Raw genomic sequence first — 63305 nt, forward strand, 5'->3', positions numbered from 1 at the left:
GATTTTCTGAAGGAGCTGAGGACACGTAGGTGACGGCATTTGTTGTTTCTTCAGGTGGGTCATGACCACTTTATAAGGCCTGCCCCACACGTCTTTGTCCACCTCGTATATGAGCTCTTTCCAGCATCTTCCTTTGCTCTCTTTTATGGCCTTATTGAGTTCACGACGAGCTTTTTTATACTCTGCAATCAGCACTGCAGAGTTGGGTCGTTGATAGCCACGCTGAGATAATCTTCTTTTTCTATGACACTCTTTACGAAGGTTGCTGATGTGATCGTTCCACCAGTGTACCGCAGGTCTTGAATTGATAACACGTTTGCGAGGCATACTGGCATCACAAGCTTGTGTTACTCGCATCATCAGGGCCTTAGTATGTTCTTCTGCACATCCAGTCTCTATCGGATCACTATCGAGGGCTGTTATCAATACTTCTGGGTCTAGGGATTTCACCTTCCAACCAACGATGTTAGATGGCTTGTTAGGCCCTCTGAGTTTCCGGTCGTTAGACGTTTCCCAGAGTATAGCATGATGGTCACTGGCAGTGTAGATGTCTAGTACCTTCCAGTTGGAGTTACCTTTAGCAAGGCTGGTACTGACAAAAGTGAGGTCTACAATCGAGCTTGCGTCACCTTTGGTGTAGGTCGGCCTGTCACCACTGTTGAGCAAGACTACATCAAGTGTAGAAAAAGCTTCTAGTAGTTCTCTTCCTCGTGCATTAGTCTGCCTACTACCCCAGTCGACTGCCCAGGCGTTGAAGTCCCCGGCTATCGCCACTGGATGATGTTGCTTCGCGTCTTCGGTCAGGCGATCCAAGAAGTCAGTAAATTCAGCAATGGAGAGGCTAGGTGGTGCGTAGCAGCTGTAGAAGCGGATGCCATCTATTGATGCTGCTACGAAGCCGGCGCTGCCATTGTTGTCTACATTCTGGAAGGAGAGTTTACCACAGGACCAAATGACAGCTTTAGCGGTGATGTCTGTCTCCCATGGTTGCCCGGTGAGATGTTTATATGGCTCCGATAGAAACACAAGATCAACTTTCAACTCTCGTACTGTCTGCATGAGCAAATCATGCGCAGCTTGATTAATGTTGAGCTGCAGTATCTTCATGTTCGTTTATTTGTCAGCTTCTGGAGTGCTTCCTGGAAGACCGGGCACCGACCAGCGCCAGACCGGTGAGCAGTATCCTGAGAACCAGGTTTTTCCGCACATAAAACACATTTCACCTTATTTGAGCATTGAGCAGCTTGATGACCTGTTTGCCCACATTTGATGCAAAGCCCAGATCGGTTGACCTCGCTTTTACATTGAACAGTAGTGTGTCCAAAGTGCCAGCACTTATAGCATCGTAGTGGAGTCTTCACTGTTCTGATACGGCAATTCACCCAGCCAATTCGTATCTTGCCTCTCTCTCCGAGTATCTTCTGCGCTGTTGCTGCTGGTAATCGTACCAAAGCGGTCTGTGTGCCTCTGTAGGCCGGACGAATTTTAATGACCTCTCCAGGTATTTCGTAGTCATCGCCAGCTGCCTCTTGTAAGGCCTTCTGGACATCGTTCTTGGTTGTTTCGTCGTCAATGTCCCGGATTTCAAGCTGTTCCTCTGGACCTTTACAGATGACGTCGGCTTCTTCTTTCAGGATGCTCTTTATTGTCTTCATTAGAGCTTGTCCTTTGTCTGTGCTCTTCCTGGAGAGCGTAATGAGCATGTTTCCATCATTCGTCTTTAGGACCTTGTCAACTACGTCCCGGGCCTGCTCTTGTGGAACGTCATTTTTAATCCGACGCAGTATCTCAGCATATTTCGCCTTCTCAACAGGTCGGATAATCAAGGCGTCTGGCCTGGTGAATTTTCGCGGTTTTTTCCGCTTAGGCTCCGGCCGAGATTTGTGCGCCGGTTCTTTTGGTAACCGCTCTTTGGCTTGCTTCCTCTTTTCCTTTTTAGACAAGACTGCCTGCCAAGCATTTTCTCGTTTCTTTTCGGTGTTCTGGACTGTCGTTTTCTGCAGCGGGCTGGGTTTTAAGTCCTTCCTTTTCTTGACTTTATTATCGGTGTCTGGAGAAGTTCTTTCTTTTCTCTTCTCAGACGTAGTAAGACTCTTTCCGTTGTCTTCCGAAACTAATCCTCCAATAGCTTCGGCTCCGGTTATCTTTGTCAACTGGGTCACGTCACTGCTTTGGCATTTCTGCTCTGGCGTGGCACGCGGAGAAGTTTGGGTAGTTGAAACCATCATCTGCGGTGCTTTGCTGGCTAACTTATATGCCGTAGCAATGGACTTAACCAGTTTTCTGATTTCATGATGCACGTTCCTCTTGTCTTCAATGAAATCAACAAGCTTCTCGATTTTGCCACCGAGCCGCTCCATCGGCGACTGTTGGCCAGTGACGGTCGGTAGTGAATTGATTCTCCCTCTTGGAATAACGGCGGGTGCGATGGGCTTTTCACCCACTGAACGAGCGTCACCCGACTCTCCTTCCACTTCCATTGACACGGTTGTTATACTCCCTGTAACATTTCCTGACAGGAAAGCCATGGGGTCTACTTTGCTGTACAAACCAGCATCATCTAATTTTTGTCTGTTTTCGAAATTCTGCATACTTTAGTTCTACCAGCGCATCGTACGGAGAGGAGCGGGTTGTCATAACTAGGAACGGGTGTACCCTCGGAGATAATACTCCTACCCCAGTTCCCTGAGGCCCAGTCGACACTTAGCCAGTCCCGGAATTCACGGACGGACTGGACTCACTCGGTGCGGTGAAGATTCCGATCTCTAACACCCACTGCGCACTTCCTGATCAAGGCCCGAAGTGGCTGGCTCCAGATCTACTGCTATAACTTACACGTCGGCAGAGCAAGCTCACATCAGTCATAAACTTGCATCGACAACAGACATCGACACAGTCACAAACACTCCCAGTGTGTTATAACAGCGACCAATCTTCTTCTTAGCAGGTCAGATGTTATGACCAACCCATTGTTGGGGAGTTTTGTACACGGGGGCTATTTTATTTCACCCCAACCCTATGCCCCCTAAGGGACAGGGAGGGCTTCTCCAATCCACACGTGGAGACGCGCCTGTTAGCAGTTTCTCCTCTGCTACAGGATATGTGTGTGTATGTATGTGTGTGTGTGTGTATGTGTGTGTGTGTATGTGTGTGTATGTATGTGTGTGTATGTGTGTGTATGTATGTGTGTGCGTATGTGTGTATGTGTGTGTGTATGTGCGTGTGTATGTGCGTGTATGTGTGTATGTGTGTGTGTGTGTGTGTGTGTGTGTATGTGTGTGTGTGTGTATGTGCGCGTGTATGTGCGTGTGTATGTGTGTGTGTGTATGTGTGTGTGTGTGTGTGTGTGTGTGTGTGTGTGTGTGTGTGTGTGTGTGTGTGTGTGTGTGTGTGTGTGTGTGCAATATATTATTATTTTTATAAAAACTGAGAGAAATAAGATAAATTTTATTGGTGAATAGTGATCATGAATGAAATATGCAGTTGCTAAACTATTATTATACTTTTCTAATCTATAAATGTATTTTTTGAACAGCACTAACATTTTTGTTATGTGTGATTTACTTAATGCACTTATATTTGGTAAAACGGTATCTTTTCAACCACAGTTCTATATATAACTCTATACTTAGCTAACCTTCCACAGTATAAAGGCAGAAGTACTCCTTTAAACCAGAAGCACTTTCTTTGGTCCCTCCACTGCATTGTGGGAGATCCTACCAACAATCAATTATTGTACAATTATTTTTTGTGTACATGTGTTCCTTGGGCAATCTCACTCATAGTTGAGAGGAGCACATTACTGATCAACATCAACAATTTGCATAGACAGCTTTACAAATTAATTGTTTAAATTTAATTTCTTCTTTTTTTTGTTTCAACAAATTTATTTTCTTCCATTTATCAAAATCCACTGAATAATAGCTTAAAGCTCCTTGAGGAAAATCCTTAGAATTGTAGTGTAGAACTCCAAACTGGATTATGGACTCTTCAGCCATATCTTAACTGTTACAGTATCATTTATTTGGTATTGTATATATTTTACCACTAAAAGCCAATTCTAAGCCTTTTTTAATAGCTGGCCTTACTCTTAGATAATTAGCTAGATCCGAATATCTTGTCCTAATGAATTACAGTTACATGTCAAAAATGGTTGCACCCCGAGCTATGTACCCCAAATGAACAAAACTACATCAGATGTCTAGAAACAAAGATTTAGAATCTAACCCTATCAGTCAATCAAGCATGAAATAATAACCCACATAATTCAGTTTTAAATTTAATAATAATGTAATTTCTTTGTTATGTAGCACAAAATTGCTGTTTCAATACATTGTTTTATATGTAATTTAAACATATAAAACCCAGATTTGGTTATTTAATAATCAAATATATTTAATAGTTAATTTTTACTGAAAATACTAAAAAGGATTATTTATCATTAATTAAATCAATATGTTGGTTTAATTATTTACTTTTTTTAAATTTATTTTAGGAAACAATCCAAGGAAATGGAAACCAACAGAAGCAGGGTGGTTTTACCATGTTGTTAGTTCAAGTTCTGAATGGATGTTAGCATTAACGCATAGTGTTTTAGTTTGCACATTTTTACCTGAATTCAAGAAAGTGCATGTTGAGTTACCTGTTTTATGTGTAAGTTTATAATTTTTTTTAATTTTTATCAGAAATTTTTTGTTTTTAAATGAAAATTTTATGATTGAAAAGAATTATGGAATTTTATCATCTGACTTATTTTTAAAAACCAAGATAATTCCTTCCCCATTCTCTTTCTTTTTATTTTATTTTATTTTTCTTTGCATTTTTAAATTATACGTGACTAGAATATAGTTCTTCAAGTATAGGCAAACTTAGCCAGCTTTCTATAACACACTTAAAGCAATGAAGTTAACATCATGCTGAGTACCAAACTTCAGTCTTTTATTTTAATATTTTTTTTCATTTTAAAATGAGACTTTTTTATAGTTATTAATTTAATTTTGAATTAAATGAAAGTTTTGTATTTTAAATATAAACTTTTCTAATGATGAACCAGAACAAATTCTAAAAAAAATTAATAAAACATTTTAAATAGTATACTTCAAAAAGCTTTTAGTTGTTTTTGTGACGATTATTTTCAGTGACTGGTACAGCACCCTTTCAGTTGATGTGAGTGTTTTTTAATCACTTGTACATCTATTTAGAATCTGATTTAAAAGTGAACTGGATTTGAATTTTATCTGTTTCTTTAATATATTGTAGTGTGTTTATGTATATTTATTTATTTCATAATGTTCAAGTACGTTAAAATGTGGTCCTTGTTTACGTGTGGAACATCAAGTTTGTCACTATTGGTGCCTTTGTGACTTTTGTCTATGAGATGGTTAGAAAATGTTGGTTCTATGTTGTTATGAAGGGCTTTAAGGTGTCTATTGTACCTTTTTTTTATTAAAGCCACACTGCATTTGATCAATATAGAACAATGTGCAGTTGGAACGGTTTAATTTATATATAACAGCAGCACTGTGTTTGATGGCTTTGTTTGTTTATGTGTAATGATTTATATGATTTTCTGGGTCGATGAGTGCTGTTTTGTGTATCCATTTTTTTGTGCTATGTGTTTTATTAGTGTTAAGATTTTTTACATGGTCTTCAAGTGACATGAGTGTATCGAGTAGTCTGTAGTCTATCTTTTAAGATAGAGTACTTAGTTATTATGATACTGAGTTGTTTAAGGTGTTGTGAATGAGAATATCTACCTATCATTGTTATCTTTTCTATAAAGTCAGGCAATTTGTATGTTTATTGTGTTCATATTCAACTATAAAGTTCAATTTATGTTAAATTTTGTTTATGTTTGTTAGAATCGTTCACATTGTTTTGTGATATTTTGGTAAAGTAAAATGGTATCATCAACATGTTTGTGTCACTACATTATTTTGTGGATGTGTTTTTTGTGAGTGTGTGCATTTTATATATTGTAGAACTATTTAGCAGGGACATTGGAAATGGAAGATAGAAGAAGCTGAAAATAACTACAGAATCTTCCATTTAAATGCTGAAAACCTGAAGCTCTGCAACACCTCTTAAGTGTACAAAAAGTAAATTAGTACATTAAAAATTATATTTTAAAAACATACTTAAGATGTAAATATTTTCACAATTTGTTTTTGTTTACATTGAAATTTAAAAAGGAACTATTTGGTAGGAACTTGCAAGAAACCATCTCTCTCTCACTCTCTCACTCTCTCTCTCTCTCTCTCTCTCTCTCTCTCTCTCTCTCTCTCTCTCTCTCTCTCTCTCTCTCTCTCTCTCTCTCAAGTTTCATGAATTTAACTTGCTTACCTGCAACAGAGTGAGATTAAATTTTTTGAGATATTCAGGGTATAACTTAATCCAGTCAGTTAATAAATGTTATAGCTCTTTTAAATAATTTTAGAAATAAAATAAACAATTTCAGAATTATCTTTGAAAATAGATATATTGATTTTGTTTTACTTGCTTCTATTTTATTCCTAAGAATTAAAAAAAAAAAAAAATTAATGAAATTTTTATTAGTGTCAAGGAAATGATAGAATATAAAAATAAAAAATGATAATAATTATTGTCATAAATCTATTCCCTTTTCTTTTGCCCCATAAATATGTGTATCTTGTTATAGTTAATAAATAAACAGTCATTTTATTTTTATTTACTTACATTAAGAATATTCAAGTTCTGAACTGGTGTTGTAGAAAAAGAAGAGAAAGTTGAAGAGGATGAAAAAGGAGATATAATACTGAAATCTGAATTTAATGACCACTTTCACCCTCAGGTCACTTTCTTTGCCTGAGTCTCAGGTCTTTTATACACAATTCTGATTCCTTGCTGGGTGACCTTCAATCCTCTTACTGATCTGGGTTCTAAATCAGGCTCCATCCCATTCTCTAGCTTGCTTCTCTCACTTTAGTTTCAGGATACTTGTTGCTAGGTGTACTACCTTGTCCCATTCCACTTTTCCCGTCAACATGTATGGAACTGTTTCTTCCGGAGAAAGCCAACTTAACCCGAGGTCTAGTCTGACCACATCCCCCTACTGGCATTGGTAGATGGTGTGCTCAATGGTATCTTCAAGATTGCAGAACCTGCATAATGGAGACGCTCTTCTGCCAAATCGATGCAGGTAAGCTTCAAACTCCCCATGTCCAGAAAGGACTCCATGATATAGAAACCTACCTCACCCAGTCCTCTTTGCACCTATACATCTGTTATCAGAAGAATTAATTTACGTGTCCATCCATCAGTAGGTGAGGTGTTCCAGGCCTCCTACCACTCTGCCAGAAGTAAGTCCTTAGCCTTGGTCTTAGTCCTACCAAGATAAACCCGCCGGAGCATCAATGCACGCAGTCGCACGTGGAATTCCGGAGATGACCTCAACAGCATTTCGCGAAACCGTGCGGTATACGGCCGCAGAGTTCAACGCACCACATCTTTGAAGCGAGGGTATTTTATCTATGTTCCTTTTCTTTTCAAGAACCTCTATTCACGCAGGGACGGCATAAAATTTGACTGGAAAAGCCACTGTCAGTATCATACGTCGTCTAGCAGCACAAGAACTTCTGTGGTTACGTATAAGTTTGCCGAGATTATCAAAAACTGTTTCAGCACGTGCCAAGGTCTGCTGAAGGTGGACGTTGTAGTTCGGGCTCTTCTCCAACCACACGCCGATATACTTAATTACTGGTCCCAGCAACATCAATTTGCATTTCTTCTTCTCCTGACCAACGCTACTACGGAGGTCTTATTAGGCGCTAACTGCTACAATTATTGCCTAATCAAACCTCTCGCCTTAAGCCAACAGCTTATTCGCCGAACCAAATTATTGACAAACTCCTCAACTTCTGATTCAGTATATCCAGCCACGAGGAGGGCCAAATCATCTGCTTATGCAACAAATTCAACTCCCTATCAAACTCAAGTCTCAAAATCCCATCAAAAGCGAGGTCCCACAGGAGTGGGCCGAGAACTGACCCCTGTGGAACACCACCAACACGTAAAAAACCAACTCGCCATCCTCTGTGGAGGTTTTAAGCCTTCTGCTATGTAGGTAGCTGTTAATTATGCCAAGAAGATACCCACTCATATTCCTCTCTCTCAGCACATAAATTATCGTCGCCCATTGGAGACTACCAAACGCGTTCCTGACGTCTAGGAGGACCACTAACGGGATCCTCCGTCGACGCCTGGGGCCACTACTCCGATCTCTACCGCATTCAGTTACGCGTCACTTCTACAGCTTGCACAAAGGGACTTTCTTGCTTTTCGGTACAACAAGTAACCCATCTACATCATTAAAAACTCTCCTTGTTGCTCTCTGGAGTTTCCTTCTTGGCATAATTGTAGCTGCTATCGTCATAGCAATCTCATCAGTTTACCAGTGGACCCTTCTTTTTGCCGGCCCTTCCACCGTGAACATAATAGCCAAGTGGTCACTCGCCAACTCTTCCTCACAAATCCGCCAGTCTTTGATCCAATGGGCAATCCTATCAGAGGACGCGGTAACATCCACAACTGAGCCTCGCCCTCTGCCAACGAAGGTGGGAAAGGACCTAGTATTATGCGTCACAAGGAGCAGCATTAAATATAGCAGCAAGTATGCAGCCTCGTGAAGTAGATCTCATACCGCCTAACTCACGACATTCAGAGTTATAATCTTCAGTAAGTACCACAGGTTTCCTAGTACTGCGTATACATACCTTCAAGTCATCAATAATTTGCTGAAACCTCTCATTTCCAGAACTTGGGAAATGTAGCCTGAGACTAAGCTAAAGTCCGGAAGTTCTGCCATCACAAACCATTACATCTACTAATACGGAATGTCACATATCTGCCCGACACATTGAGAATCGCCGCATCCGCATCTATGTCCACTGCCCATGACAGTGCAGCCACTCTTCTCAGATTGGGTTTAGCCACCGTAAGGAAATCAACATCTTGGTCTAGCGATGACCTGCAAATGAGATCGTGAGCTATGGTATTCCTATTGGCGTTAATCTGCATTATTTTCATTTCGAGAGTGACGGCGGTCCCTGCTACCAATCCAGTGACCGACCACACCACAAGCAACACATCTGGAGGGCGTAGAGCAGTTCATTCTTTAATGATTCTGACCACCACAATTATAGCATATCTGATTAGGCCATCCCCAAGAAGCACTTGTTTAAACTCCTCAATGGTCCCCAGACTTTAACATGACCTAACCTTCCTTACCAACATATAATTTTTATGATAAAATTGATAGGGTAGATCTATTGATTTAAAATTGGTATATTTATTAATCTTATCATAGATCATTGTAGAACATTAGGAAATATTATTTTTTATGTAAAAACTAATTAAAATTTTAAAATCATAATCAAAGATCCATTTTGTATTTTTATCTCTGTAAAATAATAACCTTGTTTATAATTTACTGATGATAATAATACCAAATACATTTTGTTCATAATTTAACATTACTGTAATGGACTTCAAAATAAACAACATTCTTAGTAATGTTAAGGATCTTTTCAATAGTTAACAAAATAAACTACGTCAGTTTTTTGTGAGACTCGAGATCTACGTTATTTCTATGATCAGTTTTCCTACTCTTGTTTTGTATACAGTACGAATCAAACTAAATCACTCTTTTGACTAGAAACTGATGGAAAACAATAAAAATATAATAGTTTTGGTTACTTTTTACCACAGTAGTTTAATAAAAATAGATTACAGGAATCTACCAGCTTTCTTCCTGATAGTTACAGTGGATTCTATCATCTGTTATGGCACTCAACATGTAAATCAGATAAAATATTGCAATTAGTATAATATTTAAATGGTAATCGTAATTTATTACTATTAGTATAACAATAATATTAGTTTGTTGTCTACTTCAACAATGATACTAAATTTTATAAAATAAAGTAACTAATTTCATAGTTAGTTAAACTTAAAAGTTAAATTTTCAGATATTAACTTAATCTGTTAATGTGAAAAGAGTTAATTTATTTCTTTGTTTCAGTGGCATCAAGAATTTTTAAATAGTCTTCAACAGACTGCTAAAGCTAGCCAAAAACATGACTCAAACTCTAATGGTGACATAATCTGTATGGATGGAAGATTCTGATTTATAAATTTTTCATGTTTACATATATATGTGTATATATATATATATATTACACTCATTGTATAAGACTCTTAATGTTAAAATTGATACAACAGTATACTATATATTGTAGTATCTAAAAAAAAACACTATTTAATTTGGTAAAGATTGGCCACTTCAATGTATTAGCATTTTAGTTAATTGCAATCATTATGTAATCAAAAATAATCAAATTCTATTTACGATAACAAAAATGTGATTCTCCAGTGGAAGAAATATAGATTCAAAACAATTGTTCATATCAACTTACAAGGGAAGGGTTTAGTCAGTATTATCAGTTACTTCCCCATACAAACATTTCTGTAGGTTAGGTGTTAGAGTTTTCCTTAAGAAATCCTGAAACCTGACCTGTTTTCTGGTGGCCTTTATTATTTACATCTTAATGATGAAAAATTCTTAAATTCTTTAAAATTCTTAAATGATGAATAATTTACCAAACACTACTCGGTCATCTGTTTACATATTCACTAGTTTTCTATTCTCTACTCCTTTTAAACACGTAGTAACCTTCTACAACTTGTCTTGGATATCTGATTTCCGTAAATATTGAACAGAATTGGTAACATTCTACAATCTTGCTTTACACTTTACACTTCTTCTAATTCTTTTATATTCAATTTCTTTTCCTTCAGTCCTTACTGTTACTTTTTATTTGTTATGTGGTTCTTTTAAAAATCTAAATACTATTCAATTTTATTTTCCACTTTCTTCATTACTATTCTCACTTAAACCTTATCAGAATGATAAATAGTTCATATGGTCTTGTACTTTACTTATCTTCCAGTATCAAACTTGTGTTGTTTTTTTTAGAAATATTAACATTATTATGCTCAATAAACGTTTTCTGTTTAGAAAACTAATAATATTAATGTTCCAAGACAAAATGTAAGAAAGATAACAACAAAGAACAATTTATGCACAACATAACAAGTTTAGACTTGCAATCACAAAAACTATAATACTGTTATTGCAGATAACACATTATTTACTTGGATGTTATTAGTTTTACCAAATTTAAAAATTATAAAAGATATAATTGTTATAAAATTACATTTCTTAATAGATATTTAAGGGTGAGTCAACAATTATCTGCAGTGCAGTTATAAACTTTGTTTTAATCAAGTCACCTTACTTTACAGTTCTTCCACTGTTTTGAACCTTCTTTATGCCTTCAAAAAAAATGTTTCTGATCACAAGTTTCTTCAGTTCTTGGAGGAAAATTAGCAGCCTCTTAATGTCACTTTGAGTGAATCAAACAGGTAATCTTCTGAAGGTATTAAATCAGAACTATAGAAAGGTAAGCCAATACCTAACTCAATCTCAATTTCCTAGAGTTTCAATTGTGTAGGCAGCAGTATGAAGAAGGCATTGTCGTCTAAAAAATCAGGCCTTTCAACGATTTATCTTGGCATTTGCTTTGAATTTTAGACTTCTTCTTCTCAATAATAATTTCAGTGTAACAGCCTCTATTTATTGTTGAGTCCCTTTCCTGATAATGTTCTAATAATAGGCTTTATGAATTCCAAAGAACTGTTAACATTAATTTTCCTGCTAATTGTTGGCTTTTGAATTTTTTTTTTGGTGCTTAATAATGAATGTTTCATTTTGAACTATGCCATTCATTCTCTGACTGGAAATAATACACAATATTTTGTAATCAGCAATATCTCTGCCCATGAAAGTGTTATATTCATTACTGTACTTGGCCAAATTTTGTTGACAGATATCCAACTGGGTTTGTTTATGCATTGTTTGTCATTTTGGGACCCACCTTGGCACTAACCTTTTCAAAGTTAAATCTGCAGCAGATGATTTTGTAGGCAGAATTATGGCTAATTTGTAGACCATTTTCCACTTCATCAAGAGTGACATGTCTGTCTATCAGAACCATGACATGTACACCACCAATGTTGTTGTCAACTTTGGTGCAAATAGAAAACAGAGCAACCATGGTTAACAATGTGGTTGTGACAGCAAACTGATCTATGAATTTCAAATCAATCTACATAGATAATATTCATTCAGTCAGAACAACTCAAATCATGCATACAAAAACATGTTGTCAAAAGAAATACAAATATTGCAGATAATTATTGAATCATTTAAAAATATATATATATTTATTATTTAATTATTTTATTAAATTTTCTTTATTATTTTTTATTATTTTAATTTCAGTAATTTTTTTTTCTTTTTAAGATTCACATTATTCTTCTGCACTGTTAAATTATATCTAAATTCTATTAAAAAAATCACCTAGTACAGAATATTGAGATAATACATATTTTACCTTAATTTTTCATGGTAGTACTTTTGCAGGACTTATGCAAATCATTTTGTTATTGCGTAATAAGAATCTAAAAATAAAAATATAAATTAATGAAAATTACATATTAATTTAAACAAGAGCTGCCATCTGTTGCAATTATTATAAGAACAATATAAATATTACATACTTAGATATAAACAAAATTTTAATTTGATAAACATCAGACAGAGTTTTAGGCAGGACTTGTTTAAATTAATATGCAATTTTCATTATTTTAGTATTTTTATTTTTAAATTTTTATTACACAATAGTAGAATTATTTCAATCATGACAGGATGTGGGATCCTGTGAAAGTACTTTCATGAAAAATTAAGATAAGCTATATCTTATCTCATTATTCTGTACTAGGTAGTTTATTTAATAAAATTTAAATATATATATTTCATATAATAATATTATTATATATACTAATATATTGATAATAATACTTTTGTTCTTGTTCATGACAATTCACAATTCTCTAATGAAATTTAATCTTTTGTAGTAATGTAAATTATGCAGTAGTAATGTAACCAAATTATGCAAGACTATTTAAAACTTACTTTAATTTATTTTAATTATCTTTGGACCATAAACAAAGAAATCATGTTGTAAGATTTTAAGAGTGTTTTATTATTAAATGTTATGTCTTGAATTATATTTAAATTTTAAATTAAAAATAATAAAACATTATAGTATTATTAATTATATGTACTCTTCTTGATAGAAAAATTATATTGTTTAAGAGTACTGTTTCTCATTTATATATAAGAAATATAACATATACAAAATAATATTATTAAAAAAAAAAAATTGTGGCCAGTCTCCATCATTTTAATTTGCATTTTCTCTGCCACATGAGGTGAAGGGTCAGAAATATACTCAAAATGTGCAAAAATATAACTATTAGCATTAAATATAAGTGTAAACAAAAGAATATATTGAGGATAATATGACATGTTACTTTTTGCCTTCTATTTACTTTGAATATTTAGCTTATCCATGTACTTCTAAATATTAATATTAGCTTTTCCAACATTCTGAAAGATAATTCAATATAAGAATAATTCACCTTCAACACCAAAGATTTCAGACTTCAATACAGTGTTTAATTCATAACATTTTTATGATGGTATTAACAATAAAATGTGTTGTTTAGTAAGGGACTCTGTAAAGTGCATTAAGCTGACTAGAGTGAAAATGAATATTCACAATTACAATATCTTTTCAAATTAAATTAAAAATTAATTTTAATGATACCTCAAAGCATAATATTCTATACTCAGAAAACTTATTTTTATTTGGATATTTAATTTTATACTACACCTAAAAACAAAAATTTCTTTATTCAAACTTACGAAAAGGTTCTGAAAAGCCCTTCAAAAATCAGAAATTTATTTACATACTAAAGACATCTAACCTGACCATAAGCCAATAGACTGAGATATTTTAGCTTTTATTTACTCAACCCACTGAGTTGGTCTAGTGGTTAAACTCTATCAGCTGATCGCAAATCAGCTGATTTTGAATTCGAGTTCTAAGGTTCAAATCCTAGTAAAGGCAGTTACTTTTATAGAGATTTGAGTACTAGATCTTGGATACCAGTGTTCTGTGGTGGTTGGGTTTCAATTAACCACACATCTCAGGAATGGTCAACCTGAGAATATACAAGACTACATTTCAATTACATTCATACATACATACATATCATCTTCTGAAATAATACCTTACAGTGGTATCAGAGGCTAAACAGAAAAAGAGAGCTTTTATTTACTCAAATCGCAAATCTTATTGTTCACACTTAGCTTTGATGGGATTGTTTTTTAGGAGTACCATTTATGATAATAAAAGTTATCAGTTAGTTATTCTGTATAAGCTTTGTTTTCTTGACAGGTGCATAAAGGTAAAAACAGAAAACACGTAAAAGAAGAAAATGAATAAGAGTCTTCTTTTATATAAATCTGTTGATCTATAAATTGAAATTAAGAAATAGTTATATGTTAGTGTCAGTTACCTTTACAAAGAAATTCCTCAATATTATCCCCAAAATGAGCTTATATACATATACAAAAATATCTCGTATTTATATTAAGTAATGTGTATAATTAAAAGTATTGTAAGTAAATGTTTTTACTGAATTAATTAATAAAGAATGTTTATTTGTTAGCTGCAATTCATTTCTATGCACATTGTAATTTAGTCATTAATTTTGATTAAAAATACAAATACATAATACATATAAGAAATAAAATAATAGTATTTAGCAGTAGTTTTTTGTTTTGTATGTATTTTTAAGTTTCTACTAAGCCCTTATTTTTCTTTAACTCAACAACTTCCTTTTTTTTTTGACAAGTTGTGGTTCGTCTAGTCCAGGGAATCAGACTGAGCTTCCCCTCAGCAGCAGAGCCCTGCAGTGTCAGGTCGGCGTTGATCGGCTTCCGCCGGGCAGCCGAGGCGGTTTTCGCCGCCAGGAAAAGCGCAGGAGCGCTGAACCGGCTCTTGCTGATGAGCCGGCCAGGGCGCTTGAAGCTCGGCAAGCTGGGGCGGGAAGGTAGCGTCCGCACCCAGCGACTCCCTCGGCAGGCCAGCCCTACTGCTCCGGAGGGGATGGTGGTATCCGTCGAGTGGTCCCACATTGGGCCAGCCAGAAATTTCTTCGTCTTCTTCTGCAGGCGGTGGTCGGCGACAAATTAAAAATTTGGAACGCAAGGATAGCGGCAGAGTTTGTTATCTCCCTACCAATCGCAGAACGTAGATGAATGTCCTTTGCTGTTGTGTCTTTCGTTTATCGGGCGGGTCATTATTTATTTAGTGGCGGTTATAGTTATTTTGTTTTATTTATGGACGTAATAATTATTTGAATTCCGATCCTTTAGACCGGTGATAAATTGTTGATCGGGGCAGGTCATGGAAGACTAGGCGTACATGAGCTTCGTTCTCCCGGCGTGATTCCACTTCAGTCCATCCCCTGCAGTCCTTTTGGTGCTAACGCCTTTTGACCTAACAGCAATACGACTTTCGGGGGCCTTAATGTTTGGAGGAAATAATGCGCTCCTCTCCCGGAGGGAGTTGCATGTACTGTCTGGAAACATAATTGCAAGTATTGGGAAAGGATGATGGGTGTTTGGTAAGGGGAAGGTAGGGGACTTTCATCAGTCGGACTGTCTTCGCAGCTACACCTCGGCTGGGCCGGTTTCCAGTCCATATTGGTGGGGCGATTTTCATTCTACTTTCTTCGTTTCTTTTCTATAAAAATTCGTTCTGCTGTTAGCTATTTTATAGGCGCCTGCGACTGATGGGGCCACAGTGCTGCTGTGGTGGGAGAGTTGCGCGGTCAGCTATCTTGGTGTAGAGTGGCGCGTGAAGGTGTATACATATACTGTACTCCCACTGACATTGAGCGGCTAGCGTTGCCTTTGCCGATATGAAGCTCGGCATGTGTATGGTAACAATATATTATACGTAAAAACATGCTTTACTTTGTCAGTAAAATTGTTGCAACTCAGTTCAAGTATTATGACTCAAATTATTATTTATATTTGTTATTACCTTCAACTTCAACAAGAATAATTTCAGATTCATCATTATTTTTACTATCTCTGTCTCTACAATACCTAATTTTTTTCTATAATGCTGCATTTTTTGTTTTCTCAAACCAGTTTTCCAGCTACTGCTGGGTATGGGTGTGTGTATATAGACAATTGCTATTACTGCTACTGGCTTACCTGGCCTGATGTAGCTGCAGACGTAGTGTAATGTAAGTGTAAATGCACCAGTTAACATGTAGTCTGGAACAGACTCAGGTTGACCACTCCTGAGAAAAGTAGTTAATTGAAATCTAACCAACAAAGAACAGTGGTATCCACAGCCTAGCATTCAAATCCATATAAAAGCAACTGCCTTTACAAGGATTCAAACCTTAGAACTCTTGACTTTGAAAATCAGCTGATTGATTTTGCAATGAGTTTTTTAACCACAGAACTAACCTGGCGGGTTTATAGTGCTACATTATTGATTTTATTACATATCAGCTATTTTAATTATATTTGAAATGCCATATTAAAGAGTATTGAAATAAATACAAAAACAAGGTCATGTTCCAAAAACCATTTATAAAAGTATTTACTCAAAATTAAAATGTATTGTTTACATAACCCTATTATCGTAATAATAGAACCTAACAAATATTATATATAACTTCAATGTAGGTTTAAATTTTAAGTAAAATTTGTTGTATATGATTTTATGAGCATAATCTTGTTTTCCACTTTATTGCATTAATGAAACTGGCTTTAATTTGTTTGAATAAATCTTTTTTATAACTAAATCAAAATCTAGTATCTACTTTGAATGTTCCCCTTGACTGAAATTTTTTAGTCTCATGGTTGCATAGCTTCCTTAATTCCAGTATTGAAGAAGTTTTTAGATTGTTTCTCAAATCAAACGAAGACACATTCAGTAACCTAGTTAGATGGCAGTTTTTTCTTCCAAAATATAGTCTTTAGAAATCTACATTGATTAACAGACAAGTCAGAGATGTATGGTAGATGAGGCATAACATCCCATTTGAAATGGCAGAATGTTGTTATTAAAACATTAAGCAATACTGATGAATATTTTTTTGAAGGACAACCTAAATAATGAGGAAATTGATGGCTTCAGTTCTTCATTCAACAGAGTTTAATAATTCTTTCATTGATTTTTTTAAAATCCTTAGAAAGTGCTGATGAAGTTCAAATCCTAGAACACAGAAGCATGATTTTGCTTGTAAAAGAAATTATTTTTGGGTTTTCTTATGAGAAAAGCGTGGCTAAGGTTCCACCTTAATTTCTTAAACCTAGCAAAAAAGTACAGAACCAGTCTTATTATGTCACTACAGTATCCAAAATTAGTTTCATTTTTTTTTCAAGATGTTGATACCTTAATCCCCGTGAGAGATGTGTAATGGTTATTCACTAATCAGCTTAGATAATCTCATTAGCTTTTTCACACTTTGTCAAAAGTAACAGATTTTCTCAGTTATCAAGCACGATCTTTATTTTTCACCCAATATGTTCATGAGATAGTTTTTTCTGCAGCCGTATGCTCCTAATAAACATCCATATCCAAATTGTGCCAAAAGCCAAATAATTATTTCAGGTTTTACTCTACTCCATGAAAAATTATGAAATTTTATGTACAACACTTTTTGCTCATATTATCTGGATATGACGTTTGAATTGGCTAAAGTATTTAGGGAAAGCATACATCCTTAAATGATTGCAGAACCACACATCTCTGACTTGGCTACCTCTGTTTACCAATTATGTGGTTTTCTGAAGACCATTTTTTGGAAGAAAAACTGCCTTGTAACTAGGTCACTGAAAGTGGTTGGTTTGATTTGAGACACAATCTAAAAACGTTTTCACTGGAATTAAGAAAGTTCTACAACTAGACGTGAATGCAAATGGATGAATTAAAAAAGATCTATTTTGAAGATGTTCGACCATTAAATTCTTCTACAACATGTGCATAAGAACAAATGGAATAATAATTTTCAACAACGAAAACTCATTGCTCTTGGGAAAATAACATGTTTTCCAAGCAATAAAGCACTACTGCAAGCGTCATGTGATCAATGCACATCACAATGGTGTCTACGTTTGTTGTTGTTAATACCCGTGATGCTATAATGCGGTAGCCGACAGAACTTTTTCAACTACACTACTATTTATAGACAATTTAATTTTGACGTGTGTGACTTTTGGATCACTGTATTTTCATTGGTTTTGTTTTCAAATTTACTCTAACTATAATATTTTTCTGACTGCGGTTCTATTGAATGATGTAAATCAAAAATAAATATAATTAAATACAAGTTAGTTGAACAAATTACTGGGTATTATTATTAACCACAGTTCTTCTTAAGTAATAATTTTCATAGAAACTGATTACATTGTTATTATTATTAACAATTTAGTTTGATTATAATCTTAAATCTATTCATTAAAGACAGATTCATAACACCGTATATGTAGTATGTCCTACTACAGATATAAGATAGGTATTGTTAACATTGTTCAAAATTAGTCTAATGAAGGAAACAGAAAAATTTATTGAAGATAATTAATATTCTGTCAGCTTGTAGTTGATATCCTCGCCCTTGATTCTAGGGTCCACTTCCATACCCAGGTATTTATTTATATACCTTCCCTTGCTCCAAGTCTCTTATGATCATTCTAATCTCTTCTTTCTATTTCAACCTGGTTTCTCTTCTGAGATTGACCTTTGTCCACTTATCAAGCCTAAATTTCATTCCAACTTCAGTGCTATATTCTTGGATGATTTTGGTCATCCCATCGAGTTTTTGCAAGTAGCTTTAAATCATCCATGTACAATAAATGCAAAATGTGTTTCTCATCTCTGTGCATTCATATCCCAATATAATACTCCTCAGATGATATGAGAGGTACTGGTGCTAAGAAAAAAGTAGAGGTGACGAGTCGCATGAAATATACCCCTCCATATGAAGATCACTCTTGTGGTGCCAGCCTTATTGTTTATTAATAGTTGACTTCTCCACTGTCTCATATTTTCTTGGCATAATCAGATGATCTCTGGATCGATCTTCAACATTTCCAAAACTTTCATTATCGAGTTATGAGGCACACTGTTGAAGGCTTTCTTGCAATTGATCCAGGCCACTGCCAATTTCTTCCTCTTCCCTCTAGCGTTATTGCTTTTGGTTTTATCCTGAAGAAGCAGTTTCTTGTATCCATATGAACCTCTCTGGCACTCTTTTCTCTCCTCTGGGAGCATCTTGTTCCTGGTTGGATGTGTGTGTATTCTATTTGAGACAATCAAAATAAGTTGTACATCACTGGCAAACATATTATGGGCCAGTTAAAGTTCTTCAGGGAGTCTTCTGTTCCCCTCACCTCCTTTTGATATGTACGTTATGCCTTCAGTCATCCATTGTGGGGTCTGATTAGTTCCTCTCAATATCTCCATGAAGATTTGAGCTATCTTGTCATGCAAGAGGTGCAGTCTTTTCAACCAGAAATTTTGTAATCCTTCATGTCCTGAAGTTGACCAGTTTCTCATTTTCTTTAACGCCTCTCGTACCTCATCACCGCTTATATCATTTGCATTTTCCAAATTTTCAAAGTTGTGGGTATAGTTGTCATCAACTTCAATCCATGTTGGATTGGTGTCATGAATTTCTCACTATGTCAGCCCAAAATCTCATAATTTCTTCTTCACTTACATTACCACCTTTTATATTATTCTCCCCATGATTTTCTTATAGAACTGCTTTGGATTCTCTTAGGAAATCATATTATCGTTTCGGAACATTACTCTTTCTTTTCTAAAGGAAAAGATTTTCCCCAAACATTCTCGTACAGTTCTGAAACTGCGAATGCTGATCATTGAGGTGTGCGACGAGATAACTGAGAATATGTGTCGTTGAGTTATTAACAACATAAAAGTTCATGTTGAAGAAGTTGTTAGACATGATGGTGGTCATATTGAACATGTGATAAGCAGAACATAATCTCCAGGTAAATAGTAAACACATTGTATTTTACTTTTCTGAATTGTGATTCAAGTAAATACCTTTTGATAATACCAAGTGTTGGATCATTTTGTGTGCCACTCTGTAGTTATTCAACAGTTCCTCCAATTTTTAATTATTTTTTATAATTTTCAAATTTGTTTTTTTAAATTATAAATTATTACAAAATAGATCACTTCTAATGAGTCTAGTTAGTTTTACTGAACTAAAATTACTTTAAGAAATTTTTTTAAGCTTTCTGAAGAAACATTGCAAATGTTGCAAGTAAATTTTAATTTAAAAATATGTTTCACTCAAATGAGTAGGGTGTTAATAAGTAACTCAAAATACTAAATACAATAATAATAAGTATATTATTACAAAATTTGTAAGAAAATATGATACTTAATCTTCGCCAGGTCTGTTATTTACTGATATTTTTAGTTTTGACACTCTTTCTTTCTTTCTTTTTTCTGTTTAGCCTTTGGGAATTACTGGTCTATGATGCCATGTTCCATATGTAGCGGCCAACAGTTAGCTCTCCTACAAACCATGTAGGAGTGGGATAATTGGTCAAAAGAGTCTGTCCCTCCTTTTGTTGAGTTATAAAATAACATAACATAATGCGTTTCATAGAAATTTCATTAATTTCTTAAATCATATGCATAGAAGACAACAAAACGTTCTTGTTATTTTTAGGGGAGTACAACACAAGCATCATATCACTGTTAAATGCAAAATATGAAGTGCCTTCAGGTTTTTTAGCAATAAAAGATGCTGGTATTTCAGACTTATTAGATCTCAAAATTTCTACCATTGTTAGCTTTTTATCTTGTAGCATTTGATGGAACAATGAAACAAAACTGATCCAATTATCTACAGTTACATTTCTATTTGTACCATGGATCGGTTCACTCAAAGTTCTTACATAGAAAGAGGGTAACAGTTCCTTATTAGGAGGCTTGAATTTCCCTACTAAGGTATTGCATTCAGCATATAGAATGTTTTTGCATTCTATGTGCTGAATGGCTCTATGGCGTCTAAAGCCCTAATACGTACTAAAAATAATGATGATGAATGTCCATTGACATGAATGATCATATCCCATCATTCATTCAGACACACTGGGGTGTTATTCATACCAAATTAACACAAACGAATGCGATCATTCAAAGAAAACAATAGTTACACTAATAAAGGTTGTTGGCGGTAGGCAGTGACACCAACTAAATTTAGTAGATCAAATTTCCTTGTCAATAAACTAATTTGAATAAAAATTAAAAAAAAAACACATTGGGAGTTTTAATCACCCAGCGTGTCTTAGATGGGTTAACATAACTTTACGACATCACTTAATATGTACATATCTATTTACTTAAAAAATGTTGTAATTAAGTTACGGAAAATATAGGAAGTGATTTATTTAATTATTTTAGGTAGCAAAAGCTAATTTTCCTTTACATTTTTGCAACCCTTAAGTGCAGCAAATTTTATCGTACGATGTTTTTATTCGTAACAGATGGTGACCTTCAGAAGATGACTAGCCATCATATTGGGCGTCTAATTGGTGGAGTAAACGAATGGATTTGTCCTTGATTTGTTAAATTAAAGTTCAGTTTGTTCAATCATTTTGAATTAAGAGTCGTTTGAGAATACCGTGAAAGCTTAACATTTGATTCTCAACAGTAAATTTTGATTGTTTAATTCTATAAAGTTTATTTCTTAAACGATCAGATTACAACATGCCGGTGAAAGCTGTATGCGTGTTGAATGGTGAACAAGTAAAGGGAACAGTTTATTTTGAACAAGGGGTAAGTTCCAGTAATATATTCTCTTTTGCAATTATTTAATAATTCAGAGATACTACTTCACGAAATTAGATTTTGATCACGTATGAAATTTTATTATTTTTTTTGTTGCAGAAGTTATAAGAGCTCCCGGCTTTTAAAATATTTCGGTACAGGTATTTTGCAGTGTGTATTGATTAATGTGTAATAGGTATTGTAAATTAAATCTGAATCTGTTTCAAAGTAAACATCTAATTCCGGTGGTGTTAGAGTTATGTTGCATGTGTTTAGAAATTGCTGAAGTGTGTGTTGAATACTGGATCGTGGATACTGGTGTTCTTTGGTGGTTGGGTTTCAATTAACCACACATCTCAGGAATGGTCGACCTCGACCTAAGACTGTACAAGACTACACTTCATTTATACTTATACTTACCAATCTCTCAAGTAATACCCAAGGTGCTTCTGTAGGCTAAACAGAAAAAGAAAAAAATTGCTTAAGTGGTTTGTAACGGTTTTTTATTTTTATGATTTTAGGCGTGTGCGTGTAAATATAAATATATAAAACCAACTTAATGTAGCGAAAAACTTTCTATTTAAATATTTGATGTTTTCTTAAAATTTCATTCTTGATAGGTTTTGTAATTTAAAAGAAAATGTATATATTGGCACCATTTTGTCTGACCTGAGTAAATAGAACAGATAAAACACCTCATTGCTTTCATCTGTCTTTAAATTCTGATGATAAAAGCTATTTGAATTCTTATCCTAAATAAAAGTATTAACATTTTAGTCATATTTATTAGCAATATTTTCTACTATAGTACAATGTTTCATTTGTTGTTTACATGGGTATCTAATTCATAATAGTTAACACTTTAGTTTCTTTTGGTTGTAGTGTTATAAAGGAGTTAACAAATATTTTCTAGTATGGGATTTTTCATGCTAGGTATTTGTATTTGCAGCTTCCTTTCGCAGTAAAGTGTAAAGAAAGGGAGATGAGAAATCTCTGTCACAATTTGGAAGTATGGATTCGGTAATTCTGAGCACTTTGATCACCTTGAATTTTTTTCATATGTAATATACCATAGCAGATATACTTAGGCTCAAGAAAATGCAAGATCTAAATCAGAAATTTTTTTTATGTTAAAACTTTAAAAAAGAATTTTCTTAATTCATTTAGTACAAGTTTGTTAACACTTTGAATCCTGGGATCTTGGCACATGGTAGTTATGGTAACTGGCCAATTTAGACCAGTTTAAAAAAAATCCTTACTTATCATTATTGTAAAATTTCCATACATGAGTTTTATTACCTGAAAGAAAAAGACATGCAGGTTTGTTATGTGTAAAAAAAGACAAATATAATTCCTAGAGTTTGTGTCATGTTGAAATTTCCCTTTCAAACACAAAAAAAAAAATAGCTGCAACGCAAGCACTTAATATTTTTGTAATTACTATATGTATTTTAAGTTATAATACATGTTTAGAAACACAGAAACATACGCTTTCAATATAACATAAATTTGTTTAGATATCACTTTGAAGTAAAATGTTATGTCTCTTGAAAGAAAAACATTTTTTAGTAAAATATGGCACAAAACCAAAGTCTGTCTGATGTTTTACTACCAGTGAATACTACTGTTTCACACTCTATTGATTATTTATACTTGAGAAGTAGGTATAGATAGGAACATAATTATTCTTAGAAACTGTTTTATAATTAAAAAAAGTAATTATAAGAATTGTTACAATGTTATGAGAGTGTACCATTGCCAATAACAGGAGCTGATGAAGTTAAAAGTAGGCCTAAATCTAATTTGGTACTGAATAGAATTGTCAACAATACTGTTAGGAATTTCAGAAGAAAAACTAGGGGGAGTAATAGTAACACTAGTAGGCCTAGAAGTGGAATCATTAGAAATAATATCAATTAACTGAAGGTTCGGTTGCAGGAATAACTTTTTTTATTTTTGATCGTCCCAGTGGTCATAATAATAATAATCATGTGATGAATGCAAATCATGATCACAAATAAATCGGATCTTCGTATGTCAGTTTCCTATCCTCATCATCTAGTTCCCCTTTAGAACCAACATCAAAATAATTCATTAATTTGTCCATGTTCAATAGACACAACCTCAATTTCTTTGTCAAAATCAAAATTTTCGCCATTGCTACCATCCAAGATATCGTACAACAATTCGACTAATTTAGGATAATAAATATCACTCGTTGTGTTAATTTTTAAACAATAACAAAAGTAATTGTGTGAATTGAATAAACATGGAAAATAAATCAACATGCATGTAAACAAACTTGCTTCACAAATATCATTTCAGTGAAACTAACAACACAGTTCAAAAATTATCCAATAGATAATGAAGACAATTTGATAATACAAATTCTGTAAGAGACACTGAACATCTAAAATCGACGAAAGATGACCTGGAGTCATCCTAACAAAAAATGTAGAATTTATATACAAGGATGATGTATACTTCAACTGAGCAAAGATGAATGATCTTTTCATAAGTTCTGTTTATAAAATATAAAATTTTTTTTAAAAATTTCAATGATAATCTGTGATTTTTTTTTAGAAACATTTTTCTACTAATTGTAAGTATGGTTGTATAAAAATTTGGGTAGTTAGAAGTTATGGCCATAACTAATTAATTGTTTATTGTCTTTTTTTTTATATTTGTGTAGAAAGATTTATTTAATTATTTCAGTTGTTGGCCTCTGGAATGACTATTATTTAATTATTATTTTCTTTGCTGTATTTAAGTGTATCAGGAATACCTTAAAATGAAATTTTAATTAGATATTCATAATTAATATTTTAAGGTAGCCAGTGTTTCTTTGTGAGTGGCTACTTAAAGGAAGAATATAAAAATCGCCTCTCATCAGTCTTTGAATTGGTATGAATTTGTTTTACATAGTCATTATTTATTCATTCACTGGGTGAATTGGTTACAATAATTTTCTCATACTTGCCCTTGAATAAGTAATAAAATTGCAAAATAGGTTACTACAACATTTCTATCAGTAAAACATAAGAGCTTTATTTGTAATATTAAATTTTTTTAAATTAATTGTTTAATTAATGAATTTTTTAATTCATTGTTAAAAAATTTAAGCAGATAACGGAATAAGAATATTAGTCATATTAATAAAATATTTTTGCAGAAATGCTTGCAGTTGGTTTACCCTAAAACAGTAATCTTGATTTAACATACAGTGTCTGTAAATATCTGTAAGATTTATCTATCCGTATTGAATATTAATATTTTATTTCATTACTTATTTTTCAATTATTATATAATTTTTTTTTTCATTGTTTATGTGTAATTTTTAAAACAGTTATAAAGTGCTAATGTACTTTCTTTATTGAGAAAAGTATTGCGTAAATGTTTTTTTTTAATTACGTAAATGAAACTTGCAGAAATTTTACCTGTTTATAAAATACCTACAGAATTTGACTAGTAGTAAAACCATTTTACTCTAGAAAAATTTCACTATATCTCCTGATACATGATTTTGTTTATTTAACAATTGTATCTGTCAATAAATAAATTCAGCAATCTGTTAACAAAAATATTTTACTCACATATGAAAAAGGAATTATTATGAGTAAAAATAAAATAGAATTATAAGATTCAATTTAAATAATTTACTAATCATTATCTTTACTAGGCAAGTCAAGTGTTTCTCTGAGTGAGTTCAATCCATAGCCACATTTTCTGTTCAAATCTTTGACGTGAAAAGAATCAGTAATGAAATTATAGTACAATATCAATATTTTAAATCCAATAGTTAAAAATAATAGTACATCAGTCATCTTATGGGGGAAAAATTTAATTTTTGTGCAGTGAAATTAATCAGTAAACTTATTGCTTTTAATGTGACAATATTTTTCACAAAAAAAATATTTAGAATAATTGAAATATCAGAGTTTATTTAATTTATTTATTCACAAATTATTTTTTGCCTGATGTCTGTAGGTGTTTTTATTTTTCGGGTGAGGTGAATATAGTAGCATTTGTGAAATAACAAATCTGATTGAGATTTAAACGTATAACCTTCTTTATGAAAGACAGACACTATTATTCTTCACTAGAAATTAGTGAGTTTGTGTCAATAAACAGATGGTGTTATGAGTTTGAAAATTTTTTCCACCAACAGAGTACACATTTCCATGAGAAGCATGTTTAAATTTTATGCAGATTTCCATTATTAGTGGTATTAAATCTCAGGTGTAATTGTGTTTAGGTATTTGTGAAAAAGCAATTGGGTAAAAATTGAATTAAAATATTGTAATGCTTAAAATTAATCTACTATGTGTTGAGGATGAATATCTGGGTTTTAAAATTATCTAATATTTATTAAGTTTTACTTAACATTGATAAATTATATGTGAAATGAAAGAACAACTCAATAGTTTTTTCAGTATGTTTAAAGTGAGTACCATTTGTCACACGATACACATCCAGCCAATTGGAAAGTTTATCCCGTATTTTAAATCAGCAAGTCTGGAGTAATTGATGTGACATTTACTTGAATCCTTTGTCAAGTCTGGTAGGTCAGCTAGTGTATGTAAGATTACTTGATTCTTTATAAACCTCAAAGAAAAAATCGCACTGGGGGGTCGGTTCAAGTGAACATGGAGGCCATGGCAGGCAGGCCCGGTCATCTGGTCCCCAGCGACCAATCCAGCAGTCTGGGAGATTTCATACAACCATTCGCATACAGCATTATGCCAGTGAGGTGGCATACCATCTTGTTGTCAACTAAAGTTCTGTGGTTCATATTGCAGTTGAGGAAAGAGCTGTAGTTGTAGTATATCAAGGTAGCTCACTTTTTTCTGCGAAAAAGAATGACTCCTAAACTTGCCTTCAGGCTATGATACAAAAAACATTGTTTTGGGGAATCTTGTTCACACTGCAATATTTCGTGAGAATTTTCTGATCCCAGATATGCACATTATGAATGTTAACATTTCCGTTAACATGAAATGTTGATTTGTCACTGAATATGTTACATGAAAGAAAGTCTTCATCATCAGAGTGCATCATTTCATTTGCAAAACTAGCATGCAAACCGTAACCTGTAGACTTTAGAGCTTGTAACAGCTGTAAACGATATGGACACAGTTGGAAGCATACCCTCCATATAGACGTCGCTGGAATTGCTAATTCGTGGGTAGCCTTCCTAATGGATTTTCTTGGACTGCCCACAAAAGTCTTTCTTATACGTTAAACATTTGTCTTCAGACACATTCACTCAACTCATCTGACGTTTTTTTATATGTATGAGTTTTATTTATTTTGTTGACTATATCTTTCCATATTTAGGGTATGTAGTTAAGCCTGAATTAAAACTGAAGATGAATTCTGTTTAAAAATTTGTCCTTTTTTGGAATTTTTGTGCATAAATTGATTAATAAAAACACTTAATTTAAAATATTATTGCAATTTGCCTAATGTAAATTAATTTCAGGAATCTGATGAGCCAGTCAAAGTAACAGGTGAAGTTACTGGTCTTGGAAAGGGACTTCATGGTTTTCATGTTCATGAATTTGGTGACAACACAAATGGTAAGCTTTGTTTACTGAAATTCGAAGTTTTTGTAATTAATTATTTTTTTCAGGATGTTAGCCATGGTTTATTTTTCTGTTTTTGATACTTCATTGTAGATCTTATACTATATAGTTTATTATTCTTAATGTAATTTTTTTTATATTGTTTGCTTCATAAATACATATTCTGTATAGCAGTATTTGTTTTAACACTTTAAAGCTCTGTTGCCTTGAAAACAAAAATTCTTTATACTAGAGGTTGGGTGACAGATAAACTAAACACTTCAAAATTTATTAACAATGAATCTCTCATACTAACACATGCACTAGTCACTATTATTTTACAATTGTTTTATTGGTTTTAAAGTTTATCTGGTTGTCCTGTGTATATGTTTTTTCCAAAGAAATAACCCAGAAAATATTTTTAAATGAAAAGTCGTAACATAAAATTAAAAAAATTGTGTATATTGATGATTTAAAGAATTTTTCATTTTTCTGTTCCTTGCTTAGTATTTTATTAGCCAATGTCATTCAAATATTTGGATTATTGTCATTCAAAAATATTAGTTGGAAAACTTAGTTATATGCATACATCCATATTCCAACGCCCCTAGGTCACACTGTGTTACCAGTCTCTTTTTCATTTTTTATTTTTATTCCATTTTGAATTTAGCATAATGCAACAAAAAAATAGTTTACATTTTTTTGTTTCAGAAATTCTAAGCTCAAATTAGATCTCATTTCAACATTGTTTCTCTAGGTTCCTTTTCTACTTTTCATGAAGATGCAGGTTTCTTGTTTACATAACTTGCCAAAAGCTTTTTTTTTGTAAGAGCAGCATTTTTTGTAGGCCATTCTAAGTTTAAAAATAAAATAAACTTTAAAAAATAATAAAACTGTTACAAAAAATTACACTAAGTAACTTCTCTTAAATTAGTTCTTAGGTGTTTTCAAATTTGTTCCAGTTTCTATTAGTCCAGATATCAAAAATTGGTGGAATATTTTTTTCTTCTTTTTAGTGCATTCTTTTTAAATAAATATTGTTTTGTTTGCTAATTGATTTTGATTTTATGAACTTAACAGAAACTAAAATTGTGTTTAAACTAATTTTGTTATCTCTTATTACATAGGCTACTAAGTAGAAAATTTAATTTTGTTATATTGCTGTAAAAAAATTTATATTTGCCTTTTTTTGTGTAATTTGCATCAGTTAATAATTATGCATATATTAATAATTAACAGTAAAAGTTAAGAAATTAGTGAACTTAAGTCAAAATATTATATATGGTTGTTTGCTGATATCTAACAGTAAATTCTGTTTAATAAAGAAATTACCTGGGAATACTTATAATTCCTGAAAGTAGATTTGCCATTTTCTGAAGTGATTCATATCTCATATCATGTCATCTACAACTCTTTAAATTTCAGCACCTATTGTATACATAAATTATTAAAACTGATATTATTAAATTATTAGTAAGTAATTATAAGACCTAATTACATACAAATATTACCACCATTATTGATAAAATAACCCTAAGTAAAGCAATTGACTAGAACTGTACAGTTGAGGGGTATCTTCAAGCCTTAGGTCATCTTCAGTTCTAATTTTTAATTGTAGTTATATGTGTATTGCTGTAATCTTTTCATGACTTCATATACATTCTTTTATTGGTTATACTTGTGTTGATTTATGATGGCTTCCTAGAGTATGAGAACACCGAAGAGTAAATATGCCTCTTTATTATTTTTTTAAATCTGCATTCCATTGACCTTCATAGACAGTTGGTGATCCAGTATTGCATGCTTTGTGAATTATTGGGTGAATTGTGGGTGGCAAACACAACTCTACTTGGCATGTATGTGTTGCTAAGAGTTTTAAAATAAGCGATTGATAAAATGATCTGGTATGCTTTGGAAATTGTCATTATGAGGCAATCACTGTAAACAAGTTCATTAATGTTATTTGCATTAATCCAGGGTAGATGTTGTTGCATCTTAAGTTATCAAATGAGGCTGGATAGTTATTAGATAACTATTGTCTAATTTTCTGTTACTTTCTTTATGACTACATATATTGTATGACATATTTTGGTCAAATTTAAACTGGAATGTAAATTATGAGCTGTATCTATTAAATAATAGACCAGTTCTACTCATTATTTAGAGAAAGCAGTGAATTCTATGGCAGAAACCTTGGACATATCAGAAAATGTATGACAAACATCAACACTTTACTGTTTAGTGGAATTGTGTTTTGTGTTATAGGTTGAAATAATGCTAAGTTTAAACTTGTAGTAAACTTGAAAAAACTCCATATGAATATTTTCAAATTCTTAACGGAAAGATTGTGCATGTGTGAAAGATTGTGATTGTGATGTGCAAGTGTCACAGAGTGAAGGATGTCAGAATGTGGAAGATGATAAGCAACTTGGATTACTTCTACAACAAGAACCAGAGAAACATTAGGAAAAAAATTACCAGATTGTTTGAAAAGACTGCGACTTAGTGTCTGAACAATATCAGAAACAGTAAGCATTGACAAAGACTGTATGTAAAATTTTGCCTGAGGATCCCAACATGAGAAACGTTTCTGCCATGATAGTCCTTTGGGTTTTCGAACCAGATCATAAAATGAATGTTGCGAGGAAATTTGGTCTTGACATCTGCAGCAGCTAGATGCCAATCCCTACCTTTTTCAAATATCACCTTTTGATAAAACCTGAATCTTCCATTAAGATCCTGTGTCAAAACAATTCAATTCACTGGAAATCAGTCATTAACCAAAAATGAACAAAGCTTGTCAAAGCAAGTTCCAAATTCAAAGTCATGTTCACTTTGCTTTTTTTATGCCAAGGTTGTAATTTTGGAAGAATGGGTTCCAGAAGGCACAATAATGAACCTTTATTGTAAGAACTTTTACAAAGCTTAAAGAAATAGTCAGGAGGAATGATCATACTCAGAATAAATGTTTTCATTCTTTATCAGAACAATGCACCTGGTCTAGTAATTTCCATGAAGCAGTTTTGCTTACCTTGGAACAACCTCTTTTTTTTTTGCCAGGTCGTATGACTTTTTTCTCTAAAGTGAAATCTGTGCTTAAAGGAACACATTTTGAGTCAGTTGATGCAGTAAGTAAGAAAATGGCATATGTGTTGAAACAGCTGAAAGAAACTGACCTGCTCCATACCTTCCACCAGTAGAAAACAAGACTGTCAGTGGGTTCATGCAAGTGGGAATTTTATTGGTGGGACAAACATAGATATCTAGTAGGTATAAATAAACACAAGTTATTTTATCAATTTCCTTACTGAATAGATATACCTCATAGGTGATATTCTATGTGATGTGCCAAAAAGGTAAAAATGATATAGCAATTTTTAGCAATAGCATGAAGGTACCAATGAAATAGTGAGATGATATACCACTCTGCCACAGAGGTGGCTTGGCCATTTATTTTAAATCTACTAATCTAGTTTCATATTATGATTTTTATTACTCATTAAAATAGTAGTATTGACCTTATAAATTTAATGTGATTTTTGTTAATTTTCAACTTAGTCGCTTTGAAATTTGATATATTTTGGCCAACAACTTTCTGGCCTTTTAATATCATCGGTGTAATACAGTTTGTCCAGCTCTACAAAATAAGCAATTGTCTCAGCTTTGACCTCATCATCTTTATTCAGTGAATCGTTATCCTGCAACCCATTTCTTCACATTTGGGAAGAGGATGTAATCACTGGGAGCAAATCTGGCTAATATGGTGCATAAGGAGGCACCTTGATGCATAGATCGTGTAGTTTTGCAACATCAATTCGAGATATGAGTGCAGACGCATTATCTTGATGAATGAGTATTTTCTTCTTGGCATGATGTTAATGTTTAGTCTGAGTAGCATCCTTTAGTTGTGAAGTATGATACATCCTCAGTGATGATACTGTGTTTTCCAGGAAGTTAGGAGCACCACATCCTAAAAATCCCAAAAACCATAACCATTTTTTTCTGCAGATGAACCGTTTATTTACTCTTTCTTTGGTGCACTTTTACCTGCTTCCACCCACTGTTAGGACTGTTGTTTGGTATGTAACTCTGAATCCATGTTTATTCTACTGTTCAAACCTCAAACTTAGATTACCTATTATTACCTTTCACGTCCCTTACTATAAATCAGAAATATATTCCTTCCCATGAAAAAAGATTAAAGAAGGGGATAGAAGTTCTTGTGATCATTTTCATTAAAAAGATTCCTAAATCAAACATTTTAAAAGCCAATAGATATTCATCTCGTTATTTAACATTGAAGTTTCTGCATCATTGTTTACAAAGTAAAATTCTCAGTTACATAATTCCTGTTTATAAAAGACATTTTTGATGTGGCATGTTCATTTTTATTGTAGTATGGTCATATTTTTCTTCTATATTTATATTGAGCCAAATATTTCTTTATTCAAGTTTCAATCTTTCTTTTAGTTTATGTAGCCTAAATTGTTTTTGTCTTCACAGATTAATTTATGAGTGCCTTCTCTTTCACCAGGTTTAGTCTTTATTCTTAATATTACTAAGGATGTTGGCAATTTTCTAACGCAGCCTTGGATAGTAATGTTAAAGGTTGCGATTTTTTAAAATATTTCTTAACATACTGTTACTTAATTTTTTGTAGATTCATTTTTGCATGTTGTCAGTACTTGTTCTGTTAAAACCATTGACCACTACTAATAATGTATAATTGATTTCTCTAATAAGCTTCCAGACCGAGTTGCACCTGGTTTGTTGTGAAAACAATCGCGTTAAAAGTTCTATATTTTTATATTTTTTCTGAATACTTTTTCTGTAATTATCAACTGTGATTTAAGTTTTACAAATTAATTTTAAATAAAAAAAACAATGGTTACATCTGTTGACTTTGTGTTTCATAAATATATATATATATATATTTTTTTTTTTTTTTCATTCAGATTAATTTTTAACAAAATTTTCATGATAAGAAATATCAAAGCAAATATCATTCACATATTTCTACTACTCTAGGAAATAACAGAAATTCTCTTTTAACATTAATTTTTAGGTTACCTATGAAAAGATAAGCTTTGAATTCAGGTAGATTATCCATTGTGATTCAGTCTATTTGTTTATAGTAATCATTATTAAGTTGAGAATTAATTTTTTTATACATAAATCTGATAATCTTACACATTTGTTTTTGTTTTACTTTTTAGTAGATGACAGATTTTTGAAAATTTCCACTCTCTCCTTGATCAGAATGTTGCAATATATAGTGTAGTAACATCAAGTAAGAATAATTTCCACAATTAGTAAAACTTCATATTTTTAATAATTGATACATCACTATTGTTTTTAATCAAAAAGATAGTAGTTTTAGTTGGATATAAAAAGTATTTTGTAAATTGTACAATCTCCATTATACATTTTTCTTGTTGACCATTTGTTCTTAAAATGATTACTTGCATTTGATCATTTGATTATTGTTTTTTTGAGAAGCAGTGTAGTTTTGTCATGATCACATCAACATATATCCTTAGAAACTCAACAAATTAATGCAACTGCTAATAACATTTTTAGTTCCTCAAACTAAACCAAGATGATTTTTATTATTTATAAACCCATCTCTATCATTTGTGAGACCCTTGTTATTGTAATCAGTAATTCTGAGATCACAACAAAATTACTTTTAATAATAAAAAAAACTTTGTTTTTAAGTTTATTGGTTTTCTTTATGTGTTCCTTTTTTTTACTTTGATTGAGGATCCAGATTTATATATCTTGTAATTTCAGCCTTACTGTTTTATCAGTATGTATATTTCTGATTGGTTTGTGGTTAATGCTACCTCTGTCTTTTGTTGTTGGATAAATTTTATTTTAACTAATCTTACATAAGGAGCATATATTAACTTTAGAAGGGTTATATTCAATGTATGTGAAAGAAAAGGATTGTTATCATTTTTTAATTTAATTTCTTTTAATAGGATACTTAATCTTAGATACATTTTTCAGTAAAACCTCTTAAGATAGCAATCCTGATCATAAATATACCCTCTGAAATTATGTTTAACAAGCAGAATTTTTATTAATTGACCGCTGTTAAGTGATAATTCCCCCCTCATGATATCATCTCTCTCTCCCCCTCACCGCCCCTCTATCTCCATCGTGTGCATGTGATACAGGCAATAAATCATTTGCCTTATCCGGGATATAAAGTTTTACAAATTACCATTTAGAATGGATATGTTAAAATAATACTCTTCTAAGAAATATTGCCTGTTTTTTTTCAAAACATTTACTTATTTGTATGCATTTTAATTTTACAATAGCATTAATTTTTTCTGCCTTGTTTGTTATAATAACATCTTATTTTCTCTTAGTAATGTTAATTTATGTTTCATTATATCAGGATTCATGAAATAAGTAATTGGCCTGCTTAACCTTGTGATTTGTAGTTTGTGCTTGTCATTATTGCACCTGTTTTAAAGGTTGTATATGTGAAAAATTCAATTAATATTACTCAGCAGATTTTGAATTGTTTACTATTTACCTACATTTGTCCACATGCTTCACATATTTTAGTTATGAGAACTGTATATATATATATATATGTGTGTGTGCATATAATTTAGTAATGTTTATTAGTTGTTGACTACTTAAATAATCTAAGAAAAATAAATGCTTGAGAATAAGAGGTACAACAGAAAACCATAACTATTATAGGTTTCCCTTGAACAGGCAAACCTATAATTAATTAAAGAAAGTATAAAATTTTGTTAAATTTCTATTAAAACATAATTATCCAAAATTGTACTTGATGCATAATGAAACATATTTTTTTGAAATTTAGTGAATTTATGAATAATTTTTTCATAAATATATGTTACTCTTTTTCTAATAGAGACAATCATAGAGGGAGAATGATTTGACTTATCAAAAAAAAGTAAAAGTTAAAGTTGTTAAGAAAGATGATTAAGCTGCTACTTCAGCTGCTCTGCTTGCCTTGATGTGTCCAAAATTAAAAAAAAAAACAATATGATTTTATTGCAGTAATAATAAAATGTATAGACCTTCTCCCCATTTATGACTGCTCCTTAATTTACTAAAATTATTAAAAAGAGAAGGGACATTTATTACTGTAGTACATATTTTTATTACATCCCTGTGGCAAAACTCGTTTCTATTTTTATGCTGAACGTTTCTATCATTTCAATACTATTTTAAAAATGACTTTAATTTTATTTTATATTCTAGTATACCATTATCAAATATTTCAAACATTAAAGCAACAGTGATTAGAAACTGCAGAAGCCTTGTATTAAGGTTGCAAAATAACTGTTTTCATTTGATGGACTGATTATTAACTCTGTAATCCTCATCTTAGCAATATTTTCAAGTACTCACTTAAGTTTTTAAGTTATGTAACAGCTGGCAATAACAGCAGTCTCTGAAGAGTTTTGAGTCTAAGAAAAGTCTCTTTTGCTCCCTCTGTGTTTGTGTGTACACATAGAAATATTTTTAATTAAAATGTTTCCTTCCTATTTATTTATTTTTTTAATTGATTAGATCTGCTAAGGATCATGCAAGCATGGGTCCTGATTTCTTTCTTTTCCAATATCCTTTTATTGTTTCCCTTAACTTTTTACCCTTTCTTCAGCCCATTTTTTGTGTTCTCTTTTCTGTTTTTTTTTGGAAATTTAGATTCATTCACTAGTTTTCAGTCTGTCAAAAATTATTTCTTCAGAAATAATAATTTTAGATTGTCATTTCTTTGAACCAGCTTATGTTGGTTTTATTTTTTTTAAAAAGTTAAATATTTGTTTTGTTAATCTAGTGTTTACGTATTATTGTTGCATCAATAATTAAAATTGGTAACTAAAATTGTAATTGGAATATAAAACTGAATAAGTATGTCAAATTGTGAGTTTAGTTCTTTTACTGTAATAATTGATTTGTTACTTATATTGACATTAATATTTGTATAAAGAGATGGTATTATATTAATAATTTTTATTTGAATAATTTTAAATCATCACAACATTTGGTTTTTTTTTAATTAAAAGTTGTGTTATCTTTTTGGTGTTATCTTATAATTGGTTTATTTTGTAATTCTGTTATGCAATCTTAATTTACTCTTATTATTTTGGTTTTAACATTGATATAATATTTTCTTTTAATCATTGTTTCAGTTAAATTCAAAGTAACATTTTATTTTTTATGAATTTTTTGCTTTTTTTTAAAACATATACACAACTTATATACATAGTGATAACATTTATATATATCACTTAGTAGTATAATTAATATTATGCAACAGGTCTTTAAATTTAACAATGTTTACCTTACTCAGAATTTATTTTATTAACTTTCACACTTATTATTTATTTTAATTCTTAGATAATCATTATCATTAGTTAGTTACAAAAGAAACAGTAATTATAACATAAAACAAAGTAAAAAAAAAAAAAAAAAAAAAAAACATTAAATATAACATAAAAACAAAGTAAAAAAATAAATTTAGTTTAAATAATGAAAGAACCCAAGACTGTATAAAATAAAGAGGTTTACTAAAATTTATGAAATAAAATGGAAAAACAGAAACTAATAAAATGATATAATGTTTGCTTCAAGCAGTGGATATAAAAAGTAAATGGTAGGTTTCAATATAAACTGTACAACTTACACTCTTTATAAACAGAGATGTGAAAGTATTTACAAAGTTAAGATAAAAAATGAACAATAAAAACTCTGTATAGGCCCTTTAGAAATTCAGGGCCTGTATAGGCCCTTTTATTTCTTAATTTTTCTATAATCTTTAATCTCGTTAAAACTTTAATCTTGAAGTTAATTTTAGAAAAATGGTAGAAAGAGAGAAATAGATATAATACGGTTGAAAAGAAAATAATTACTGGAAAGATAGATAAGTGTACAGAAAAAGTAATTTTGGATAAATGAAGTTCAATATTTTTACTTTATTTAAGAATCAAAAGCGAGTATTATGGAAAGTATTTTTCAAGGTCTGACACTATGAATCATTTATTTTATTAAAGGAATTGAATGTTTGGGAACCTTTTGTGGATAAGTGTTATGGGCAGTAATTGAAATCTTAAGCTTAGCATTACATGTTAGTTGTAAATCTTTTATCGCCATAAAATAACTTATATTATTGTTAAATGACTTGTGTAATTTACCACTTTGTAGGAATATATATACCTTTATACAAGGTCAAATTATATAACTAGTTTAGGAACTGGTTATGAAATCCATGTTTTTCTTTAACACACTAAAAATTACTTTTAGTTGTTATTATCATGTGGTTTTGAATTTTATTAACATCGTTACTAATTTTGCCCACCATATATGAACTTAAGTTTTTTTTCATTTTTAACAAGCTGTTAAAATTTTTTTTAAATTTCATCAAAATTACATCTAAAAACAGATATATTTCATACCCAGTTACATAGTGTATGTTTTACAGTTACTTGGGAACTATTTGCTCTGTATTAAAAAAGTATAATTGTATTTCAGTTCAGTAGTTACATAATTTTCTGTCTGTAATGACTCAAAATAATCATTTGTAAATTCATGTACTTTGAATAAAAAAGGCTCAATCATCCATCCACTTACATTTTATTCATACCCGTAGGTTTCCTTTCAGTAAATTATCTTAATGGAACAACAATTTCGTTGTCAATAGAGTTAACAAAAATGTTCTGTAATACTATAATGTAATATAATGTTCTGTAATATTATTCTGAATTGTCATCTCACTATAGGAAAACCTTCATTTTAGTATATTGCTTCACAATCTGGTCAAACTGACATTACTTACACCTGGGCTTTTCCAGTATGAAAAATGCGATTAGTTACAAAAGCAATTACTGAAATTGATTAATTATTGCTCTAGAAATATCATTATTAATCCATAATACTAAACAAAAGCCAATAAAATAAATACCCAAGTGCAAAAACATGCAACACAGAGACATGATCCGTAAATCCATTTTATTTACTAGTTATTTTTATTTATTAAGTAGTTTATGCTGTTCCAAAAGATGTCATTTCATGTATTATATATTTTTAAACAATGTACAGATTTTGTCATTTGTATTTATATTTTTTTCAACTTTAGTAGAAGATTAATAGTAATTTATAGATTGTTGAAATAATAATTTGTAAATGTTGAAATATATTGTTTGCGATTGTTTAGTATTTCTATGTTTCTTATTGGAAATTGGTATTTAATCTTTTTTGAAATTTTTCTTCCTTTTGTTTGTTTTAACCCATCTCAAAAATGATTGAACCAATATCAAATAAACATTTTAATCTTATTTTATCATCGCCACAGTGATGATAAAATAACATCACTGCTTAACATTACCAGATGATTTAGTCTGTGGCTATTGAAATCATGCCTGTCATCGTCATTAACGTAACTGCTTTATGTCTTATCTAATCTAAAATTTACGTCATTTAAAAACTCATTGTAATTTTTGAGTGAATTTTTTTATAACTGTAGTACTTAAATCTTAATTATCATGGTTTTAAATTTATACAATGTGCCTGTTTTAGTGCACCTGTTTGTTTGGTGATGTAGTAACCTAATAGTTTTTTTTTATATAGCAAGCGTTTTGTAAAAGTTAATAATCATTCCTCATTTCATTTGTATAGTAATTTCTGCATATGCAAGTTTTAAGGTCAAGTTGTACAATAGATAAAGAATTAGGAATACATCACCAGATTTTTCCTGCTGTTGTCTACATATATATTAGTTCCATGCCAGGTTTATTACAAAAAATGAAATTTTCTGTATCATTCTTGTTGTACGTTAGCTTCACATGCTTACCAAAATGTGGTGATATTTAGCACTAAAATTGGTACCTTCACTTGATTCACAATGCACAATAGAGACTGGCCGAATAGTTGACATCATTGCTCTCAGAAAAGCAACGTTAACTACTGCTTCTTTTACTTCAAGTATATGTATATCACAGGTTTCTTATACTGCCATGTATTCAGACTTCTTATCCTGCAGCCACAAGAAAGAGACAGATGGTGCAAAGCAACAAAGTGATGTACCTACTTCTTGTGTGAAACACTGCATTATATACAAACTATAAAAAACTAATTTACCTTAAATGCCTCTTAGGAGTTTAAGGAATTATATGATTCATTTGCAAATTATTTTATTCTATTTAAATTATCTATCGCATTATCAAAGTAATCATCTCATAGAAGGACTTTGAATAATTCAAAGGATTTTATTTTTACACAAAAAATTTAATTTTATTTGGTTAATCCCTATGTTATTGTTGTACATTAGCCATTGGGATTTAATTATTGACACTGTCTTAGGAATGGATTAAAACCTAACTGTCAAACTGTAATGAGCTGACTATCTATTGTGTTTATAATAGTAATTTTTGAGTAAAAAATTATTTTCTTTTTAAATAGGTTGTACCAGTGCCGGACCTCATTTCAATCCTCATAATAAAGAACACGGTGGACCAACTGATTGTGATAGACATGCCGGGGATCTTGGCAATGTTACTGCCAATGATTGTGGTGTAGCGAACGTAGATATTTGTGATAAGGGCATTGCTCTTACTGGACCGTTGAGCATTATTGGCAGAACTCTTGTGGTGTGTATTCATTTAGGTTTTATATTAATTGTTACTTAAAAGTTCTTTAAAACAAGATCAGTTATGAAGTTACTGGTTTACTGTGAGAATTACATTTCATAGCATGTGCTGAAATTTCTGATTTTATGTAAGATCTGTTATTTACTAAAAGTAGGAGTAATTATTTAGAAAGATGACACGCATTTAAAAGTCAATCTTGATATGGTATGGTCATTGTTTTTATCATCAATAAACAAAAATAAAGTGTCACTCTACTATAGTTTTAAATTTTACCTTTCACTCTAGTTATATATCTCTCATAAGTTACACAGTACCCTCGCTAAAAATTTAGTAATTTAGTACTATACAAGTATACTAAATAATTGGTTACTGTATATAATTATTGATTCAGGCTAAAAATCTATCAAATAAATATTTAAATGAATTTAATTAAATGAGTTTAGCAAAAAAAAGCGAACATTAGGTTAAGTTTGCTGATATCGTATGAAGTTAAGAAACTTGTTTCATTACAAACACATTAACGTTACTAATCTATCAATAACTGAAATCAGTCGACACAGATTTCAGTGATGTATTTAATAATGATTAATAAACATTAGATATGGGTCTTATGAAGAAGAAAAAATGTAAACTCAAAGGTATTTATACTAATTTAAAACATACCTTGCCGCTAGAGGAATATGTAATTTTTTGATTTTTCATTTTAAAATCTAGTCAAAAACTACAATACAGCGACACACTTTTTTTTTTAAAGCAAACATATTTGCAATCAGCACAGTGACGACAACAACATATGTCAAGATTTTTGATTGCTTGTTATCATTGTAAATAATTACCAAAATATGAAATTTTAAAATCTTTTCAAAATTTTATTTTTCACCCTAACAGTTTAGTACATATCAAAGGCAGAAGTTTGAAAACATAAAAGAATTTATTAGATAGCAAAGTTTATAAATTATCCATATTTACTGAACATAAATAATTGAAATTGCTTAAAGTGAAATATTAAAAATCCATGGGTCAGAATATTTAGATTATTTAACACGTTTGCTGCTGGGGATCATGCCTGGTTATTACTCCATTGCTGATTTTAATTTTTTTTTATTTATCTAGAAAATATTGTAATGAATGGAAATGGGAAAACATTCTTAGAATTTTTAAATGCCTCTTACTACGATAAAAAATGCGCAACGCATTTCTATGTCGTCAGCACATGTCATCTATATTTTGTTTGATATCCAGATGATGCACATGCACATATACATTTGAATTTATTAATAAATACATCTGTGACTAAATTTAAGTAGTAATGTTGTAAAAAATGATAGTTATCTATATTTTACATCAAACGTGTCTTCTTTATTCAACAATTCACTGAACAATTAAAACGCTACTTAATTTTTTTATATTTACTTGACAAATCACTTATTTTCATCATTTCTTTTTTGTTATTTTTTTTATTATTATTAATGATATAATTTAAAACCCTTGTTAAGATATAATGTTTGTAACATCTGGACGAGCACATTCACATTGATAAACAGTGTCTCTGCGCTTTCTGTTTCAATAACATGTGAAGCATTGTTTCCTAAGCATTTTATTGTTACAACCAATCTTGTTACTTTGTCAGCAAGTGGTCATGTTGTGAATATTTTGGTAATAATGCTCTCCTTTGATTCAGTGCATGCCAAAAGTCATTTTTTCATAAATTTGTATTTTTTGTAAAAGAGAAATGAATTCAGGATACACATTTGAATGATATGTATGAAAATCTTTTTATACCACTTTAATATTTTTCTTTCACAAGGATAATAACTCAGCAGTTGTTCTTGTCTATGAGTGCCCAATGTGTATTCATAATATTTTATTATTGGCCAGGGCTTTCCTTTTTCTTCACCTTTCTTGTTTACAGATGATCCATTACATTTTTGTATTGACTTGAAAGATACAAAAAATTTCATTTGTACCTCTCCACTTTCCTACCATTATGCCTTCACTATACTTCACAAAAGTTTCTTCCTTCTATAGTTTTTGTTGTCACTTCTTTAGGATTATCTTTCTTGGCTATACAGAGGATTCCAGCTGCTAGGTTTTATTATCAAGAAGTTTTTTTAGTTAGTTATATGCTGTTAAAAAAGTTATGTAAACAGTTTCCTTCACCTGGATCAAGTGCCCCAGCATACACTACAAATTTCAATATTAGACTGTTTGGTTCATGTCACAAAGTTTTATACCGTACTTATGGCGCTTGTTTTTAACATATTGTCTAAAAATAAGCTGCCCTCTCCAAAGCACCATAAGATCTTCATTAAGGGAAAGTTCTTTATTTAGGTTGTGTATATGTAACATTTTTTTATTAAAATAGTCAATGAGAGGTCTTACTTTTAATAGCCAGTCATTGCTTATCAAATCATTTTTTACAAAGTGAAGGCAATGAAGAATTAACAGAAATCTATCACGTGACTTATATTCTTAAAAACAAGTTTTGAATAATTTGTCTTTGTGCCAGTAATGTAGCATCTTTGGCATTCTTATATTATGCTTATGAAAAAATAGACCCATAAATGTTTTTAATTTAGAAATACTTAGATCTCTCCACTGAGTTATCCTAGAATTTTCTGAAATGTTCTCTGATTAAAAAACTTCTACAGTGTAGCAGTTAGTTTCCATGACAGTGGATTCTGAAACCACTTCGTCCATCAGTAAAGTGAAATAATCGATGTGTTTACTATCGCCTGGTATTGGAACTCTTACTCTGGTGGGGTAAAAAAATAAAAATGTTTTCCAAGTGTCAGTTGCACCAACTCATGATTTAGAATTTAGAGCATCAATACTCACATCTGAAGAACAAGGTCCTTCAGATGTTCCCAAACTTATTTTTCTCATATACCACTTTCAAAATTTTGCTGATTCCGGTGGACCCCCTGCAGCTACATTTCTACCATATTTCCAGTCGACGGAAAATGTGAAGATTAGATCTAACTATGAAAATTTGCGTTACGGCTGAGTTCCACGAACTAACAGCTTCCGAAAAAAAAGTGAGAATTGATTGGTTAATTTTTGATTGACTGTGCTGCGAGTGGATGTCAAAAAAGTAAAGTTGGCCAATCAAAAAAAAATGCTTCCATCCAACTTAATCAATTTTCACTTATTTTATTTAGAAAACTTCCCATTCAGAGTGGTAAAAAGCAAAAGAAAAATACTATATTTTTTTGTGTTGCATTTATTCAAATATTTAAACATTACACTATTAATTATTATTGTTATCATATTGCAATGTAATATAATAAAATTGTCGTAATATAATTAAAATTAAACATTAATAACGTAATGTAACTTCTACAATGACAATAACAAAATAATTACAATTTTAGTGGGAGGAATGTACTTGATGGATTGACAGCAAATTATCAATATTTGGCTTAAGTTTTGTTAGGAATAAGTACAAATCTCTCCGTTCTGTGATATTGAATCTGCTCCTTTTTTTGATAAAAGGTTTGTAACAACACTAAAAAGTTTTTTGACAAGATATGACAAGGGAAACACTATCAAAAGCTTTCTCGCAATTCCCCACAGTCCAGGATATTTTTCTGGTATTTCTGCCTGCAGCCAAAATGTTTGATACCCTCTTTTAAATTTCACCTTCAGCTCCTCATTAGTGGTAAGCTTGAGTAGCTCCTCTTGTAATACCACATTCTCCACTTCCGTTTCATCAAATGGATTTATGATCCATGGTAATTCCATCGTCAGAATATCTTCAAATCTGATTTTGAAGTCATCATGCAGGGCAATTAAATGTTGAACGTATGTCTGAATATCCTCATCAAGGCATTCTACCTGTGACAAGTTTGAAAACTGAGAAAATACGCGCCGACTAATATTTTGCTTCATAAATTTCAATTTTCCAAGAAAAGCTGAAATTACACACTTTGTTTTTGTTAAATTGAGACTGTCCCTCTTGTAATTGTAAGTTAATGTCATTAAATTTTTTGAACAAATCTGTCAAATACGCGATGTCAGCTTTCAAAGTGATCAGTTTTTCTTTTAAATCTGAATCTTTACCTTCCAGAAACTCTAAAACTGATTCAAAAAGTGAGTAAAATCTTGTTAAACATGCACCTATCGACAACCAGCTTACTTCAGTATGTAAGAGCAATCGTTAAAGGTCTTCATCATTTTCATTGCACAATTGGGCAAATAAATGCGTATTCAATGCATTGCTTCTTATCTTGTTAACAGCATTAATTACAAGTTGAAGCGATTGGTGCAATCTATCACTCAGATTTTTCGCTACTAGGTGTTGTCAGTGGATGACACAGTGAATTGCAGTTACCTCTGGTATAATTCTTTGAAGATGGCTTATAAACCCACGATATCGCCCGACCATGGCAGGAGCTCCATCTGTTGCCACCGAAATGACGTTTGTGAATGGAATTGATTTTTTGTTAAAAAAATCACTCAGGACATTAAATATTGATTCACCTTTAGTGTCCGTCTCCAAAGTTTTCGCTTATAGTAGCTCTTCATGAATTTCTTCGTCCATAACAAATCGAACATATGCCAATAATAATGGTTCATTACCAGGTAAAGTTGACTCGTCCAGTTGAATAGAAAAATGAGTTGTTTGCAGATAATTACACAAGTAACTTTCAATATCAAAGCTCAATTTCATCAATACGTCTTTGTACAGTGTTGTTACTTAAAGGAATTCTTTTGAGTATTTCAAATGGAGATTTCTGCAGAACAGTTTTTAAAACCTCTCAACAACAGGTAAAATTAACTGTTCTCCAATGGTGTGCGGTTTTCCAGATTTCGCTATAAGTAATGAAATATTGTACGATGCCCGCAAGCCATCATCGTTACTTTCAGATGTTGAGGCGAACATACTGTGCACGGTAGGTCTCTTTTCATATTTTTTCGTCAATGTTTGAAAATATTTCAAATCTTTACCTATTTTATCAGGATATGACACCTTCTTAGATGATTTTCGAGCTTCGATGGTTTCATAGAGTCATTGCTAAACGTTTTGCTGCACAAAAGGCATATAGGCAATCACTTGTCTGCCTTTGATGGAAGAAATCCAAATTTCAAATAATCAACAGTTTACAGTCGACATTTGTTCTTAGATTCAGCCATGTTTCGTATCAGTTACCTACCAGTAAATAAAAAAAAAACTTTGTTTTAGTAATCTCAAGGCGGTCTTACTTAACAGGATATGACTATTTTAACAGAATAGGATTAATTAATTATTGCAATGAAATAAAGTACCAGCGGCAAACTGATTCTAATTATTAAAAGCAATAAATCGGTAAGATCCATAATAAGGTTTTATGAAAATGGCTGATTTTAATGTGATGTAAAACATTTTTCATTAATTATATTTCGATATATTTCTGTAAATTCTATAGAAAATAGAGTATGTAAAGACAGGTACAATTTATGAAAATATACGTGTTATAGAATAAGGGTTACAACCGGGAAATGGTATGTTCAGGATCAGTTTTTAAGTCGATTACAATAGTTTTTTTTATGTATCTGAAAAAAAATTTAGACCAAAAATTAATAAATCCTTAAACGGAAACAGTAAAAAGTGGTCACATTACAATATTGTGATGTCTCATAGGTAGCGTGCCTTTGATGGCGCCGTGCGCGACGTTTCAATATTGTGATTTGACCACTTTTTACTGATTTTTTATTAATTTTTGGTCTGAATTTTTTTTTCAGATATATAAAAACAAACTATTAGAATCGACTTAAAAACTGATCCTGAACATAACATTTCCCAGTTGTAACCCTTATTCTGTAACACGTTGTATAAATGTATATAATTATTAGTGAACCACCACACAGTCTGGTAAAAAAATATTACTAATAAAGTAGGGACAAAAAGTTTAACCTTTCTCGGCTTTCTGTTCTTTTAGGGAAGTCTCTAATAATGGCTCTGTTCAGTATTTAATTTTTAATACGTACCTACTACACGCAAACATTACAAGTATACTTATTACAACATAAATATATCTTTATCGCAGGTGGGTTGGAAGAGATTTCTTTTAGAAATAAGCCTCAGCTTTTGTACCTACGTATTTTTTGTAATTTGTGCATTTTTTGTTTACTGACGTGTACAATAAATTGTCAAATAAATAAATAAACAATAAATAAAATAAAAGTAAGTATAACAAAAAAGCAGGTAAGTACTTACTACTTTTTCCGACACTGGCAAACGCTAACATCTATATTCACTTTACTTTTCTTTTTGAAATTCCAGAAACAAATGAGTAACGTTTATCCTTGGCAATCGTATTTACATTAGTGAAGAATTAAACAAGTTCATGCAAGATTGCTAGCACACACACCATAAGTCGTATTTCGTCCCTTTGCACATCTGAACAAGCATTGCGGATGGCGGTGGCGCTTTGCAAGTCTCGACACGTTCGTTGTACTGAATATGGAACATGAAAGTTTTTACAAGTAACAGTCGCTGAGCTTCTCAAAACATTATCTGCCTAGATTGATACGCAAAGTCAAGCCAACATTTTAGTTCTTCACTATCGAAACCAGATGAATTTTCGTGGACCCCCGCTTACGAATTGTGAAACCCATTTTTTTGTCACGCCAACGTAGACCTCCGTCAAGTCTCCCGTGGGCCCCGGGGGTTCCACCTTGACCACTTTGGGAATCAATGTCCTACAACATCTCTTTCATACTCACTACTACTTAAAGCACTTCTGCTGGGAAAATATTCATCGTCATTTGCATAAATTTTAAAAAAGACGAACTAGAATTAATCTGTCTATTTCACTTATCTATCGTTTAAAAAAAAAAAATCAGAATCAGAGCTTCCGATTTGAAGTTAGATCTGGACAGACATAAAAATATAATATCTACCTAGATTGTAGTTTTTTACCAATATTTCTTTAATGGTCCAGTATTACTCTATAATGGTGTGGGACCACTGTTTGATTATCCAAATTGGTGCTTGTGGTGAAAAGTTGGTACAAGAGGAGCTATATGATATATGGCTAAATTTAGTAATTTTCCCCCATTACTTTTTTTTCAGTTGGCTTAATATAATTGAATAATTGTAACCACTGCTAGCAACTCAGTCAATTAAAAAAAGGATCATCAAAGTTTGAGCTTCTGATGAAAAGTTATCTCTGGATAACAGAAAAAATACAATCAAATGTATAACCTTTTTAAAGTTTGTAAAAATGACAGAAATTTTGTTTTTAACACATCAAACGTATAATATTCTTGCAATTGATGAATCTCAGGAAGCCCACACTACATGTTGAGGAAAACCATGAAATGACATAATTCTAACATCAACAATAATTGTAGTGGTCATTACACTCAATAAAATTAGCTTAGGGGTTGTGAGTAATATGCTCTAACATATTGTGTTTCAGTCTCGTAAACGGAGCTATGGGTGTAGTAAAGAAATTTAAATGGCTAGCTCTAAAGAAGATGGAAAGCATAAGATGGCCTTATTGCTGTTTTAATTCTATTTGATGACACCATTGGTAATCGCATGAAAAATTTGGATGTTTCAATTAAGCTTGTAGTGCAGCTTTTCAAGCCATTAAAGGAAAGCCGATGTTAATGTTGAGTGGTTCCGGTGGAATACAAATCACAAGTTGCACATACTCAATAAAGCTGTAATTGATCTTTGCAAAAATATTTTATTAAAGGTCAAGTGTATATTTTTTTAAAATTTGAATGAAGAGCTTAGAAGGATTTAATTATGTGATTTGTGTAGCCTTACAAAGTATTAAATGTACCACATGATGACAAATTGCTGATAGAAAAGTAAAGATTATGATTGCTGCCTAATTGAAGTGTATATAAATTTTTTTATTAAAGCAACACGTGTTTTTTTATTTATATGGATATTAACCTGTTTATAAATACACACTTCGAACTCTATGATCAGAAACTGACAAATGTTTTTTGGTTTGTGCTACATTAACAAGGGTCTAATTGAGAACCTGCTCCTTTCTTTGAAGTCTGTTAAAAATTTTGTTAATTGTACGTAACAATGAAAATATTTCTTTTTTTATGTGTCAGAAAATGTGTTTACAGTTCAAATGACTTATTATTATTTTACCTGTAATTTAACAAAGTTGTAATGTTTTTTTTTTGTAATAATAGTTGTAATGTTTCCAACTTATGTCTTCCACCATCTTGGGGCTTATGATTTCTCTTTAGAGTTACTTTGCTAATGTAATACAGCAAGAGTATGTATATTTGGAGTTGTGAAAAATATTAATTTGGATCTAGAAAAACTAGTTATGCTGTGTTAATATTGTACAAGAATTGATGCAGATTAATGCAGAGAAGAACAGTCTAACTTCATGAATTCTAAATTTAGATCTTTCATCTTTTGATGAAAGGAGAGACTTTGTCTATCTTTCTTAGTGATTTTGCAGTGCAAAATTATATTACGTAGTTGGTTATTTTTTACTGCAGTCTTTTTACAAACATGATTTTTTTAGTGTGTTCAACCAAGTTACATATGTTAAGCTAAAAATATTTGCTCTAATTAGTGCAATTTAATTGGTTAGTAGACTTAAAAATGTAGTTATAACATTATTGAATTTTTTATTAATTCTTTGTAATAATAATTTGTTTTATATTTATTTCACTTACTTGGGAACTGTTCTTTTTCTTTTACAGGTACATGCTGATCCAGATGATTTGGGTAAAGGGGGTCATGAGTTGAGTAAAACTACTGGTAATGCTGGTGCAAGAGTTGCTTGTGGTGTAATTGGAATTACCAAAGCTTAAAAGACTTAATATTTTTTCATTCCAATTCTTTGTGTGGGCCTTCAACTGCAGTGGTTGATATTCAAATAATATGTTACAAATAAAATCTATGTTGATAATTAAAACTCAGATGTGTAGTTTTAACTTTATTTTTAAGTTTTTTTAATTTTATCATTTCTGTTGTATCGAGAAAAAAATATAATAATAGTATGTAAATAAATATTTTGGTGCAATGTAATTAACATTTTTATGGCATTTCTTTTTTGTCCTTTCTTTTCATTTGATACCAGTCAAAGTGTCAGTAGTAGTGTCAGATTTGTAAATTGAAAGTCCTGAACTGAATTTCTTGCAAGTCTGAGATTTTCATAATATCAAACTAATCTACGATTTGCAATTAAGTTAAATAATTTTAAAATACCAGCTAAGTGTATGTAATGATGATGAGTTTTTTGGTTTTCATAGGAAATGAAAAACGTTATAAATGCTAAATATAAAAATCAGATGTTTCTGGGCTTCATAAGCAGTACTCCTTTATCTTGCATTTTAAATATCCTAACATTTTAAACAACAAAGTATTAAAATAAGACAATTCATACTGTACAATAGTTTATCATGAAATTTTAAATTCTTAATCACTTTTCATTTATATATGTTGTTATTTTTAATATTGCGATGCTTTTTTTTTGTATTTTATTTGCATTATGCAAGTCCATTATTGTAGAAGTCCTTTTTTGTCAACAAGTTGTACAATTTTATAATTATTATTTTAATAATGAAGTTATGTGAGGTTAGGGGAGTTTGGGTTAGGCTATCTCTAAAAATATTTAACACCCTAGCCAGAGAAAGGGTCAAAACCCTTTCTAGACAGAAGACACTCATACTGCTACTATCTTAATGGAAATCAAAGCATCTTTACCCAGGAGAGAGCAGCACATTAGATCAGTCAGAATAATTTATATATTGAAACTTAAATATTGATTTTCTTCTAGAATTTAAAGAGCCAACTAAGAAATTTACGTAATGATTCTTAATGGAATAAATGTGTTTTTTCATTTCTTGGAATTGTGTGGCAAGTGGAATATACATTTGAAATTAACTATTTAATCTGTTTCTTCTAGCCTGTAATGACAGAGATCTGTCGGAACGTTTTGTCATTCTGACAAAACAAGGATTTTTTGGCAATGAAGATGCAGTAACTAACAAGTGTTGAACTTGTGTAACTTAACACAAGATGTGATGTGTAACTTACAAGTGTTGAATTTGTGTGAGAGAATTGAATGATTATGACATAAAATGTTCTCAACAAAATGAATTTGAATATAACTTATTTGACTATATCAGAATAATTATATGATCAGTTTGATGTTTAGAGAGGAAAAAAATCTTACATATTGACAATTCATGGACCTGCTGACAAAGGATTTATTGAATATAAACTTTTATCATTTAATATTTTGTGATTCTGGTTTCTAATTTTTTAAGGTTCCAAAGCTTAATACATTTTATACAGATTGAATATATTCAGTATAAGACTAGTCTAATTTTCCACTTATATATTATTCATGACATTGTATTTAATTTAAAATTATGTACTTATGATATGCAGTAGTCACTGATGCTGCATTGCAGAAGGCCAGAAATCTGCATGTGAATGAATCATGTCTTAATTGTGTAATTGGTGCCTCATGAATTCAGCTAAATATAATGTGGATGATGGTTGCTGTTACGCTATGTTTTTATTTCTGTATTTTTTACTATCCACCAATGTTTGACTCTGTGCTTTGGATGGAATTCCATAAAAATGTATTTATGATTTACCTTAAAGTTTGCATAGCCCTCTTAACAGTGTTATACAGTAATTTTTCCAAAAATCGGAAAATTTGTTTCTTAAACCATATTGGTGGTAATGGCTTTGAATGTGTATCCTGATTTCTGTTTGTTGTGACGACGAGAAAACATTGCTTTGTTTATTGGCATAAAATCCACTGCTGAGGTAGTAATTGTACCACATCATTCTTTTTCTGCACACGAATAAGTTTTCATTGATGTTGACAATAGAACTTTTGACATCTGAGTGCCTTGTTAATGTGTCCACACACACTTTTCACATATAGTTATCCAACTTGTGATTCAGTAAGCGTATATGTTCAAAGTATTACTATCAGCTTTGAATATAATGTTGTGGACTACAATATCATTTTAGAGAAAATGTTTACTTAATTAAATTATTGTAATTAATTGCAGGTTAAATTTATTTCATTTATGAATAGAGTAATCTAAATTAATATTTTTAATTATGGTAATCAGAAATAAATTACAGGTTCCAAAAAATATAGTAACCTATTTTAAACAGAAAGGATTTCTTGTTTGGAACTGATTGACAAGTATGTCAGTTTGTTCAATAGGACTAAGCCCAGGATTGTATTGTATCTCAGTCTTTGTCTGTAGCAAAACAAAACAGTAGTGCTGCAGTCCTCCATACATATGAACTTCGCTTTGTCGACTTGCTGTTATGAGATTTTTAGTTAGTAAATTGTGTACGGTCTATTTCAATGCAATGCGCTGCCCACCATAGAAAGTAATCTGGGAGAGTCAGATCAGACAATCATGCAGGCCAGAAACCCCTTAAAATGATTCATTTAACAAAGATATTTCTTAAAAATTCATTGACCTGTTAGACACGTATGCTGTGGTACCATTTTGTTGCAACCAACCGTGATTGATTTCCACGTTTGTTAACTGACTAATGAAGTTACAACAGCACAATAACGATCACTATTAACTGTATTTTCAAAAAAGATTAGACCAACAATGGCTGTTCTACTCACACTGCCCAGACTTTAATTTTCACTTCATGTAAAGATTTTTCAAGAAATTCATGGGGTTTAATTGGTCACCCACAGTCTTTTATTTTGTGAAATAATATATAACTTTCTAAGTGAAACCACGCTTCATTTGGTAAATAATGTAATGTCAAGGATACCTATAAAATTTTGGCCAATAAAAGGTTTAAACCACTGAAAATAATTAATCTTTTGGCATGATCTGTAGGTTTCAGTTCTTTTTTAACCACAAGTTCGATATCTTGCTGCTGTGTGTTAACTTAGACATTGACTGTTGAACTAAGCATCCAAAATGTAAAGCAGCTTCTGTTAGTTTAGTTTAGGTGATCTTCCACTTGGATCAGAATCTTCCAACAGAGCATTTTGCCTGATGATTTTTGATAAGAGTTCAACAAACTCATTGCGGTGAGTATTTAGAAACTTTTCAGAAAACTTGTGCTAAATCATACATTTGCCACCTTTACAAAAGACGTGTTCAACAAGAAAAATACGTTCCTCCAGCAAAAAAACTGTTATGTTTCTCGCAGCTATTGATTCCGCTAAACAAAACCAAGCAATTTCAGTCACAACTTAACAACTGACGTCTTGGTTTACTACTGAGCAATGCCTAATGAACTCACACAGCAACCAACCTAACGCTGAAAGAATAGAATGCATCACATAATTCTAAATCATACTGCACAGTGAACTCAATGTATATACCATGTTTTAATTCGGTATATATTGCTGACTCTTACTAACATTATGCTCAATTTAAATGTTGTGTATGTAAAGCAGAATATAAAATTTGTATGCATAGAGTTCTTAAGAATATGATATGAATGATTTTTTAATATCTTATTTCTTGAACTTTAAATAAGGATTTAAACTTAAATTTATCTAGATTATTCAATAACTAAATAAGAAACATGACTTTTTCTGGATACGTTGCATATTTTTATGCATGACTTAATATTTACGTACGTGCATTATAAGTTATCTACATTAAGAGATAAAAACAATTCCTACAAATAAAATTTATAAATTGGCCCCAATTTTTTTAGTTTTAAAGATAGTGTTATCTGTTTTTCAGATATTTTTATAAATAGTATTTGTTTTTTAGAAATTTTTCCTGATAATTGATATTTATTTAATAACAGTTTTATCTTTTACAATTTTACATAGAGTAATTATAATTTTTGTTATATGTACATGATGAAGTTATTTCTGTATATTGTTATATATATTTTCAAGGTATGCTTTTTATTACTTATAAAACTGAAATAAAATATCAAATTTTATTTGTGAGAGCATCAAAAATAGATATTTTAATGAAAATTGAAATATTAAGGGGAAATCATAATTATATTGTAACAAATTATTTATTAGGATGTCTCATTTGATGAAAAATAATTTTGGAATTTATTCATTAAAGAATCACTTCAACGAATAAATTAAAAACCATTCAATTTGCAATAAATAATTTTTTACTGTATTTCTAAGAATTTTATGAATAAAAAACAGTAAAATTAAAAATTTTACTGGTAAGATTTAAGTAAAAGTCTTTTACCATTTTCAGAAGTAACTTTGTAAACTTTTAACAAATATTTTGAAAGTCTTCCAGAAAAATATGGTTTTGTTATTTTTTAAAATAAAATACACTTAATTAAAGAACTGTAGAAACATAAAAAGAATCAAATTTATAAAAATAAGTACGAGGGAAAACTTTTTTGTAATTTGAAACTAGACATCCACCAGATTAGATGAAATGGTTCTTTGAAATTTAATTTCAAGTATTAATTTTACTTTAAGTATTCTATTGAACCTGAAGTTTGTATAATTAAATACTATAAGTCTTTGAATTAACCTTTTTGTTTGTTATTTTTTAGATTATTAAAAAATGTAATAAAATATTTTATTTCATATTATTTTACTATTACCACCATTTTACATGATGTAAAATGGTTTTACCATTACTACCATTTTACATGAAGTCACGTATGTGGCTAAGAGTAATGTTTTACCTCTTTTTATAAAAGTGAAAAATTATCCAATAACACCTTTTAGCAAATGATGGAGACTGATAAAATTAAATCCACTAATAAATAAAAACCTTTATAATTTAACAATATCTTCTGATTAATCAGAGATCGAAATAATGAAAGTAAATTTTAGAATTTACAGTATATATTTTTTGTTAGATAAAAGTTTGTGGGAAATAAAACTGACCACCTTAAAAATGTTTATCTTGTACACATATAAATGTAATGCATTGCTATAAAATGCTTGGTAATGAACGAAGGCTGGTAAAATGGAAAAAAAGAACAAATCTTAATGATATTATTGATCATTTACTGAAAATTGATGGTAGAGTGGTAACATCTCTACTCTATGTCCAGAGGTTCCAGATACGAATCCCAGTCAACCACAGCATTATTCACACACAACAAAATTCACTATCATCCATCACAGTAAATAAATCGGCACATATGTTGGTGCAGGGACTGAAAGCCTATCTATTAGCATTTTGCATGCATTGGCTTTTGTTACAAGCAAACTAAGAAAATTGTCATCTATATTTCTATTTTATAGAGATAAAAAGTTTTATTGGACTTTTAAATTTAGCGGGTATTTACATGTGCAATTATATTAATTTAGAAGAGTTATGGCAAAATATAGATTTTGTCTATATTTATATCACACTGATTTAGGTGAAAACATGACTTGTTAGGTCAAAACATAACTTTCGACAATTGGTTTTGTGTTTATACACTCATTTCTGAAATAAAAAATCAGAAGATATCTGTGGTTACAATGATGAAGAAAAATAAACCGCAAACACCAACGCCATTTCTTGACAAAAAACAACCACAATGTTTGGTTTCCAGCATGATTCAACTGTAGTGTCATATGTTCCGACAAAAGGGAAAAATGTTCTTCTTTTAAGCATGCACGATGATGAAAAGATTAACGAATTTGCAGGTTTACAGAGAAAACCTGAAATAATTACACTCTACATAATACTAAAGGGGGAGCAGAGTGTGTTGATCAAATGTGTGGCAATTACAGTGTGTCGCGGACTACAAAACGGTGGCCAATGGCCATCTTGAATATTGCCGGAATTAACAGTTAAATAAAATACACAGGATGCAAAAATAAGGTGAAAAGCAGAGAAGAGAATTGCTACGAAAGCTTGAAGAAATGCATTTCAGCAATCATTTTATCTAACAGGACAGTGTTTGGGGTCCCTTATTGTGAGTGGTGGAATTTCATTCACTTCTGCGGCTGGAGTTGCTCAGCGGGTGTCGCATCATGGCTTATGCTGACGATGGGCTCTTCCTGGTCGAGCGACGCTCGTGGACGGAGGTTCAATTCCAAGCCACCCAAGCGTGCAGGAAGGATAAAGGTACATCAACGTAACACGACATTTAGCTCAGAGAACACCACGATGAGCTCTTCAAAGGCCGATTGAATGTGAGGGGACGAGTCGGCGTATTGATAGTCGGCGCAAAATATTCGAAGTCCTCTCAGAGACAATTATAAGAGGAATAACTTTTTCTAACTTCCTGTTCCTCCCAGACTAAAACCACCCCAGATCTCCACCGATCCGAGCCTCCGCTATCTCCTGACCCCAAATCTAAAAATCCCAAAAATAACCCCCCTAAAAAATCTTTACCAAGCCAAATCCTTTCGTTTCAAGGATTTCACGATTTTTTTTTTGGATGGGTTATTTTGACACAGGTGTCGGATAGGTTAGAAATGGTGTGAAACGCCGAGAAACTGAAGGATTTGGCCTGTCAATGATTTTTGGATTTGTGATCAGGAGATAGCAGAGGCCCGGGTTGGTTTTGGTCTGGGACGAAGAGGAAGTGAGAAAAAGTGATCCCCCTTATAATTGTCTCTGTGAGGTCTGAATATTTTTTGTGTTCTGGACATTGATACGCCGACTCGCCCCCTCACCGCAAACGGACTTTGAGAAACATCATCGTGGTCTTCTCCGAGCTAAACGACGTCTTATGTTGATGACCCTTAAACAACCTAAGACGTTGCAACAAGGCAACATCCAACCCCCTACACATAGCGCTCTCGCCAAGTTCAATCTGCGCAATGTAAGCACCCTACGCATTAAATTGCCAAATTTTAACCATTTAACGATATTCAATTGTAATTCATTATGACAGTCCCCCTATAACAAGCATAATACTTACTATTTACAGAGTGCATACGGTACTTCCGAAGATGAACGCAGTTAACACAAGACGAGCACACCGACTACTTAGGATACTTCCCACGTTTATATCTCTCATCCCTAATAGTGGAAGCACAATACCACCAGATTTTACACAGTTCAGCTGTGCGTCGAAATGGCAGCACTTGTAATAACGTTGAACATCTACAAATTTTTTGGGCTTATACGAAGAGAAATCAGTAAACAACCTGCCCACAGATAAAAGTTAAGAAATTAATGGACTTAAGCCTAAATATTATGTACGGTTGTTTGGGTTGTTTGCTGATACCCAACAGTAAATTCTGTTTAATAAAGAAATTACCTGGAAATACTTATAATTCCTGAAAGATTTGCCATTTTCTGAAGTGATTCATGCCTCATATCATGTGTTCTACAACTCTTTAAATTACAGCTCCTAGTTTAAACATAAATTATTAAAATTGGTATTATTAAATTATTACAAAGTAAGTATAAGAACTCATTATATAGAACTAAAGCTGAATTAAATAAAAGGAAGTTCAAATTTAAAAAATAAAATGATAAAAAATTTATGCAAATAATACAATCTTATCAAGCTTATGTATTAATAAAAAAAAAAATTCATCATTCTTTGCTAATAATTGTTCACCATTTAGGGTTTTTAACAAATGTTAACAACTGTTTTAGTGATTTTTGTTTATTTATGTTTGTGTGTTATTGTAAATATTATAAAATCATACTGTATTTTATCACAATTATTAATAAAATAACCTTAAGTAAGGGAATTTACTAGAACTGTACAATTGCGGGGCTTCTTCAAGCCTTGGGTCATCTTCAGTTCTAATTTTCAATTTTAGTTATATGTGTATGGCTGTAATCTTTACATGATTTCATATACATTCTTTTATTGGTTATACTTGTGTTCACTTAAGATGGCTTTCTAGTAGTACGAGAACACCAGTGTGAGTAAATATGCCTATTTATTTTTTTTAAATCTGCATTCCATTGACCTTCATAGCTAGTTGGTGATCCAGTTTTGCATGCTTTGTGAATTATTGGATGAATTGTGGATGGCAAACACACAACTCAACTTGGCCCATATGTGTTATCAAGCGTTTTTAAATAATTGATTGATAAAATGTTTGGTATTCTTTGGAAATTGTCATTATGGAGCAATAACTGTAAACAAGTCATTAATGTTATTTACATTAATCCAGGGTAGACGAGGTTGTTGCATTTAAGTTATCAAATGGTGCCGTAAGGTTATTAAATAACTGTTGTCTGATTTTCTGTTAATTTCTTTAAAACTAAATATATTGTATGACATATTATGGTCAAATTTAAACTGAAATGTAAATTATGATGTGTATCTATTAAATAATAGACCAGTTCTACTCATTATTTAGAGAAAGCTGTGAATTCTATGGCAGAAACGTTGGATATATCAGAAACTGCATGACAAACATCAACACTTTACTGTTTAGTGGAATTGTGTTTTGTGTTATAGGTTGAAATAATGCTAAGTTTAAACTTAAAGTAAACTTGAACAAAACTCCATATGAATATTTTCAAATTCTTAAGCGGAAGAGTGTGCATGTGTGTTAGAGTGCCAAAGAGTGAAGGATGTCAGAATGTAAAAGATGATAAGCACTTGGATTACTTCTACAACAAGAACCAGAGAAAAATTAGGAAAAAAATAACCAGATTGTTTGAAAAAATTGCTACTTAGTGTCTGAACAATATCAGAAACAGAAAGCATTGACAAAGACTGTATGTAAAATTTTGCTTGAGGTCCCAACATGAGAAGAGTTTCTGCCATGTTAGTCCTTTGTGTTTTCAAAACAGAGCAAAATGAATGTTGCGCGGAAATTTGGTCTTGACATCTGCAGCAACTAGATGCCACTCCCCACCTTTTTTAAAATATCACCTTTTGATAAAACCTGGATCTTCCATTAAGATCCTGCTTCAAAACAACAGTCATTTCACTGAATGTCATTCATTAACAAAAAATGAACAAAATTTGTCAAAGCAAGTTCCAAATTCAAAGTCATGTTCACTGTGCTTTATTTATGTCAAGGTTGTAATTTTGCAAGAATGGGTTCCAGAAGGGAATGGCTATAATAATGAACCTTTACTGTAAGAAGTTTTACTAAGCTTAATGAAATAGTCAGGAGAAATTATCATACTCAGGGAAAATGTTTTCATTCTTTATCAGAACAATGCACCTGGTCACATAACATTTTTAACGTAGAACATCTACAACCTTTCTGGCCTTACACGAACAGAAGTCAGTAAACAACCTGCCTCAGATATAATTAGAGACATTAACGAACTTAAGTAAAAACATTATGTATGGTTGTTTGGGTTGTTTGCTGATACCCAACAGTAAATTCTGTTTAATAAAGAAATTACCTCGGAATACTTATAATTCCTGAAAGAAGATTTGCCATTTTCTGAAGTGATTCATGTCTCATATCATGTGTTCTACAACTCTTTAAATTACAGGTCCTAGTGTTTACATAAATTATTAAAATTGGTATTATTAAATTATACAACTTAATTATATAGAACTAAAGTTTAATTAAATAAAAAGAAGTTCAAATTTTTAAAATAAAATGATAAAATATTAATGCTAATAATACAACCTTAACAAGCTTATGTATTAATAAAAAAATTTCATCATTCTTTAGTTATAATTGTTCACCATTTAGGGTTTTTAACAAATGTTAACAACTGTTTTAGTGATTTTTGGTTATTTATGTTTGTGTGTTATTGTAAATATTAGAAAATCATACTGTATTTTACCACCATTATTGATAAAATAATCCTAAGCAAAGCAATTTACTAGAACTGTGCAATTGAGCGGAATCTTCTAACTTTGGGTCATTTTCAGTTCCAATTTTCAATTGTAGTTATGTGTGTATTGCTGTAATCTTTTCATGATTTCATATACATTTTTTTATTGGTTATACTTTTGTTGATTTATGATGGCTTCTGAGTAGTATCAAAACACCAGAGAGTAAATATGCCTATTTATTTTTTTTTAAACCTCCATTCCATTGACCTTCATAGATAGTTGGTGAACCAGTATTGCATGTTTGTGAATTATTTGGTGAATTGTGAATGGCAAACACACAACTAAACTTGGCACGTATGTGTTGCTAAGAGTTTTTAAATAAGTGATTGATAAAATGATTGGTATGCTTTGGAATTGTCATTATGAGGCAATAATTGTAAACAAGTCATTAATGTTATTTGCATTAATCCAGGGTAGACGAGGTTGTCGCATCTTAATTTGTCAAATGAGGCCGTATGGTTATTAAATAACTGTTGTCTAATTTCCTGTTATTTTCTTTGACTACATATATTGTATGACATATTTTGGTCAAATTTAAACTGGAATGTAAAGTATGAGCTGTATTTATTAAATAATAGACCAGTTCTACTGGTCTCAAAATGGTTAAAAATGATTGCAAATTTTTCCCATTTCTGATTGGACAGTATATTAAGTAGATTTGGGCTTGCACTTATTCTTCAGTTAATTTCTAAAGACTATTTTTTGTTTTTTTTATTTTCGATTTTTTAAGGGATTTGTTCGTGTACTATTGGGATGCTATTGGTAGCTCAACTAATAGCCACGGTTACTGTAGTTCGACCCAGCTGGCTGCACCTGCCTCCAGTTACTTGACCAAAAAACACATAAGAAAAATAAGAAACAAAATATGATAACCTCCTACTGGTGTTTGTAGGGTAATACTAAGAACCACACTAAATATGGATGGATATAACTACTATTTTTAAGATGAAGGCTGACTATTTTGAAACTCACACTCTTCAAATCGCTCAGAGTTTTGGGTCCTGCACTGACTAAACTGTGCTTTGAAGAAATTTACCTACCAACCATATAATGATATTTTTTTGTAAACTGAACGAGGTTTAAGTTTTATTTATCAGTATTATTCTCACAAGCATGAGGATATCGAAGCACATTGGGGGTCCTGGCTAGACGGTTGGGTAAGAAAAGTGAGCCCTGACCAGCTAGTTTTTTTTTTTTTACAAAATCTTATTCCAACTTATACTCGTGAGTAAATAATTGCAGTTAATTTATTCAGCCCAGTAAAAATGATGGTGTCTTTTCTTAATTTGAAGTTTTAGTCCAGTACCTTTGATTTCCTACATTAACTAATGTAAAATTCAATTTTTATTTTAAGTACATTTTCATGAAATTCAGTAAATTTCAATATACTGTTATAAAATATTTCTCCAGACTAAAGGAAATATTTATTAAATATAAGGGTTCATTATGAATTTGTGTAATTTTTAATTACTGATATGGTGATACAATCCAAATCTATTGCTTCTTAATGTTTAGAGACTAATAACTCTTTCTCTTCATATTCATCTTCTTGTCATTTTTCTGAGATATATTTCTTCATGTTATCTTTTTTGTTCCTGTACGATTGTTACTTTTTCATTTTTGATTATTCACCGACTAATCCAATAATAAAAACTGAATATTTTATCCTGTAAAAATTAACATTTATAACCAGTATACAGGAGTTCACTAAACGGAATACTTTAATTATTATTAATTTCTATTTATATGACACACCAGCAATCTGAAACTTTTATTAATCAGCAACTCATGGATGCGAATAATACTGATCTAGTAGTAATACAAGTAATAAAGGGACTTTAATTCTGCCCTAATATTTCATAAATTAATATTTGTATAAATATTTGATGCTAATAAGTAATATTTCTGCGACTGTGTAACTGTCCACTTTTATTAAGGAAGTGGAAGATCGTATATCACTTTCAAATGAAATAAGTTTAAATGAAGTGCAGTAAAAATGTGTATATGTAATTAGGTATACAAGGAAGTCGTGTGGTGACCGCATCAGATTTTTACTTTTGGGGGCATTTTTTGAGCCATTCCCTCATTACTTCTTCTAGAGCACAGTTGAATTATGGTAGTGAGAACCCATTGGCTTGGTCCAGTCCTGTTTTGATCTGAAATGGTTCTGAGAGCTCAGCTCTGAATTTTACTTTCAACTTAGTATTTGTGACGATCAATTTTATCATGCTTATTAATTTGGTATGTAGTCCAAGGTGTCTTAGAATTTTTAGTAGGGATTCTCTGCAGACAGTCATAAGATGTTGAAAAGCTGTTGATGAAGGGCAAATTTTGCTGATCTTCCTGCATGTTTCCAGATATCTACAAAAGTCTGATCTTCTCCCGCTGCTTTCTAATTCTTCATCTCACTGAGTGCTCGGTAAACTTCTTTTATTGTGGTAGGGTTGATGTTTTCTGTTCACTGTTATTGTTTTCACAGATGACATTTGTATCTATATCTGAAAATAATCATTATATAGACTTGAAAATTCTACATTAGCCTATTAAATATTGCTACTTATAAATAAATATATTATGAATTGTGTATAATAATATTATTTGCAGTTATGTGTGTTTCCGTTGATATCTATGCGATCTGTAAATAAAGTAATGAGACCGGTTCAGAAAAACTTTTTATTCACAATCCAATTCTACGTACATGGACTCGTATCATCTTCAAAATAGTTTATTTGGTATATTATACAACGCATTAAACAGTTTTCCTACTCTTCATAGCAGTGTTGGAACTCAGAACCGGAATATCCTTCAGATGTCGGTTATATTTTTTTTAAATATTTTCTACCGTTCCAAAATGGTGTCCTTTGAGGTGTTTTCTTAAAGTCGGGAACAGGAAAAAGTCGCAGGGATTCAAGTCAGGTGAATAAGGGGATTGAGGAACTACAGCACTGTTGAGAGTGCAGTGTGACAAAGTGCATTGCCATGATGCAGCATCCAGTTGTCTTCAATGGCTGGTCTCACACCGGCAACTGTTTTACGGAGTCTTTCAAGAATTTCTAGGTAAACATATTGATTTACAGTCTATCCTGCAGGCAACAATCGTTATGGAAAATTTCATTACTATCGAAGAAACAAATGTGCATTGTTTTAATTTGCTCATTATTGCTTTTTTGGGACGCAGTGAATTTGAAGTGTGCCACTCCTTCGTATGGCGTTTTGTTTTGCCCTTTTCAATTTTGAAAAAGTTTCAATAGCATTCTAACCGAGTTTAACACAAAACGTTGCTCATAATTAGTATCACTCATTTTTGTAACGCACAATAAAAACTCGTTTCACGAAAAGTTTGTTTACGTCATACGTTGCATCAATATTCTAAAAATATTAATACCCAATATAAATCAGCTGGTCATATAATAACCATATGTTTACTAGTAACTTTAAAGTGGTTGTCAAAAAAAATTGTCTCGTTATTTTTGATCTCTTATATCTATTACATAAAGATGAAAAGGGGTTTTGTTTGTTCGGGATAAACAAAAAACCACTTGATCAAACGCAACCAGATTTTTACCCATGTTTTTTGGGCATAACTGAGAAGGTTTTTTGATGTATTTCATTTAAAAAAATCTCTGAAGAACCAACTGATCGATTGCTTTCACATTTTCAGGATACATTTGTATTACACCAGGGAAGGTTTTAAGCCACAGACCGAGGCTCTTGCTCCCTTGAACATTAATATATGTATTATTTCTTCACCCCCAAGGAGCGTGAAGTTGTAAATTAAAGATATTCTTTACGGAAAAAAAAAGATTAATTCTTTTACTTCATTATTATGGCAAAGAAATAAGTTATGAATTTTTCTGTCAAAAGTGTGTGTACTTTAGTTACTTTAGCTATTGTTATTCTAACCCACCGGGGGTCGGTCTAGTGGTTAACTCTTCAGCTGATTTGGAAGTCGATCTTTCTAACGTTCAAATTCTAGTAAAGGCAGTTACTGTTATACGGATTTGAATACTAGGTAGACGGGAATGGCGACCAAATTTAACTCTTTGGGTGTTCAAGGTGCCGTCCCTCTGTAACACAGGAATGGCGAGTAGTAACATTGTCCTTTGCAATGATCTGTATGGATAACCTATTTATTTGTATATATAAATTGTATTTTTTTTATGAAAGTGAAATTATTTCATTTTAGTCCTTGGTTTATAGAACATTTAAAGAACCCAATTATAAAAAATAGTTTATTTTTCAAGAAAAATTGAAAAGTAGTATATTCTTTTTGTATTGTATAAAACAAGAAATAAAAAACCGTAATAAAATTATTATTGATTGTAATAAAGGAGTTGTCACTCCTGACAACTGAATATACTATAGAAAAAGTAACATATGAAACAGATCGCATAAGTTAACAACTATGGTTACTGCATAATAAATATATTTTATTCTCCTTATGTCAACAAGTATGTATTTTCTTTGTCACAACCAATTGTTTTCTGAAAAACTGATCTTTTACATACATTATCTGAAGAAATTTTGCATAGAGACATACAATTTCTTCTTCTATAATACTTGTGAGTTAGACTTGTATTTATGTTGTTCAGCATGGTTCAAAATCCATCTAAAAGGAACCCATTTTGGTGGACTATGGTGAACCATTAGTTGGATAAAGACTTACATAATTGGTTATTTTCTGATCTGTTAATGCTGAATGTTAATTCTGTTGGAACTCATTTTAATTTAAAAGTCTAAAATCCCAGCTTCTAGGAGATGATGCAGATGAAATTCATACTTTTTGCTTTTAGAAACAAACATTTTTTTTGTGTAATAAAATATACAATTATTGTTTTATTTATTACTTTTGTCATGTTTAAAGGAAATGAAAGGCAAAATTTTAATTTTAATTGTAATTTTTTAAAAATATGATGTTATTAGTAATATTTGAATATAAAAAATTTACTTATATTAAGAATGAGTAATGATAAATGTAGCTTAATAAGAAATCATTCAACAAGAAGTTTATTAGTTTTATTGCAACAGATTACAAAGATGTAGAGTAATTACTTACGTATAATGGGTACTTACGTATTAGCCCATCGACCATAACTATAATGATCCTGTAACTTTGAAAATAGTTCAAAGTTTACGGGATCATTAACATATTTTACGTATTAAATATATAACATTATTGCTTATAAATTAACCAAATTTAACCTAAGCTTGCTTCATTCGCTAACCTCGACTAATTAACAGTAATGTTTTTATTATTTAAATAATAAATAATTGCAATAATTACTGAATTTATTATTTAAATACTCAAAACATTACTGTGTTAATTAAACAAGGCTAGCGAGCGAAGCGAGCATAGATTAAGTTTGGATAAATTTATAAAATAAATAAATATAAATGGTTATAAAAATGGTAGTGTAATGGTTATTTCAGGTGATATTAACAGTAGCCCAAAAGTTTGCTATTTATTGGTCAATAGACTTATACATAAGTACCGTTGATTGTTATCATCTTTTCTTTACATTACTATTTTCTATGTATTTTTTCTATAGTTAGGTGTGTGTTTACAATTTTATTTTAATTTATAAGTGGCATTAACTTTAATTTTCAGTAACCAAATTCTAAC

The 63305-nt window shown here is 31.4% G+C and overlaps 3 protein-coding genes across 3 annotated transcripts in view; 2 read left to right on the plus strand and 1 right to left on the minus strand.

Moving 5' to 3' along the window:
- The window catches only part of LOC142327584 (DNA damage-regulated autophagy modulator protein 2-like), a 28601-nt gene extending 13944 nt beyond the window's left edge, over positions 1–14657 (plus strand). Inside the window, exons 5-6 of the mRNA XM_075370759.1 lie at positions 4496–4653; positions 10040–14657. Of these exons, the coding sequence (XP_075226874.1) occupies positions 4496–4653; positions 10040–10144 (263 nt within the window). The 3' untranslated portion in view covers positions 10145–14657. The remainder of the gene's footprint in view (positions 1–4495; positions 4654–10039) is intronic.
- A 6916-nt stretch (positions 14658–21573) lies between these two features.
- Positions 21574–48034, plus strand: Sod1 (Superoxide dismutase 1). Its single transcript, XM_075370223.1, has 4 exons — positions 21574–21836; positions 27310–27406; positions 38846–39033; positions 47707–48034. Exons 1-4 carry the CDS (start codon positions 21768–21770, stop codon positions 47815–47817), a joined length of 465 nt encoding a protein of 154 aa, XP_075226338.1. The 5' UTR covers positions 21574–21767; the 3' UTR covers positions 47818–48034.
- A 14632-nt stretch (positions 48035–62666) lies between these two features.
- LOC142328117 (uncharacterized) overlaps positions 62667–63305 on the minus strand; it is a 19431-nt gene continuing 18792 nt past the window's right edge. Inside the window, exon 4 of the mRNA XM_075371638.1 lies at positions 62667–63305. This exon is cut by the window's right edge and continues 755 nt beyond it. The gene's annotated coding sequence lies outside the window, so the exon portion shown is untranslated.

Source organism: Lycorma delicatula, chromosome 7 (assembly GCF_047948215.1).
Source record: "Lycorma delicatula isolate Av1 chromosome 7, ASM4794821v1, whole genome shotgun sequence".
Taxonomy (NCBI): domain Eukaryota; kingdom Metazoa; phylum Arthropoda; class Insecta; order Hemiptera; family Fulgoridae; genus Lycorma; species Lycorma delicatula.

Excerpts from the sequence above, each read along its gene's own strand:
- Sod1 (XM_075370223.1), top strand. The coding sequence starts at position 21,768 with ATGCCGGTGAAAGCTGTATGCGTGTTGAATGGTGAACAAGTAAAGGGA. Across the intron at positions 21,837-27,309 it reads CAGTTTATTTTGAACAAGGG|GAATCTGATGAGCCAGTCAA; the intron begins GTAAGTTCCAGT and ends AATTAATTTCAG. Across the intron at positions 27,407-38,845 it reads ATTTGGTGACAACACAAATG|GTTGTACCAGTGCCGGACCT; the intron begins GTAAGCTTTGTT and ends CTTTTTAAATAG.